General features: G+C 48.1%; 2 protein-coding genes across 4 annotated transcripts; both read right to left on the bottom strand.

Annotated features, from left to right (window-relative positions):
- Positions 1–37,377: 37,377 nt before the first annotated feature.
- Positions 37,378–46,871, bottom strand: LOC135895822 (uncharacterized). 3 transcript variants are annotated; one of them, XM_070532948.1, is made up of 3 exons: positions 42,564–42,716; positions 39,724–39,782; positions 37,378–39,131 (listed from the first exon to the last, which is right to left on the bottom strand). In XM_070532948.1, the coding sequence occupies exon 3, from the start codon at positions 39,060–39,062 to the stop codon at positions 37,800–37,802; it is 1,263 nt and encodes a 420-aa protein (XP_070389049.1). In that variant the 5' UTR covers positions 39,063–39,131; positions 39,724–39,782; positions 42,564–42,716; the 3' UTR covers positions 37,378–37,799. The 3 variants fall into 3 exon arrangements, with proteins under 3 accessions (XP_070389049.1, XP_065280091.1, XP_065280092.1); XM_065424019.1 differs by lacking the exons at positions 39,724–39,782; positions 42,564–42,716 and adding an exon at positions 46,753–46,871; XM_065424020.1 differs by lacking the exon at positions 39,724–39,782.
- A 6,945-nt stretch (positions 46,872–53,816) lies between these two features.
- LOC135895846 (scoloptoxin SSD552-like) lies at positions 53,817–56,436 on the bottom strand. Its single transcript, XM_065424042.2, has 3 exons — positions 56,089–56,436; positions 55,133–55,383; positions 53,817–54,385 (listed from the first exon to the last, which is right to left on the bottom strand). The coding sequence occupies exons 1-3, from the start codon at positions 56,387–56,389 to the stop codon at positions 54,038–54,040; spliced, it is 900 nt and encodes a 299-aa protein (XP_065280114.1). The 5' UTR covers positions 56,390–56,436; the 3' UTR covers positions 53,817–54,037.
- Positions 56,437–71,893: the final 15,457 nt, after the last annotated feature.

Genomic DNA, 71,893 nt, shown 5'->3' with positions numbered 1-71,893 from the left:
GAAAACCAGCAATAAATCACCCACACAGTGCGCCAGGGGAGCCGCCATCCTCCAATCGCGCTAAAAGCCACGTTTCCGAGTGTACACACACACACCCACGTCGGTACGACGCTGTTGCACACCGGATTGCACATTAGCATAATCACGGCCCGAAGCAGCAAGGAAGCGGCGAAAACGTCGGTTCGCGAAAGCGACGGCACGTCGCCGCGTATGCGCGCCGATAGAAGCGCGAAGAGCGTATGCACTGCATACGCACGCCGGTGCCCGGCGACGTCAATACGCTCGCCATGTAGCTGGCTCGCCCACCGTTCCTGGACGACGTCCGAGGCGTATCGTATATGCGCGCACGACTGTATAGCGCGAGATGTGCGGATCCGAACGCCGACGGGCTGCATTTCGCGACGGCTATACGCGTGCGTGCGTGCGTGCATGCGTGCGTCTGAAAAACTTCCATAGCACGGCGGCGTGCACTTTAGGGCGCTCTATTTTCGGCGCTGCGGAGCAGCTAATGGCTACGCTTTCTGAAAACTCAGTCTTTTGCCAGAACAACGTGAACGTTGTTGCGAAGTGGCGAATGGGTGCGGACGGGAAAGGGAGAGGGTAAACGGTAGAAATGGCGCGCAATACGGAAGTGAAGTGACGCAATCTCAGAAGGGAATCTAGAAGCGACCGTAAGGTTTTTGTTTCGAAAGGAATGGAAGATAGAAGGAGAATCGACATATAGTGGGCTGCATTAACGGTGTCCGAGCAGCTTTAGTTTCATCCTCGCAATACGGCTCGTCGCTCCGGCTGGTGCGGGTGATTATTGGAGGTTGGTTGTATGCTGATGTACATCGCGTTGCGTAATATCATGTTCCAATTCATTCGGTCATGAGCCCATTTAAAAGGAAGCGATGCGAAAAAGACGGCAGATAAGGGAAGACGGCGGGTGACGGGCGAAGGAAGTACGACACATCCCTCAAGGAGTTCGAATATATCCGTTACTTTTATTCGTGTGGTTTGGCTTCTGGGGCATAGCGAGCTGCCACTGCTGGTCTTGATCGTACCATAAGTATGTCGCCAATAGTATATGGAAACCCAAGGGACGTATGAACGAGTATTTAGGAAAACAAAAACAGCCAAGAAAAGATGCACTCACTGCAGGGGCATAAAAGCTTACAGACATACAGGCTCTTTCCTGTCTTGTATGTTTCCTGTGTGCGTCTTTCTTTGGGTGTTTTTTTTTTAAATATAATGCACCAACTAGCCCAACAACCTGTCTTACTAGTACGAACGAATGACCTTTTTTGTTTCTTTTTCAAAACCTTTCCGTCGTACTTTTCTGCCATTTAACTAGCGGGGAGAGACTGTTGTGGCGGTGGCTCGGTCCTCTCATACAAAGCGAGGTGCCTTATGGTGAACGATAACGTTGATAGCAGCCTGACTAGTAGCGTGCTTCGGAGTGCTTCGACGATACGGCCGGTCAGGAGAACACATGCAAGCTACATAGATTACATGTCCTCGCACACCTTCATTATGTAATTGTTTTCAGTAAAATGGATGCTAAAAGAGTGAACGAGAAAGTGTAAACGAAAAGCACCCTTTTAACACTCTTACGAGCGTTAAAATGTTTAGTGTTTATGTAGAGTTGTGCGAATGCTCAGCGAGTGTGGAAGCTGTCGAAAGTTTTTTTACACCTAAGGCATTTTTTTCTCTTCTTTCATTTATTTAGTCATTACATTGCCTTGGTTGAAGAGACTAAAGGCCGATTAACCTTGCCTGACTACAAGGCCCCCACTCGTACATTGCTCAGAAACAGTGAGTAAGCAACCCGCCGTGGCGGCTTGCAGCTTTGGTGTTGTGCTGCTAACCACGAGGTCGCGGGATCGAATCCCAGCAGCGGCGGCCTCATTTCAATGGGGGCGAAATGTAAAAAGGACCGCCTCCCAGTCCCTAACTACGGCGTACCTCAAAATCAAATCACGGTCTTGGCACGTAAAACCCTGCAATTAAATTCATTTCTGCCAGTATAGCATATGTCATATTGTTCAGAATGATGCTCACTGGAGTGCGCCACCGTGTCGACTGTTTCTTTAATCGACATGAGGGCGTCCACCTTCCTCTGAACTGTTGATAACTGTGCCAATTTTCGTTCGATTTCAATCAGCACTTTTCGAGCGACTTTCCATTCTGCAAGTTACCGCTTGCACCTTGAGTAATTCGGGCAGCGACCTTTCGCTTCAAACATCGTCTGTCGCTTCACAGGCAATTTCGCTTACGCGTAGCGTACTATTATATGGTAACCGTAGTTATATTCAAAGCACATTGGATATGTCCCTTTATCTACAGACAAAGCATGACCTCGACGTTTGGGCAATACAGCACACAGGCTACAAATGCACTTCAACGGAACAAAAAGGTAAAGTGATGCATGCAGTAGCGGTGTTTCAGACGCAGTTCGTAATAAGCAGACAGCAGTGGGTTTGGACTAACCTGCAAAGGTACAGGATGGCGATCAGTGTCGATCCGTTGCTCCCGTCACCACCATCGCTGAGCTAATGCGCATACGGCGCAAGATTCTCGTCATCTTCAGGTCGACATCTCGGTGACGTGTCTCGTGATGTAGAACTCTGGCCGATGCACGGTGTTGGAATTTCAGTGCTGACGCCCGTTGTTGCAATCGCACCGCTAGCACGAGTTGTTGCAACTGGGTCGCAAGCCCCAAGGGTAGCGTTGGCCTGCCGGCCTGGGGCACAACTGGAAGCATCCGAAGGTCCCGGCAAAGCATCAGTCGACTGCTAACAGAACAACATGTTTATTCTAGCATCGCAAAAGAGCGGCCGCTCAGGTCGACCGAAGTGGAGAGACGGGAGAGCACGTTACTCAACAGAAGAAATCGGAGCCTCTCTCTTGGCGTCCGGGGGCAGCTGCTTTTATACTCTCGGAGTCGAGGGCAAGAAGGAAGGTCACGGGATGAGGCCACGTGACGGCGGGGCACGGACAACCTAAGAGACATGTTGAGACGAGTGTAGTGACTCATCCGCCGGGCCAGCGCCGGTCAGACCTCCTCGCTTCACACTTGGGGAGCTCCTCTCCCCGGCTGCCGCGCTTTGACAAGCGTGGGCACCAACATGCACACACGAATACACGTGGCATCGAAACATGCCTGGACACGCTTGGCGGGGAGGCGTCGCGGCAGCACTGAACGGGCCAAAATGTCCGCCGCTTTGAATGAAGCCTCGGCGTCCGTTGCATCCGCGCCGGCTATACCGCGCGTCGTAGGCGAAACGTAACAGACCGCCCCGCCGGGGGAAGGAGATCCCGATGGTCTGGGGACTGCATCCGCTGTCCGGAGGGATGTCGCTGGATGATGCTCAACCGAAGTCGGTCGTCCCTCGGCGTTTCTTGAGCGCAGCGTACAGAGAAGCTAGGCCTCGTTCTCACGTTAAGGTTCACACAGGACACTGCAAAGTGACTTCGGGAGAGTTGCCATTTTTCTCTCGTTCCCAGCAAGCGTTAGAACTACGCCGAAACTCAACCGCTCAGTCAGCAAGCACGAAACAACCCTCACTTAGCCCTGCCAGGCTCTTTCCCATTTTTTTCTACTGCCTAGTTCCTTACAGTAGTCTAGCAGCACTCAGAACGCGTCCACAAATCGGAAAATTGCACTAGAAAGCACATCATGACTTTGAAACACTACACAAAAGCAATATGTTAAAAATCCTGCCTCAGGAAGAAAACATCAACAACAAACAATTTTGAGGCTGATTCCCACGTTAGGGGCTTCGACTTAAGCCATCGGCGTTACCGTTGAGACTCCCCTTTTTGTAACGCACCTCAAAGGAATATTGTTGCAAAGCGAGGCTCCAGTGCAGGAGGCGGCCATTTGTGGAAGAGATGGTCTGCAGCCATTGGAGAGGGCAGTGATCCGTTTCGAAGCATGCGAAGCGGAGATCGCAGCGAGCGACCGTACACCAGCTCAGCTGGCGAAAACCCCGTAGCCGCACGGGGCACGCTCCTCAATGCAAACATCACCCCAGGCAGACACAGCTCCCAGTCAGTTTGTTGTTCAAACCACAATGCTCTCAACACGCGCTTCATGACGGAGTGGAGCTTCTCAACGGAATTCGACTGGGGGTGGTACACTGAGCTGTGTAACAGCTTTACCCCACACCTTTCGAGAAAGGCTGTCATCAAAGCGCTAGTAAACACTGTGCCCTGATCTGATTGGATTTCCGCAGGAAAACCAACTCGCGCAAATATGGACAGTAGTGCATTGACTATCTCAACTGAGCTGAGTTCTTTAAGCGGCACTGCTTCAGGGAACTTTGTCGCCGGGCAGATTACAGTCAAAATGTATCTGTACCGCGTGGCTGTTACCGGCAGAGGTCCCACTGTATCAATAACGAGCCGTCTAAAAGGCTCCGTAATGATATGTACCAACTTCAACGGCGCCCTCGATTTGTCCCCTGGTTTGCCCACCCGCTGACAGGTGTCACATGTCCTCACAAAGTGGTCTGCGTCCCGAAAACACCCTGGCCAATAGTACTCTTGCAAGAGACGGTCCTTAGTTTTCTTAACCCCTAGGTGTCCGGACCACGAACCCCCATGCGACAAGCGCAACAGATCCTGGCGGTAGCACTGAGGCACGATCAGCTGATCGAACTCCACTACCCTGCGGTCTAGATACTTCCGGTACAGGACCCCACCTCTTTCCACAAAGCGAGCATTTTTCTTGGCGATACCTTCCTTGACAATGCAGCGTATGTTTTCTAGGCTGCCATCCTTCTTTTGCTCGACTATCAAAGCCGCCCGGCTGACTTTTAGCAACCTATTAAGTCCGTCTGACGTAGGCGCGATGAGCAAATCTGCAGATAGCTCTTCTAACTTTCCCGTGTCGGGCATTTCCTCTCCAGTATCTGGTGCCTTCAACGCTACAGGCTCAATTTTATTCAGTTTGGACGTGCTCTGAATATCAGCTTGCTGCGCCTCGGACCCTTTCTCATTGTTCGACAACGTCGGCCCCGCAACTACCGCCTTTGCTGCGAGCTCCCGAACCTTCGATCTGGTTAAGGCCTGAACGCTAGCCTCACCCAACAAAAGCCCCTTCTCGCGCAGGAGGTGATCGGACCTGTTCGAAAATAGGTACGGGTACTGGGGGGGGGGGGGGGGGGCAGCATAGATGACACTGCGGCCTCCGTCTCAAGCGCTCCGAAAGGTCCTTCTATAAGCACTTTTGCTACGGGCAGACACACGCTATGAGCTTCCACGGCTTGCTTGATCCATGCGCACTCGCCCGTGAACATATCGGGTTCTACGTAAGAGGGGTGAACTACATCCATCGTAGCTGCGGAATCGCGAAGCACTCGGCACTCTTTCCCGTTCACGAGGAGGTCTCGCATGTAAGGCTCGAGAAGCTTCATGTTCTCGTCAGTGCTGCATAATGACAAAAACACGACTTTTGTTTTTGTTTCTGGACACTGCGCCGAAAAGTGACCCGGCTTCTGGCACGTATAACAAACGCGCGCTTGCCTCGTCTCGAACCGCTTTCTGCGTTCGGCTTCGGTTGCCGCCGTCTCCTTACGTTCGGTCGGACTGCTTTCACTCGCATCCGCACTACGTGTGTCCCCCTTTGCTCTCATGGGCGTGAACTTCGGCCTCTCAAACTTGGAGCCAAATTCACCCTTTTGACCGTCCTTAGCTCCGCGAGCCCGACGCGTCACAAACTCTTCGGCTAGCTCAGCGGCTCCAGCCACCGTACTAACGTCTGGCATATCCAAGACCCAGTACCGCACGTTCTCAGGTAAGCGACTATAAAACTGTTCTAGCCCGAAACACTGCAGAACTTTCTCGTGGTCATCAAACGCTTTCTCTTCTTTGAGCTACTCCTGCATGTTTGACATAAGCCTGTACGCAAACTCTGTATATGACTCACTTTTGCCTTTCTCATTTTCCCGTAACTTCCGACGGAACGCCTCCGCTGACAGCCTGCACTTTTTTAGCAGACTCGATTTCACTTTGTCGAAATCCTCTGCCTCCTCTCTCTTCAAGCGAGCGACTACGTCGGCCGCCTCGCCGGGTAACAAAGTGAGCAAGCGCTGTGGCCACGTTTCCCGAGAGAACCCCTGCTTCTCGCACGTTCGCTCAAAGTTAACCAGGAACAAACCAATCTCCTCTCCAAGCTTAAACGGCCACATCAGGTCAGTCATTTTGAACAATACTCGTTCTCCTGCACCGTGTGCCTGACTTCCATTACGAGCGCGTTCCATCTCTACCTCGAGACGCTTCATTTCCAAAGCGTGTTGACGGTCGCGCTCTTTTTCTTTCTTTTGTTGCTCTCGCTCTTTTTCTTTCTCTTGTTGCTCTCGCTCTTTCTGTTCTTTAAGTTCGCGCTCCTGTCTTTTTGCCCTCTCCTCAGTGGTCTCAAGGCATTCCGACAGCTCGTCATCCTCAGCTTCTAACTCAAGAACAGCCCTCAGCAGATCTGGTTTTCTGAGTTTGTCTGAGACATCCACACCCAACTCTCTTGCAAGCTCCAGCAATTTCAGTTTGCGCAACGACTTCAAATCCATGGCTGCTCTGAATGCTGCTTTCTCTACTGCCTACTATTGTCGTGCCGCATCTAACCCGGCAGCAACGACAACCACAATTACCAACTCTATTTCTGACACTAACAAAAGCCTGGCAAAACTCAGAAGAAGAAAGTCCCGCACTCACCAAACCTCGCAGCCAAGAATTCAGCGCTGTCGTTCCGCTGCAGGCAACCAGTCATCACACAGGGCTCGTTGCACTGCTCCCGGATGGTCGTTGTGCTGCTCAGCATACAGTCAACCGCATATCTTCGCTGCTGGCCTCCGTTGTCGCGATCTCACCGCTGACAACCAGCTGTTGGAATCTCAGCGCTGGCGGCCGTTGTTGCAATCACACCGCTAGCACGAGTTGTTGCAACTGGGTCGCAAGCCCCAAGGGTAGTGTTGGCCTGACGGCTGGGGCACAACTGGAAGCATCCGAAGGTCCCGGCAAAGCATGAGTCGACTGCTAACAGAACAACTAGTTTATTCTAGCATCGCAAAAGAGCGGCCGGTCAGGTCGACCGAAGTGGAGAGACGGGAGAGCACGTTACTCAACAGAAGAAATCGGAGCCTCTCTCTTGGCGTCCGGGGCAGCTGCTTTTATACTCTCGGAGTCGAGGGAAAGAAGGAAGGTCACGGGATGAGGCCACGTGATGGCGGGGCACGGACAAGCTGAGAGACATGTTGAGACGAGTGTAGTGACTCATCCGCCGGGCCGGCGCCGGTCAGACCTCCTCGCTTGACACTTGGGGAGCTCCTCTCCCCGGCTGCCGCGCTTTGACAAGCGTGGGCACCAACATGCACACACACACACACGCACACACGAATACACGTGGCATCGAAACATGCCTGGACGCGCTTGGCGGGGAGGCGTCGCGGCAGCGCTGAACGGGCCAAAATGTCCGCCGCTTTGAATGAAGCCCCGGCGTCCGTTGCATCCGCACCGGCTATACCGCGCGTCGTAGGTGAAACGTAACAACGGTATGTGCGGCTACTGGAAAGCAAGAGCACACGGGCGGGGATAGCGAAACTGTTGAGGCCAGTCTCTGGAAATGCAGGGGATAGTAATCACTGTAGAGCCGCTCCTTCCGTCTCCATCGCCGCTGAGCTAAAATAAGAGCTAAATTAGATGCAGTGCCCTTCGCGACTTAGTCGACAGCTATGCTCAATCTCATGGACTGTCTCTGAGTGTCAGTTCCGTGTATTTTGAGTGCTAGCTCAGTGCTACGCATTCCGCTTTTGAAGCGATATTTTTGAGTTTTGACATGGGATTCTCTCAGTTTGATGTGGTGGCTGCAGCAAATAACTAAGACATGCTTCACGCGTACTGGTTTATGTACACAGTTTCCTGTTGAAATTCTTGGAGCATGCTAGGTGCCTGCACAGTGAGTGGGCTATGGGTTGCGAACGACATAGCAACGTGGAAAGCGTTAGCCTAGGCTATGGTGGTCTCACATTGCACGACAGCACATTTCTGAACAGTTAAGCTCAGAGGACTCAAAATTCAACATATCACGTCGTTTTGTTCACTGCTGTATGGAAAAGTCGAACCCTTTCGCCTCTTTGTTTCTGTTGTGGTGTCCCCTATACTCCGTGAGCACACCCGCATTGCACTGCCATCGACGCGCGTTTGAGTGTTGTGAAGAGCGTCGTGAGTGCACAGAGAAAGTGAAATGGAACAGTAAATTATTCCGCGGGCTGCGTTGGGCCTCCAACGAGAACAATATTGGTTCGAGCCTCCACAAGGGACTTCTCGTTTCCACACGCGCCGGGACCTCGGTCTATACAACTTTTCATTACGGTGGCTTTTTTTTTTCGTTCGAAAACCGCAAACTCCTGAAAGTAAGCCGTCAGATATAGACCATCAATCTTAGGAACGCTAGGGCGAAACAGACGAGATAAAGAATCTATAGCAATATCCTTAACCTTTAAGAGCCTGGGGAAACTCTTCTGGTGAATAATTACTGAAACTGAACGAAATGGCTATATCAAGAATGGCTATATTAAACACCAAGGCAGATGTATACTCACAGAAAGCATATATTTTACACTACTTCATAAATAATTGACACGCCGGATAAGTCAGCGTTCTATGCGTGTTTTAATTAATGATGTAGATTTATGATTCGCTCATCGTAGCAACCTGTCAAAACCAAAGCACTTTCAATATTTTTTTACATGCGACTAAAATTGAGGTGTATAAACGTTATGCTACAATACAATTAGTGCTAATTGATATTAATATACATAATTGGGCGACACTAGTCGTAGTTCGAGATAGTCGTTGCTCATTCATGATAATTGTTAGGAGGTGGGCTGGCATTTTAGAAGCCTGCAATGACCTTTGCAGCTTGCTTATCCAAATAATTCGCCAGCCGTCAATTCAGATACAAGAAAACTATTTATGACGGACCCAGCCTTACATAAAACAGCCTTCCTTAGCAAGTTGCACCCTCGAATCACAAAACAACAAGGAAATTTTCCAAATATTCGTTCCTGCGCACAAAGAGCGCATAATTTGTCGTAAGAATGTTTGAACTGTTGCAAAAATCCTGCTCGCTAGTCAAGTACATCTGCATAGAAACACAAAGTAGCAAGTCAATAGAAAGGCAAAATAATTTCCACGACGACTTTTGCAAAGGTAGCGATGCCTCCCGTCTAAAGATTTCTCAATTTCCGCAACTTGCAGCCGGGCATTCACCTTCAGTTAAGGACACTGGTTCAAAAAGCCGACGACGATAGGCATGGCCGAATTTTTTTATGAACCTCCAGTGAACAAAAATTTAGGCTCTGATTGAGAGAAGCATCGATAGAACTTATGCATCGATAAAGCAACAGCTGCAGAAAGCTTTTGCAACGATACAGAATGCCCAATGCAATGCCTGTATAGTGCAGCATAATGCAAAAATAGGCAGGTGGGCTAATTCCCTTCCTTCAGAGTACCCGGCTCTTCAAACCTGAATTCTGCACACTTTTCACTGAACCGTTAAAATACTAGTGGCATGTTGCATAAGCGCTATACTAAAAAGAGAGAGAAAAAAAGAAAAGAGAGAAAGTGCAGTATTGCATAGCGATAGGCGCTACGCCACGGCACACGGCCGGCGAGGCACGAAACGATCGCTCGAAGTGCTCGTTTGGTCCACGCCGCATCGGCCGGGCCCATTGTCTTTAATGCGGGCCAAGCGTGTGCGCGCAACTTTGTTCCGCCGTGTATGCCACCATCGACACGCATACCACACGCTCACGCCATGCGCCGCTTGGCGACCGAAAGAAACGGCGCATTTCACTCGCCCCGTTGGCACCGAGCTGCTACGGGCGCACCGGACTGACAAGCCGTAGGCGTTCGTGCCGGAGTGCTTCGATGGACGGCCCGTCGAACGTACTATACCTTCGCCGTGCGCGGGACAGCCGTTTTACGTGCGCGGCCGTAGTGCACGTGGGAATATGCCCATAGCGCGAAGTGCAACGCGGGTCGGGGCTGTTTTTCAGCGGCGCGATGTTTAATGATACACGCATTGTCGAGCGATGTTGAAGTCCCGACGCGGCGCTGTTTCGGCCCGGCCGCTGTTGTGTTCACTTTTTTTTTTTACATGGCCCATCGTAAACCGCGCGACTCCACCCACGAATTCGCACCGAGACTCTGTCGGTTTTGCGTCATCGCTCCGTTCCCATAGCGCACCCTTCTTCGCACTTTTCTCGTGGGGGAAAAAAAAATTCCTTTTGAGAAGTGCCTCGGGTAACATGCACGCCTCTGCCCATAAGCACACCTGGTAAACGCTGGCAGTCCTTCGGTCTATCCATTTCAATTTGTTGTATGCAGCTCCCATCTTTCATAACAATCGCTGTAATAAAAAAAGTGAAAATAAAAAATAAAAAATAAAGTTAGCAAGGTTAACCAGGACTGAGCCCATTTGGTTACCCTACACTGGACGAGGGAGAGAAGAGAGAAAATTATTAAGACAAGAAGAAAAAGTCAAGTGTCGCTGTGCACCGGAGTGGTGGTAGTACTTATCTAATGAAAATTATCAGCGTTGTGTAACAGAGTGTGGCTCAGTCCAGTTGTTTTTAGAAAAGAGCTCCGAGGGATGCCGTAATGGAAGCCACCGCATTCATCTTTACCGCACGTGGTTCGTTAATGCGCACCCGGTGCTCACTGTACAAATGTTCTTGCACTCCATCTGCATGTGAATGCGGCAGCTCAGGCTGGGACTCGAACCCACGACCTCATGTTCAACAGCCGGGCGGCATGACCCGTGAGCAACCGCAGCGGATGTGGAGGTGCACTTTACAGCATGCTCGTCATCGTTGTTATTTATGTGGAAGTAACGCGGATGGTCACGAGATATGTGGCTCAAATTAAAACAAAAGTATGCCGATCCAGCGCACACGTTGAAGCGACGCTTTAGTGAAGTGGCTTATTAAATGCTATACAAAGAACTGCGATGTGTTCAAATGCCTTTATTGACATCCTATATGCCACATGTAATCTGAGGCAATGTTTTGCACTACTTCGTTCACAAGCTATGACAAAATGCAAGCACCGGATCAAGCAAATTAGATGCCCCAAGGAGGTTTAAAAGCCAAATTGCGATGGACAGTGTGAGACGTCGACGCTGCAATGTCATGGGAACGAAAGCGATGTTTAGGAGTGGGCGAATACTCGAAACTATCGAATGACGAATCGAACAGTGTTCTATTCAATTCAGTTTACGAATACTGACTATTCGATTCGATTCCGTCTTCGAAACGAATAGTCACTATTCGTAAATACCAAAGTTTTTCGAAAATTTCACACCAACTGCACCCAAATAAACATAAAGTTGGAGCAAAAGTGCGGTAAATTTTCATCCCCGCGTGCGTAGCCTACGTAAAGCTACGTGGCGTAGTGGAACAGACTACGTCATTTAGGTAGCCATACTTTACAGGCTGTGCAGCAGTCATTCGCACTCGCTCAAAAGCTGCGTGCATTGTTAAGAATGGCGAGCTGCAAGGCAAGATTGCCACCCAGAGACGACAGGGCGACACGACGCGCATCTCCCCCTCACCGTCGCTGCAGCTAGGAGGCGTTCGAAGAAGCGGCCTTTGCGCTGTTAAGAATGGCGAGCTGCAAGGCAAGATTGCCACCCAGTTACGACAGGGCGACACGACGCGCATCTCCCCCTCTCCGTCGCTGCAGCTAGGAGGCGTTCGAAGAAGCGGCCTTTGTGCTGAAAACCGCCTCCTTCCCCCAGCCCCATCGACATTGTGACGGAACGAGTTCGGTGTGTGAACAATGGTTCCGGAGTTCCCCAACGCGGACCTGATCTGACACGCATGGACAAGCTGCCGCGGGAAAGCCGTATTTTGGTGCTTCTCATGCCTCGGCGTGACGCAAGACAACGAGCTACCCACGATTGGCACCGATACTTCCCGGAACGGCACCCCTCCAACGCCGTCGTTTGGGCATCGGAATGTGTGTGCCTTTGTGTACGTAAACTGTTCCGCGGAGCGGCAGCAAGTTGGCGATGAGTAAACGAACAGTCGCCGCCTCGTATGGCCGGCGGACCAAGTGTATAAAAACTGTTGTTGTGCGAATGCTGGACACACTTCTCTTGAGCAGTCATGTTAGACTGAGTCACTTCTCTCATGCAGTCATGTTAGACTGATTTAATTTCTGTAAATAAACACATTTTCCTCGTTCTCGATGAGAAACAGTTCTTCACTTCATCAACGACCTCAGCGTAAATAAGTTGGACGACGGCATGGGCCAGCTACCTTCGAATTCATGCCGTACTCTAATCTTGGCAAAGGACCACGAGCGATGGGATTGAGCCCCCAATCCTTACAGCATGCGACGAAACTACTACTGTGGTTCTTTCTCCATTTGTGCTTTTAATAAACAACGCTTCATAACGCACCATGTAATGAGAGAAACTTGCTAACCTTAAGAATACTGAGATGTGAATACCGTTTTATAATAATTTTCATAACGGCTTTTCATTATTCGAAAGCTAGAGACTAAAATGAATCGTCCTCACACTAAGGGCTAAACGGGAGCGTAAAGCAAAAGAAATACAGTACAGCTGCAACAGGCGCGTAATACGTTGAAAGCTGAGCGGTTTCACTTAGACAAAAGAGAAACTAAAGAACACGTGCTTCGCATTGAAGTCTCAAGAGAAGCCCGTTTCAGATCTCCTAAGGAAAGGTTGCTGCTGTACTAGTAACAGCAGCACAAGTGACTGCGACTTGGAAAACCGCGTGCACTAATCATCATAGGTAAAAGCAACAATTGCTTTGTCTATCCGCACCCTGTCACTGAGCATCACAAGTTTCGAATCATTAAACAACAACAACAACAACAACAACTACAAAGAATCAAGGCGGAACCCATCTCGCGATGACTATCGACGATAAGGCGATTAGCATTCGAGCAATATATCCATAGGCTGTATCGCTATAGTTAAGTTTATGTAATAATCTGTCGTAATTCTGAGAATTCCATTGGTTCGGCTACATGCGACATACACTGTATCCGGCATCGTCTTACTTGGCCGCTCGCTTGCCAAGGTCACCAATGAGCATGATGGCAGTACGATGACTGTATGACGCCTACGCAGTGACCACTACGGAATGGCGTCAATGGAACGACAAAGGCGGTATGACGACATCCAGAAAACGATGTTGAAATGGTGACGATGAAATTAACCATGACGCCGTGACGACGACTGTACTAAGATAATGGGATGGTACTACGGTACTAAGATGGCGGCACGGCGTGGTATTACATCATCATCAGCAGCAGCCTGGTTAAGCCCAGTGCAGGGCAAAGGTCTCTCCCATACTTCTCCAACTACTCCGGTCATGTACTAATTGTGGCCATGTTGTCTCTGCAAACTTCTTAATCTCATCCGCCCACCTAACTTTCTGTCGCCCTCTGCTACGCTTCCCTTCCCTTGGAATCCATTCCGTAACTCTTAATTCCCACCGGTTATCTTCCCTCCTCATTACGTGTCCTGCCCATGCCCATTTCTTTTTGTTGATTTCAACTAAGATGCCATTAACTCGCCTTTTATGTCAGGAGACTAGAGCGACGCTGTCACACATGTTGTGGGAGTGTCGCGTTACATCAGCTACAATGGCAGTAGCTCCGGAGGCTCTTGCGTCGAAGTGGGCCGCCGCTCTGCGCAGCTCCAACCTCAAGACACAAGAGTGGGCTGTCCAGCAAGCCCGAGAGGCGGCGACGAGGCAAGGCCTCGAAGTCCCCTCATGGGAGACCTGAGCCTGGGTCGTCAAATTTGCCGGATTCAGAATAAAGTTGTTTCCATCCATCCATTAACTCGCGTTTGTTCCCTCACCCAATCTGCTTTTTTCTTATCCCTTAATGTTACACCTGTCATTCTCCTTTCCATAGCTCCTTGCGTCGTCCTCAATTTGAGTATAACCCTTTTCGTAAGCCTCCTGGTTTCTGCCCCGTAGGTGAGCACTGGTAAGGCACAACTTTTCTCTTGAGGGATAATGGCAACTGGCTGTTCTTGATCGGAGAATGCCTGCCAAGCGCACCCCAGCCAATTCTTATTCTTCTGATTATTTCAGCCTCAAGATCCGGATCCGCGGTCACTACTTGCCCTAAGTAGATCTATTCCCTTACCACTTCCAGTGCCTCGTTACCAATCGTAAGCTGCTCTTATCTTCCGAGACTGTTAAACATTACTTTAGTTTTCTGCAGATTACTTTTTAGACCCACTCTTCTGCTTTGCCTCTCCAGGTCAGTGAGCATGCATTGCAATTGGTCCCCTGAGTTACTAAGCAAGGCAATATCACCAGCGAATCGCAAGTTGCTAAGGTATTCTCCATTAACTCTCCGATTGCTAAGTTGCTAAGGTATTCTCCACAGGGTAGCATTTTGGGCCCGTTGCTGTTTAACTTATATGCTAACGATATTACTTCCATCTACGAAAAGGCGAAATTTATCATTTACGCGGATGATACAAGTGTTTTCATCTCGTCCGGTTCTTGTACCAATTTAATTAGTATGGCAAATGAATTCTTGCGCAGCCTATCCTATTGGTCCACTGAGAACTGTCTAAAAGTAAATACGGCGAAAACAAAGGCCGTAATTTTTCATACCAAAGGCATGAGTCTTCTTCCGTCAGATCTAACATTAGCGTATAGATCCACAAATATAGAACTCACTCTTTCTGCAAAGGTGTTAGGGGTACACTTCACGAGTACCATGCAATGGGACGACCATGTAAGCTTTGTACTCCAAAAACTTAGCCGCATAACAGGTGTCTTAAATCGCTACAGATATACTTTACCCGTCTCTGTAAAATTATTAATTTATAATGCCTTATTCGTGTCTCACATACATTATGGGCATCTTGTATGGGGCACCACAACTGAATGTAACTTGAGTAAATTATTTCGTATGCAGAAGAAAATAATACGTGTCATCGCTAATGTACCGTTTGCCGCCCATACTGAAAACCTGTTCAAGAAATACAACATTGCGACAGCCCATAAAATCTATAACTGCAGACTATTACGCGAGTATTACTTTAATACCAAACGTAACAATACTTTACTTGTAGAACTTGCAAATCTATCCGTCAATTCATACCGTTATTCCATTCGTACACCTGAAGTCTGGAAGGTTCCGCGCTCTAGAACTAACTATGGTTGTCAAATGCTGTGTAATAACCTTCCAAGATTACTGAATTTATACGACAGAGCAGGCTTCAATTTACAGGATTTATCACTGTCAGAATTTAAAACTCTATTGCTTTCACTTCAGAGCATGTTTGTTAGTGATTAGTAATGTGTGTTATGTTCCTCTTTTTTTGTCTGTTACCAAGTGTATATCATTTATTTATTTCAATGCCGCAGTGTGTTTGGCATTGTTATTGTGGAAACATTTCACTGTTATTTCATATATTATATGATTGCAATGTTTTATGGCCACTAGATAAATGTAATTTATATGGCGCTTGATGTGTAACCCCATGCAGCCATAGTGTACCTAAGGGGGTGAGGTTACCTCAAGCCGCGTCTGTGCGGCTTTTTTCCCTCATCCACCTCCATTTACCACTCCTCTGTACATGTGTGTGTGTAAATGGAAATCAATAAATCAAATCAAATCAAATCAAACTCTTATCCCCAATTCTTCCCAATCCAGATCTCTGAATACATCCTGTAAAAACGCTGTGAATAGCATTGGAGAGATCGTATCTCCCTGCCTGTCGCCTTTCTTTATTGGCATTTTGTTGCTTTCTTTATGGAGGACTACGGTGGCTGTGGAGCCGCTATAGATATCTTTCAGTATTTTTACATACGCCTCGTGTACACCCTGATTCCGTAATGCCTTCATGACTGCTGAGGTTTCGACTGAATCAAACGCTTTCTCGTAATCAACGAAAGCTATATATAAGGGTTGGTTATATTCCGCACATTTATCTATCCCCTGATTGCTAGTGTGAATATGACCTATTGTTGAGTAGCCTTTACGGAATCCTGCCTGGTCCTTTGGTTGACAGAAGTCTAAGGGGTTCCTGATTCTATTTGCAATTACCTTAATAAATACTTTGCAGGCAACGGACAGCAAGCTGATCGGTCTACAATTTTTCAAGTTCTTGGCGTCCCCTTTCTTATGGATTAGGATTATGTTAGCGTTCTTCCAATACTCCAGTACGCCCGAATTCATGAGGCATTGCGTATACAGGGTGGCCAGGTTTTCTAGAACAATCTGCCCACCATCCTTCAACAAATCTGCCGTTACCTGATCCTCGCCAGCTGCCTTCTCCCTTTGCATAGCTCCCAAGGTATGACGACAGCCGCATGGCAAAGCTGCAATGACGACGGATGCATGATAGCGACTGTCTGGAGACGTCGTAATGAGACGATGGCATGACCATGGTGGCACAATCATGGTTTAATTAATGACTACGGCATGATACGTAGGAATGATGTCTATGGGATAACAAAGGCGGCATGATGATGATAGCATGATGATATTGCAATGACGTTCCTAGCGTGATGACGGTGGCAAAATGAGAGCAGGACGACTGAGTGGCGACGATGGTGTGACTACGACGGCATGACGAGAGCCGGATGACCAAGTTAGAGCGACGATGATGGAACGAGCACGACGGCTTCACGAAGACAGTATGACAAGGAACGCTGGACTATTGTATGAAGACGAGGCAATAGCGACAAGGGTAGAGGACAATGGGATGACAACGAGTGTGCGACGATGACTCCATGAGGAGAGTCGAATGACGAAGCTGGAGTGACAGCGATGGAAGGACTACGAAGGCCTCACGACGAAGAGGCGACGAAGGTATGACGATGAATGCACGACGCGTACAAGATGATGATGGCGTGACGATGGCATGGCGAGAGTCTGATTACAAAGCTTTAATGGAGACAATTTAATGACCACGATGGCATTATGACCACGAACACATACCAGCTGGTTCAAGCTATCAGACAACATGGTCCGCGGAGTCAGCGTAGAAAACGTGACGACTGCGACCGGATGACAGTCAGATGAGGAAGCAGAAATGGCGACCGTGGAACGACCACGACGGCATCACGACCACGATCACCTCCTACCTAGTGGCTCAAGATAGGAGACAACCTGGGTCGTGTATCGGCGTTAGATAGATAGATAGATAGATAGATAGATAGATAGATAGATAGATAGATAGATAGATAGATAGATAGATAGATAGATAGATAGATAGATAGATAGATAGATAGATAGATAGATAGATAGATAGATAGATAGATAGATAGATAGATAGGCGAATAAATGCCTGAAGTAGGCAACGAATACCAATCGCATTAAAGATATAATAGCACGAGTAATCGAAGGAGAATTTCCGCGCTGGTTTAACAGAAGAAGCTGTTTCCATACCTGGCTTCGAGCTAGGCGTAATGTCCCCAAAGCCACAAGGTAACCGTAAGGTCAAGGCGCAGCAACGCGAAATAAAGTAAATACGAGATACAGATAGATAGATACAGAGAGAAACAGCGCATAAAAAAAGAAAAAGAAAGAAAGAAAAGTTTTAGCAAAAGGCAAGCGGGAGAGCGGTTGCCGTCATCACTGCTGCAGTGCTCTATTCAAATGATTTATTATTATTATTGTTGTTGTTGTTGTTGTTGTAGCTGTTTCTGTCTACACTTGCTGCCAGCGCTTGCGGCACCGTAGCTGTGGCTCTATATATAACAGAGGGCGTCCCAGTGTCATGGCAGTTCTCGCCCACAGTTCCTGCACCTTCTAAGCAGACTATATATATGTAGGGCCCATAAATTACTGATGACAGTTGGAGATCGAGGACCTTAATGTGCTGGAGGATGCGCCATGTTCCGCTAAAGGCCTTCTTGGCATCGCGCAAGATACCATCGGCAAAAAAGTGCAACGCATCCTTTGACATCTCATCAATGTCGACAAGCGACAGCTTTGCATGAAATATTGCCATTCACAATATCCGCTTTTTCTTTTTTTTTTTTACTTCCAGGCTTTCCAACAGCGCCGAGACTCAGCTACCGCTTTCATCTGCCCGTTTATGCTGTTGCTCATTGCTCATTTACACTTCTCTTCGTGCGTTTAAAGAGTCTTCATGCCTCTTTCTCTTCCTAGCGTGTCCACATTCCTGTCTCAAGAAATCTGGGTCTTGATTGTCAGGAGTGCAGTCAGCTCTCGAATTTACTTCTTTCCAACGCCTTCCGTCCCATTAGTTCTTTTTTTCCCCGCTACCTTCTTTATGCTCTCCTTTTTCGGTATTTCTGGCAACAAGCCTCGCAACACCCAGTTTCACACTTTTGCTGGCGTTTCACTCCAACGCCGTCCGGATCCGGACGCCGCTTCCCCACCCTGCAATCTTCGTTGCAAAACCAAGAAGAGACCCAGAATAATGAAAGACGAGCGCCCCGAAGAAGGCCCATTGTTCTCTTAACGAACCACCTTGCCTGTGCTGTCGGGGGGTGGGAGAGGGGTAGCGCCCCCATCACGGCTTCTCGAGCCTCGAGCGCACACGTAGACGGTAGCTGTAAACGTACACACACGCACACGCACGCAGTGGAGCCGGGGTGTTGAAAGGCGCCCGGCAATTGCTGTCATCAGTGTCGGCGGTGGCGGCACCAGTCTACGTCGTTGAAGCCTCTAGCGCCCTCGGCGCCTTCCGGCCGTTTCTTTGTTTCCGGTCGTTTTTGTATATGTAGCTTGGTTTGTTTCGACGGCCGATTTAACGCCTGGAAGGTCGGGAGACGCCGCCATGTTGTTCCGTTATTTTGGAAATACCGCATTTCCTCGACTTGAGCCCTGTGGCAGAGTGCAGCGGACGAAGAGGACGTTAGGTGCAACACACACACACAGAGAGAGAGAGAGAGATCCTATTTTAAAAGAAAGGAGTAGAGTGGTCGGCTTGAGCTAGTGGCCGCTAGCAGGGGAATAGAAGCGAGGGCGAGTGTTGATGAGGAGAGAATAGAAGGATGCTATAGATGGAACAATCAGCAGCGCTGCAATTGGCGCGGACCCTCTTGAGTGTTGTCGAAGTGTTCCCGAACTTTCATCAAAGTATCGAAAGTTGGAAATCTTAATTGGCTCGGTGCAAGAGCAGATCCTACAAGAGCTTCCGGATGTCGATACGCAGCAAGGTATAGTGGGAATTGGCAGTCATTTGCTTACTTTGGGAGGCGACGAAAAAACCATCTCGCTGCACATAGGCTCCGAGAGTGGTAAAGTCTGTGCGTGTACTTCGGAGACTAAAAAAAAAAAGGCAATACTGTAACGGGTGAGGAAGTCGTACGTATCACAAAGAAGTTGTTGAGAACACAGTCGTGCGCACTGCTGTTATCGCAGTAAATTAGCTCACAGCTAGAGGAATCACTCAAGTCCGCATACACTTTATTTTTTTATCTCTCTTTGCCCGGCGTTGAACAACACAAGACATTAGGCTAATCAAGGAAAACGTTTTAGCGTTTGTACATGTACCTTAATTACAGACTACGGATATGCAGCGAAACCAGCATACGGTAAGTGCCGAAAGTCAGGAACAGAAAACCAGCTATTCTGCAGACTGAATTGTACAGAATTTGTAAATTCCTTCTAGAGATGCCATCTATGCCACAGCTTTTATGGTTGAACGCCACAGCCTATCCTGAGACAATCTCATGCGGACGTCCGACGGGTTTTGTTGCTGTTTTGACCAAATTAGTAAATAGTTTAATATATTCATCAGTGTCATCAGCCTATATTTATGTCCACTGCAGGAGGAAAGCCTACCAGCGATCTCCAATTATCTCTGTCTTGCGCTAGTTGATTCCACCTTGAGCCTGCAAATTTCCTTATTTCATCACCGCACAAATTTTCTGCCGTCCTCGACTGAGTTTCCTTTCCCTTGGCACCCATTTTGTAACTCTAATGGCCCCCCGGTTATATACCCTACGCATTACAAGGCCTGCCCAGCTCCATTTTTTCTCCTAATGTCAACTTCAATGTCGGCTATCCCCGTTTGCTCTCTTATCAACAGCGCTCTCTTCTGGTCTCTTAACCTTACGCCTAACATTTGCCGCTCCGTCGCTCTTTGCGCCGTCCTTTACTCGTCCTCGAGCTTTTTGTTAACCTCCAAGCTTCTGCGCTATATGTTAGCACCGGTAGAATGCAATGACTATAGTCTTTTCTTTTCAACGACAGTGGTAAGCTCCCAGTAAGTAGTTAGTAATGCCTGCCCTCCAACTCATTCTTATTTTTCTGTAAATTTCGTTCTCATGGTCAGGGTACCAAATGAGTGATTGTCCTAGATAAATGTGCCTCCTACAGAGACTCTATAGGCTGACTGGCGATCCTGAATTCGTACTTCCTTGCCAGGCTATTGAGCATTTGCTTTGTCTTCTGCATGCAAATTTTCAACCCCATTCTTACAGTTTCTCGGTTAAAATCCTCTCATTTGTTGTAATTTGTCCCCAGCGTTCCTGAGCAATAGAATGTCATCTCCAAACCGAAGGTTTCTGAGATATTCGCCGTTTATCCTGACTCCTAAGCCTTCCCAGTCTAACAGCTCGAATACTTCAGAGCATGCAGCGAATAGCATTGGAGAGATTGTGTCTCCTTGCCTGGCCGCTTTCGCGATAGGTAACTTTTTACTTTCCTTGTTGAGGACTGAAGTAGCTGTGGAGTCTTTGTAGATATTTCCGAAGATATTCACGTGTGCCTCCTTGATTACGGAATGCCTCCATGACTGCTGGTATCTCTATTGAATCGCTTGACTCGGCACCGGACGCATCGAAGTATACAACCGACAGCGTCCATGGCACTTTGCCAAGATAACGAGCTTGGCATAGCGCCAAAAATGATGTCAGCCAGTTCTTCTGCCAGTTGCGTCTGGTGCCGAGTCCCTTGAAATCCCGCGAAAGTGAAGGGGGAGAGTTATAGCACAGCGAGTCAGCGGGCCAGTGTAGACGCCAATGCGCATGCGTAGTACATCATACAAGGTGCCGCTGGCCTGCTGTGCCCGCTGGCTCACTGAGCTATTATACTCTGGAATCCCGATCGTCTGAAAATACCGCCCAGAATGATGCCCATACAGGCTCTAACAGCGACGATTGAACGGAGCGGGACAATCCGTGCACTTGGTTTCGTCGTTTTTGCAGCCAAAAAAAATAAGGAAAAAAATCCCTGCAGGCCTTCCACTTCTCCACACGCGTGCTGCGCGTCGATACCACCGTCGATACCAGGGCAACATGGTGGCGCTGCTAGCGGCGGCGCTATCGTGCCTCGAACATCCCTATAATTGATATCGCAATAAAATTTGGCAGTTTCGCCCGAAGGGCCAAGCATTCAAAGCGATAGCGAGGTTGAGCGTTGTGCTGAAGCTCAAAAATGCTACGTGGGGCAACATCTTGGCGCAACATAGCATGCGAGGAACCTGCTATACTGTGCAGCAGAAACAGCGCCCTGGCCGATCCTGGCGTCTCATAACGCCCGCGGGACGAGGAGCGCCGTCATCGGAGTTGCAGGCGTCGCACTTCACTGGTGCAGGAGATGAGACACAAGGAAAACCGTCAGTGTTCGTAGCGTGAAGTGCACCGTCCGTTCCACTCAGACCGTTACGTGCACCACGGCAGGGTGTTCGCACCGCTACTCGGCAACACTAGCGTCGGTACGCACAACGCCCACGCCTTCAGCGGGAAGCCGTACGCTGCCCTGACTTTGCTGCAGAGCGGGTGGAGCGGAGCGTGCGGCTTCGTCGATTTTGCAGCCAAACGAACAACGCCTCTCCCGCGTCTATAACGCTCTAAGCCAACGCCTCGCCTCCTCTATTTTCAAGCGCAGGCAACGCGTGTGCCGTCGATACCATGACAGCACGGTGGTGGCGCTGCCAACAACGCGAACGCGCTTCGAGTGTCTATATAATTGCTATCCTTTATAATAAAAGCGAGAGGGTGGTAGTTTTCTGCATCCTTCCATGAGGCAGCCACCGCTTCGAGACACTGTGGCGATCGGCCCAGCTAAGCCAGTGCCCTAGCTTCGGGGTCAGCCCAGGTCGTAATCCTACATTCTGTAACGTTTCATCGCCGCAATACAACAAATCGGTCATCGTCACAACCGTCGTGCCGTCGCCTTGCCGTTGTCCTATGTCACACACACGCTCGCGTCACAAACACAATTTCCCGCACTACGCGGACATGTTCCGCCATCTGATAATGTTTTGCGGTACCCTAAACAATGCTGATAGCCCGTTACTTGCAGAATACTTCGCATGAGAGTAGAAGCTTGGGAGAGTTGGTAGTAGTTTATAACGGCGGTATTGCGTAGCGCGCGAATGTAGGAAAAAAGACACATAAGAGTGAAGAGCACTCTTTACTATTCTCTGCTATTTTTCTTACACTGACGCGCTACACTCTAAAAAACAGTGCCACCCTTTGCGGTGTATATCTGCCTCAAAACAGTAATCGTAATCTGTCTTGCTTACGTTTCCTTTCAGGAAAACGCTGCGCTCGCTACTTTTCTGTCGAGAATGCATGCTCTGTCATGCTGGTAATGCGCATGCCATTCGTAACTTGGAAAAGCGGGCAAGAGAGCTGAGGATTATTGTTGCGAGGCAAATGTAAACTCCGAAGCGTGCAACTGTTTAAGAGTGTACGCAATACCACATGCTTCGCACGACACTGATTCCCACGATGCGTGGAATATGCATAATTTATTTCTAAACGTACGTTTGCTTCTTTTAGTTTTTGTAATGTACCTTGTAACACGGCTTTTAAATGCTATAGTAGATCCTTATGTTTTCAATCGTCGTTACGTTCATTCTCGATTGTCGCCTTTTTTCCGCGTCGAGTGGCCAATCCTTGAAAGTCACTATACTCATGCATTCTGCAAGATTGTCTATTATATTGTGTTTACGTCGAAAAAGAACTATCGAGGAAACCCACTTCTCTAAACAAGTAGCTCTCTCTTCTTTCCACTCGTGATTCAGGTCCAGGAGCTAAGAGGCCTACCGCTTTCTTTTGTTTGTAGAATTTTTGTGGAATTTAAGCCATTTTTTAACTCTTTCACTAACAAGAAAAAATTACGCTGTTTCAAGCTTTAGCATACAATACGGCATAATGGCTTGTAGAAACATAATTGATGTTTCAAAAGACGTAAGTTGCGATAAAGAAATAGTTTATAGAATTTAGGCAAAATTTCCGAAGATAAAATTTTTACGCCATTTAAAATATCGATAGATCATAATAAATATTTAGAAAAATAGTATATTCGTTTCAGATATAAATGTTCCAAGAAAACCTTTCTTAAAAACGTACTCGCCACACATACCTCTTGTCTTAAAGTGTAAACACAAATATCTCAGTCGTTCCAGTGACCATGCCATGCAGTGAAGCACTTCTGCGGCTTTGCGGCAGTCAAGCATTAGGGCAGTCAACGGAATAGGCAACCACAAGTTCCTCGATGGACGAAAGCGCTTGATTTTCCTTTAGCGGAGAAAAGACGAACTCGCCCAGCCATGCGCATATGCATGTCCAAACCCTCTTATCCCTCTAGCTGCACTGCGCCCGCGCTGCACATGGCAGCTCCTTTCCTCGATTGACGTGAATTCGAAGTGATCAAGGGTGGTCAAACAAGGTATGTGTCCGTTGCACACTTATAGGCGCATTGCCAGGTAGCGCCACTGTCGGATGTCAGATAGCACCACTACACAGTCACTTCACCGTTTGTTGGGGCGTGGCCGGCGTGTCTGTAGCACGGCCTCCGAAATTGTACGGAGAGTGATCTCGGAGGACATAGTTGGGTGCCTCCAGCAGAATTTTTAAATTGCAGTGCGGAGTTGGCTCGGTGCTCGTTATGGCAACAAACAATGTTCCCGTGATTATAGCGACAGGAAGTCTTGAACTGAGAGGCTTGGATGCGTTGTCTCGCAGCGCTAACCTCAAGAAGGAAAAGCTCATGCTTACAGCAGGCCACGTCTACGAAGATGAGGAGGTGGTGATTGCAGGTGGTTTAAAAATCACCGGGGCATGCGTTCCTCAAACCAGAATACCACAGCGACAACGCAGAAATTTATTATGGAAATTACTTGCAGCAGCAAGCACATCAGTAGCTTGACGGTCACGCAGGCAAGTGTATAATTAAACACACTACGGCTGTTGCTCTGCCGCAACATAGGCAGTAACCTGCCTTTGTTTTCCACGGAAAGCGTATCCCAGGCTGTGGAAGATTCACACGAGCATAAATAAATCAAGCTAGAACGGCTTGGTGGCTTTAGCTACGTATCTTTAGAAAACTACCGTTCATTGTGCCAGGTGCTTTAGGTTTGGGGACACAGAATGCCAGTTCATCGATGTGCTCATTGCAGAGACGAACGACCTCTAAAATTAAATTGCTTCACCTGATACTGTTGACGATAAAAAAGTGCTGCTTTTCCTACGGAAAAAAGACAAAACACACCTCCAAATTTTCTTTTTTTTGTTGAAGTCTAATGAACACACAAAGGTTTTCATCGGAAGCGAATAAGTTTATAAGTTCGGTTGGTTTTCTGTTCGGAATGACGTTTTCACATCCTTCTTTGGCTGGAATTCTACATGCCAGGTTCGCTTAATGTTTCACCGAAATACAGATTTGCATTAAGGTGAAGCAAACTAAAACATATTCACCGTGTTGACACACGCAGCCTCAGCTATCCCAAAACACCGGCTGTTCCGTTGCAAAATGCAGTACTTCGTCATGTGTGCAAGTAACCAGCTGGCAGAGGGAACGTATTTTAGAATGGGGGCACTGCTTAACGCGCAAGCGACTTTCAAAGAAGTCTGCGTACAGCGGGAAAGCCGACTACAAGACTTCGCAACGCCGCATGAGCGTGTTTGCTTGTTGTAATATGCTACAAAACAATTGCCGTCTGTTAATGGCAGTTCTGACCATGTAGAAGAAGCATATCTGCAAGCCTAAATTTAGGTTTTAATGTCCGAGTGTCACTGAACAGCCGTAATCACTCGAATTCACATTCGACAACTCCGTGCACATAGGTCTCTGCGATAGTTTATAGACTTGGCGGGCACTTTCATGCGCAACTAGTGCTCTTCCCTTCCGTTTCTCTGTTCGTTCGCTCATTCGTTCGTTCGTTCGTTCTCTGTTCGTTCGCTCTGTTGTTCGCTCAGCCGAAGCCAGCAAACCGGACGTACGCCAGCTTACCGTCCCTGCCTTTCCTCTCGTCTCTCTCTTCCACCGGCTAGTACGCTGTGTGATAGCTCGTCCAGTTCCAATACCCCGCTCGCGCATTTGTTGTGCTGGCAACGCGGCAAAACGATTGTTTCATGGTCGGTTGCGCAACGCGTTCGACAGCAATCTCGGAACTTGTGGAGTGTATATTTACGGCTGGCCGAGTATCGCCAGAAAAGCGGCGACACAAGAGTCCTCGCAAGAACTGTTTGTTGCTACCGATACGAAGATCGAAGCGAAAGAAAGCGAGGGAAATCACGGATGAGAAAGGCTTGGAATCAGTCGTGCGGGAAACGCCTTACCTTGAAGGATCTGCGTAGAGTGGGTGCCGTTGTGTCGGTGCATACTTGAGCGGTATAAATAAACGTGTAGTCTTAAATTGCCCTGTCATTTGTCTATTAAAAATCAGGCCAGAAATCTTGAGCGTACTTCGCGGAACAAGGACAGCTTTATCCGAGCGGGTCCCGTATGAGTTGTCGTCGAGCGCTCTCCAGAACGCGAGAAACAGGCGTTGTGCAAAATGGAGGCACTTGCGCAGCAGACGTAAGCAATGCGGAGTGATAGTTCACGCGAGCAAGCGAAAGCAAGATCTATCGGCGTTTGTCGGACAGATGTAAGTGCCCAAATTGTTGCCACCGCATGGCCTGCCATGCCCTCCATCACCGTCGGAGGGGTTAGATGGTCACGATTTGGGCGTTCCACACCATTCCACATCACATCATGGACAATCAAAACTTCTTCACCTTTATTTGTGGTCATGGAGAGTACGGTCGCACCCTCCCCCCCCCCCCCCCCCCCACAAAAAAAAATGTTATTTAAGCAAAACCGTAATGGTATTGCAATTATTTAGTTATTGTCTGGTCTGCTGAATTATCTATAACTGAAACTTCGCTCCACAACATGAGATATGCTGTTACAAGCTTTGTATTACGATTAATGCGCCTACATTAGCATCAGCGGGCATCAAACACAGCTTACAAAAATGGCACGTTAGGCTTTGTCGGAAGAAATGCTAGCGTTGCTGGACATCCCGGCTCTGCAATTGTGAACCTCTAACCTGCTCGTATAGTCAAGAGGGGTTCAGCTGCGCATGCTTGTTTATTTTTCTTTTGGACTATGTGCCAGCGAACAGCGGACATTCACCCCTTCTGTGGCTTTTGCCTCGGTATGCTACCTTTCCCTGGAGAACTCTGATTGGATTCTCGCAGGGCCCTCGTTATATACCTTGCAGGCGACTTGGATTTCATTCACTATTTACATAGCACGTACCTTGACTCTGGCCGTGCACAGTCGAGTGCTTGCTTGCTCTCACGAGAGCGAGGGATTTATTCTAACGACATCGGGAATGTTGGCAACTGTTGCCTCCCCGGCTTCTGCACAGACAACAGATTGTTCAATGAGTAAACGATTCGCTCTTACGTCTATAGTTGCTGTTCTCAACGTTATGTATCGTGCTTTCTGTTTTCGTTTTTTGCTCCTATTCACATTTACTCAGCGCAGAGTAGAGGAATGTTAGACTGAGCACGGTATATTTGTATTTAGCTATAGATAAGAGTCCTCCACCTGTCGTGACCTGACGGAAGAATTCGCGAGATCCGCTGTCGCCTTCTTCATCGCCCGAAGCGGCAATCTCTTATCTCTGTCGACATTTTGCGCGTAAAGGCACCTGTAGCAGTGGCCGTGCTCCTAAACTACAATAAAGCTTAGAATTTAGTTGGAACGTAGAACACGCCGCCAACGGAAGTTTCGGAGACATAACCTAAGGAAAGCCTGGCTACTTAAAGGGCACGTGTTGAAGGAACGATTAATGCCAAGCACTCTGTCGCTTCCGCATCATTAGGCGTATAAAGCTTCATATGTCATGCCAGCCGTCGCCAATCTGTTATTGCGAAGACGAGGAATGTCTAGCTTAAAAGAAATAAGAACACGTACACACTTTATGTGTCGCTGCTGGAACGGCGCGGCCATTTCGGCGCAACTCGACGTTTGTCGATTTCCTCGAGTTCACAACCAGAGCGTAACAGAGCCCTACTCTGCGAACAATTGGTGGTTTACCAGTGAAAGCGGAACAAGAGTATGGAGCTCGAAATAACGCCCGTGGGATAGTTACTTCCGGTTGCGAAACGAATCGATCTGCGGACAGCGACGAAAAAAATCCCCAGTGTTGTATCCCTGAAGTGAATTTTAAAACAGATTTTTGTGTGCACTCGTATAGTTTTCGCCAGGAGAGCTGATTGTCGATCGTCGTTATGAGCACAATATTACAGAGAGCTCCTTTTCACTGTTTTAGTATAGGACGGTCTGATTTCTCGGTCTTTGGAGAGATTTGCGCAACCTATTTGCACATGAAGTAATGTCAGGGAGTGGTGTGGGCCATGGTATAGCAAGGTGGCTGATGCGCATTGCAGTAGGCCTTTGGTGGGTACCACTGTTTCCCTGGTCAATCATTGGTTTCACAATTAACATTGCTTAATTATATAAATGTGATGGATGCATGAGCTGTAAAAAAAAACGATATATGTAGTTTTTACAATTTGAACCTACGGGAAAGCGTAATGCTGCTGTGTATGGCCAATTACTTTATAAACTCCAGTGGCACTGCGTATACGTGCTGTGAAAAATTGTCCTATAATGTTTGAGCATTTCTGACATACGGTTTGGTAGAACCAGGTGCCGCTTGGGTTGCACCGCGGCCCGTGCTTCATTATCTTGCTCTTTCGGTATGGCCATCCTTTGGCATTAACGCGATAACGTTAAGGACACCGTGTCGCAGAATATCCGACTTTTGCGTCCCGCGTCAACCGTCTTGTGAGCGAAAAATAATTCCGAATAACGCGTACCCAGCCACGCAAGCCCTTCGTGTAACTAATTGAATTTCTCAAAGTAAAATGCGCCAGAAAAATCGTAAAGTGCGATTTACACACAACCTAGACGCGACAGGACCAGGTTGTAATTTGAATACGCGATAAAACATTGTTCTGTTGTGCGGAAACTCAAACACAAACACCTTTTCCAGCGTTTGTACAATTCATAGAGGGGCGCACCCGGTTACTCACAACACCATCCAGATGGCGCTCGCCTCCGCGTATCCGCGGCCCACGCAAAAGGCCGCGTTTCTACCTGAAAGCTCGCCTTCGTGCACAGCGTTCGCCGCCAGCGTTTCCCGCTAAACATTACAGTTACGTAAGCTGCAGTGGCCGGGAAGCGGGAGAAGCAGTCGGGGATCTTTAAGTGCTATCGAGTTCCATTCTTAAAGGCGAAGCTTAAGCATCCTCCAAATTTTCCGATCACGTGGTCGAAAGGCCAAGGGAGTCGGTTGTAAGGATTAGGGACATTTAGATATCATGAGCTAAGTCACTAACGAATACGAGCAGAAGCAGCGCTCTCGAATGACGTTTCTCGAATGCGCGGACCAGGCGGAGGGTGCAGCCGCGATCGCAGCTCGACGGACACCAGTGCCTCCCGCTGCGGCGCCGACAAGCCGCCGGGCATCGGCGTCTGCCGAAGGCTTTCGAAGCCGGCGTTCGAGAGCGAGCATTCTCGGAAGCCGGGCGCCCGTGTCGTGTTCCGGCCGCCTGCCGCCATTATTCTTCCGCGTCGATCAGCTGTTCGCCGGGGCGAGACCGTGATTTCGGCGAACGCCTCTCGTCCCGGTCGCCATTCACTGCGGCGGCGAGCGTTCTTTGCCGCGTAGCTCGGACGGCGGAATGAACCGCTTATTAGTGCCTGTCGCGACAAGGGCGACCCGCCCGCCGCCGACGCGGGTTGTCGCGCGGCGCCGAAGCGCGGGTCCCGCGAGCGCATTGTAAAGAAATAGGACAGCGTCGCCCTTGAAGAAAAAAAATCTCACGGCGGACCACGTTGCGAAACGACGATGCACAAAACGAACACGGACACGCACTACGATGCCGGACAAAGTGAAAGTAAGTCGAAGCTATACTGCTGCGAAAGCAGAAGCAAACAGAGTAAAGTCGAGACAATGGCTCTCACGGTGAGCAAAACGGCCTGCAGGTGTCCTTCTGCGCGTTCGTTGTGCTTATTTTGTTTTTGCGCGGGTAATCACGCAGAGCTGCGGTTTGTACCGGTGGTGCTCCTAACTTGGACCGTGGTAGCTGGTCGTTTGTTCTAGGTAGCGACATCGGGCCGATGTGCACGGGCCGATGTGCAGTAAATGCATAACTTAGGAAGAACAAGAAATAGAGCAGTGCTACGTACATGTAGTGCCTTGAATCATTGAATTAACGTTTTATTTGCTTCGGAGAGGAATTCGGCCTAATACATAGAATGCGAAAGAGAAAAAAGTCTATCGGTAACACGTGTTCTTTAAAGACGACGCGTTGAGGCGAGTCATCTCGTCACATGAAAGAACCGATCAATGGAGGTTATCGTTTTTAGCGTAACCTATCGTAACATCTCACGTAATAAACCCTATTCGAAATCAGTTGGGACGCTGTAGCAGAACGAAGTCATTCAATACGGGGCATATTTCAACCCCAGTTTCAGTCAGCCACATTGTACACCATGCATATTCGTTCACTCGATCTGTTTTTGACGTAGATTTCGTGCGACTTATTTGCTTTTTTTTTTGGTCGCATTCACACGAGTTCACACCTTTTGAGTAAAGTGGTAGCCGTTTTTCCAATACTACTACTACTACTACTACTACTACTACTACTACTACTACTACTACTACTACTACTACTACTACTACTACTACTAATAATAATAATAATAATAATAATAATAATAATAATAATAATAATAAATTTCACGTGGTCGCAATGTTTCCATTTTCCACGGTGGCCGGAAAAAAGTGATGGACGTGCTTTGGTTATCGTCTGCAATAATCTAAATGTGTTGAAGATAATCCTATTCAACAGAGTGCACTTAAAACGCACAGGATAATTTAGTAGCCTAATGACCCACTGCTGGCAATTAATGTCAGGCGTAAACACGTCACCGTCCCGTCATCGTCATCTCACCTTCTTCCTTGGAGTCGTTGGCCAATCAATGCATCTAATTATGTGGATTTTTGGTACTAAGACATGTTTTTCGGCCTTATATGCTTCACGCTGTTGAAATTTTTCACAACGTTGAGATCGAGCAGATTCCGTGGCACAGTGCGAAGTCAAACCTCATGAAATATAATTGCGAACGCTTCAGTTTAGACATCTTGTACCCACGGGTTCCGAACACATTCTAATTGAAGAATCCTGGTTAAGGTACATTGGCAGGCTAGTTCTTTTTTTTAGTTCTTTCTTTAGTTCTTTGTTAGTTTTTTTTAGTTCTGTTTGTTTTTGCGTCCTCCTTCAGTCGCACTTGCACATTCTATAATGAAGAATCCTGCAGGGCCGGAGCAGATTATCTTACGAAGCTTTTGCTTTTCAAACATCATCACTGCTTTGAGCATGGCAGCGCCTACGTTATAGCCGGAATCGGTTATTCACGGCAGCTGGATATTTGCAGCGAAAGGAATAAGATCGAGGACAAACAATGCTTACACTATACCGCCCTCGGACAAGACGGTGTCAGTGCTATAGCAGTAACCTCAACTCAGAAAACATGGAGAATTGCCTTTAATCTTGGGCGTGTGATGCTGTAGGAAGGCTGAATGCGCCTGCCTAAGGCCTCTGTCCCTATTGTCATGTTCTTTTCGCCTAAATTTGATTCTGGTTTGTGCACGTCGCCGCTATGCAGCGTTTCGCTTCAGCCTCGGCTGAACTGCAGAAGGCGTCCGTGTTGACGTCTCAGAAATAAATATCAGTGCGTGAATACACACGAAAAAAGAAGAAAAATGAACAAAAAGAAGAAAAAGAAAGCAATGAACACGCACGCAAAAACCGAAGGACTTTAATGTGCTTTAACATTAAATCCGAAGAGAAGAAGCGCGAATTAACTGTAGGTCTATTAGCGTGAAAGCATGGGATAGTTGGCTATCTATATTCAGGTAGGAATGGCGTTAAGGACAAATATAATGTGATGTAACATATAGAATAGCGCACCGTGCCTTCTTCTATGCGGCCTCACTTTGTTCTTGCCCTTAGCGTTGAATTCCGGCCTCAGTATCAACTAGAGGACCGACTTGCATGTTGCTTTAGGTCAGTGTTTCGAATACAACATTACTGTTGGGGAGACAATATAGTTCGATCGATCGCAATTCATTCTTTTTACCTCTTTCTCCAGCACAGGGCAGCCATCCGGTTCTTACACTGGCTAACCTCCCTGTCTTCTCTTCGTTTTTGTCTCTCTCTCTTTTAGAAACCAGTTTTCCTTCGCCTGACGTAAAGTTCAATGCGATGCCTTGCTGGAGCGAAACACATTCTGCCATGCGCTGCTTTGAAAGCAGCTAGCGTTTCATGCTTTGTTCTCACTCAACATGGAAGTCACCATGGAAGCTCGGCTTAGGTGACTCATCCCTTCATTCGCACTGACGGCCTTGAGAAATAGCGCATACACGCGCGTGGACACAAGAAGGCATGTCTCTCAACAATGCTCATTCTTTGTTGTGAGAGTCGTCCAAACGTTTGTCAGGATTCTTGTATACGTTTTTCTTCAATTCCGTTTATGTTTATGAACTGCCAACAATTCTATCTCGCTACAATGATTGACGCAGCCCATAACGGCGACGAAGGCCAGTACCGCAGCGGCGTAGTCGGCACTGCAGGCTGTTAGACACAGGCATCCTCAAACGAGCGCTAAACCTACGTACGCGCACTGAACACCATGCGAAGTGGCTTAAAGGACAAGTGACGCACGAAACGCATGTGATACATACACAAAATTTGGCTCCCAATGGTGCAACTCTAGTGGAGAGCAATTATGTTTTTATTACTACATCTGTTGTGATCGGGCAAAATTACTTGTGCTTATTTCCCTGACCGATGTGTAGTGTTAGATACAGGCTGGTCAGAGCGTACTGTTCATACATGTATTTACAGCAGCAAGAAAGCTGTTGCGAATGAACACTTAAACACGCGGGCACTGCCTCATCTGGGAAAAGTTTGTAGCAGCTGTCATCGGTAAAACTGACAAAAGAGATGGCCCTTCAATTTGCCAGCGTCCTTGATAACGGCGGCGCGCCCTCATTTTTTCGGACGCGGCCATGAAGCGATGGCGTCGTTAAGCCAGGACTCAGGCCCATGTCATCGCTCTTGTCATCTGCCAACGTCCCCGTGCGAGCTCTGAAGAGACAGGCGCACTCCGCCCCTTTCTTCACATGCCCCTCACCCCGTACACAGAGGGCGATACATAGTGCAATAAGGGTGCCGTAAAGTCGAGCTGCGACACTGTAGAAAACATAAAAATAAATTTGGCCTGCACGACAGAATCGCCGCCTTTAATTTATTTCGGCGATTGTATTCTCGGCCAGCGTGTGTTGCCAGACAGTGGCGCGCTTGAGTGAACAAGTGCGCGTGCTCCATCGAGAGAACGCCTTCCCCTAATCCTCATTGCGGGAAAATGAATTACGTAAAAGTTTCAAGCCGTCAATGACGCGCGGCACTTGCTGAAACAGGGGCCTTCATCTGTAAACCGACGAGCGCACGTTGACTAGGAAAGCAAGTGCGATCACAGGTCAGGGTGTCTGTTATTCAAGCTCCCACGACCGTACCAGCACCAACCTGGCGTTCTTGAAGAACACATATGCGCTCCCTAGCTGCACGACAGCCGCCGTAGTGGAGTGCTTTCTCTCACAGCCAAGAAGGAGGATATTATAATTTAGTTGATGCAGTGTCACTGTACAGAAGCGTGTCTGTACAGCTTGTCAAGTCAAGTTGGGCAGGTTATTAGAATTGCGCGCCTGGTGCCAAAACAACAGCCGATAAGGACGCCGACCCCGACACCGTTATTAACTTCGACTCCATGCCTGTGTATTGTTGAATAAGTAAACAGACCATCTACGTCTTACGTGTACAGATAATTCCCCCTCTTCTTAATATTAATAAAGCTAGCTTTCCCGTTAAGCAGTTTTCCGACCTAATTGTGGCCTAATCACTTTTGAAGTACGCGCGTATGAGCCCAGTTTGCGTTTCTTAGGATAAAGAAAGTGTACACGTTATGATAAAACTATGCGCAAGACAGGATCCCCAGCATGTGTAGCCTTCGCCTTCGTTTTTTATTTGTGTCTTCTTTCAGCTCCCATTCCATTTACCCCTTTCCCCCAGCACAGGGTAGTCAGCTAGTACTTACACTGCTAACCTACCTGTCTTACCTTTCCTTTTGTCTCTTTCGTTTGGAGCACGAATGGTGCCGCACTTAGTTAAGCAAATGTGTGATGAAGGGAAGCACACTAGCAAAATACAAAAATGATTTATTGTGCACGAAAATTCCCTTCGACTCCAACAGGTACGCTTTGACCTCACGAGTTTTGGTACAGGTGGATTGTTGTGAAGGAATGGACAAATGGAGTATTTCCGCTCCTTCTCTAGCCAATAAATAAGAGTGCGATATAATTTTGGTTCCTAATCTTGCTTCGCTTTACATCTTCACGGCATTGTTTATCATCATGCAGCGAAGACACATTACACATCTACGCGTGCTGGAGACACGGAGTGATTACTCGATGGTCGCGACACAGTCTTTTAGAGGAACACTGGCATGAAAGTTCTTTTTTTTTTTTTCGCCATAAGCAAACGCCTTAGACCTAGTAGACATACTGAAAAGTTTCAAGGCGCCCTTAGTAATTTACGCTAATCACTTTCTACGCACCACTTTCGGTTTACTTTCCCTGCAAGCGCGAGTATCATGAGGCAAAAGGTGTTTACGTGGGAGCAGAACGTCGTGACGTTTTGACACTCACTCCAGTTCACTCACTCGTCTGCTATGCTTCTAGTCGTTGCCCGATCCGACATAGCAGAGTAGTAGTTGAACGAGTGACCTCGCAGTCTATCTCAATCCACTACGCAGACCGCGCTAATAACAGCTTTTTGCAACCGATGGACGGACATGCTAAGCCGATTCCTCAGCTGGTAAACTTTTGTTCGTCGTAACAAAGCATGCCGTTTAATTGTTCTGACCCCACATGATGTTTGACTTTATGTGCGACCAAACAATGTCGTAGGGTCGATGTGTAGCGTTAATGTTACACTGAGAAACAACGTCGCCGCTCACCTGAACAGCGTCGCACCGTTCCAGAATGCCCCTCATGGCGTTGTCCTAACGAGGACCTTCAATGATGACGTTTCTCGAGAAAGCAACGTGTCGTTTGTTCATGCGATGAACACGCTCGAGTGCCCACTTGCCAATGTCACCGCGAGGCATAGTGCGTGCATTTATTTCTTCCTCGCACCTAACGTCAGCAGCTGCAGATCGTGCGATGGGGCACTCGTAAAAATACCCAAGGAGGGCTATTGGAGGGCAGTGCCTTCATCGGTCTAGGTGATGTGCTGAGTTCTACTCGGTGAAAAAAAAAGAAGTGTTTTGAGTCAAATGCTGTTTGTGAATATGGGGGCTAGTAACGGCGCTCATTTGAGTTCTGCTTAAGAACCTGCGTGCGACTGAAGTTCGCACGCACATACGCTGTCTCCGGACGGACGGCCTAGTCATTCTTAGAACTGACGGTATCCAGCAAAAAAAGGAAAGCGTCTCAGTTTTCTCTTTTCTTTTTGCGTTTGCAGGCGTATCGCATATAAAATATATAGCCGTCATCGCCATGCCTCATAAATACGAGCACATGGGTTCCAAATACAATGCACGGACAACCTACAGCCATGACTGCCGTCAAGTACGGAAGCCGAAGAAACAGACGGAGAGTGAAGAAAATAAGGGCAGCAAGATAACTAGACTTCGCCCGGTTTGCTATCCTGAATGTGTGAAAAAGGATAGGTTGGCAAAAGAAGAAAGAGGGAGAGAGAAAGAGACAGTAAATAGGAGTTAGATAAGTCGCGCGCACCAGAAAATGAGCAGGATGTCTACAGCCGGGCGCTCAAATCTGTCGCCTTCAGGTGCTGTAGAATAGAGCTCGTGTGCTTTTCTAGCCCCACGAGGTGTGAGGCCAGGCTCCGGGGCCCAAGAAAGCTGCGAGCACGAGGTAGGGTAACAAGCACCGTACTAGCTTTTGTTTGATGGTGGGACACTGACAACATGACAAATGCAAAACAAAAATGTAAGTAAAATAAGTGACGGCGTAGTAAACACGTCGGCGGCGTCGCTTCTCTCGAGCGCATTTCCTGCTGACAATACCCGTGAGCCAAACTCTTCGTGATCAGCTGGCGACGACAGCGATTGTGTTCGCACCGGTGCAGCGCCTGGAGCGTCAACAGAAAAGGCCGCGGTAACACGGACCTCAAGAGCATCGGGTGCGCTTTCCCGTTTTGTCGCTGAGCGCCGTGGGCAAGTACGAGCCTTAATTGAAACAGCCGGTACATCAATGTTCCCTTTCGCACTGCTTTGGCGCGAATGAATTCGTCCATGAATGAAGGCAAATATCTGCGGTATGGTATTGAGAATGAAAACAAATAAACCCTGGAAGTTACTGGCGCGAGCGCGAAATATGTTTTCACTTCTTGCTTATAATGCGCGTGTTGGCGGAAAATGCGCGTATTCGCGGCAACAGTGCCACACTGGCGGGCTCCGAACGTTTGTTTAAGTGCAGAAACACACTTTACTGGCCACAGTTTCTGCTCACTGACTGTTTGTAAAAAAATCAAAGAAACAAGACAAAAACTCAGTGCCCTTCCACTCTGTGAAGAAGGACGACCGGTGAAGCTGTCTATGTGGGCCCCTTAAAGGTGAAATGCACCTCCGCCGCGGGTCGGCCCGTCATTGCACTATCTTCGGGATCGGCCGACGTATGGGGAGTGCTTCACGCCTGCTTCACCGCCGCCGCGGGTCCGCCCGGCATTGCATTATCTGCGGGATCGGTCCACGTATGGGGAGATTTGTGTCTACACACGGACACGATCCTGGGGGAACTAGCTCTTTACAGCTTCTCTGTAAGAAATGACAGTCCGCTTGACGGGCTTCTTGTATCAAGAGCAATATAGCCCAGTGTTCGACGAAAACCCCTCCGATCCCTTGTTCCAACTGAAGGAAGGATCTTGTATCGATGCCTAAATGCCAGAATCAGTTGTTTATCTTACTTTATTTTGTTTTATTTAGCGAGTGTATATTTCTAGTTACCTTACGTTCTTTCCCATCCAGAGGTGTTTTTGTCGAACACTGAACTAAGACGACCGGTTTTTCTAAACCATCGGGCGAGCTTTCCAGCAAGACAAGGTGCCAACGAAAAAGCCGATAGTCCCTGCATAGACCAGCGGGTGCGTGCGCACTTGCTGTGCTTGATCAGGTTGAGTGTGCTGAATGCAATGTCGTGAAATTACACAAAGGTCTAAAGTGCTAGTTGCTGTAGTTGCCGTTCCGATGATGGTCCTGATTGGTTGAGCAAAGGTTTGTTGCGGCGAAGCGTCCTTTACTGCACGCGAAGCGTCTTAGCGATGAAAAGCAAGCAGCACTTTGTGAGTTGAATAGAGGAAACCCGAACCCACTGTCGCACTACCGAACCACAGGAACAGAAAAGTAAACGAAGGAGTACCGAGCGGTAAGCATGCGAACTCTACCTTCAGAGATTACGCAAGCAAGATCAATTGTGAAAAATGAAGTTTAACGAAAGAAAAGACAAACTTGGCAGTGCATAAACAACGTAACTCTAACCTTGTTCCCAAGGCGTGAGTGAAGGCGCAGGCGAGCACAAATTAACGTAGAGGAGGAAGGAGAGTGGAAGGATGAAGTATTGTGAATTATTACGATGATCTAAACACTTTTGGGTCGACGCAGAGCTGTGTGTCTTGAGAAAGTTTACTTGTTGAGAATATATGTCATAGAAACAGTGCTCCCAGTTGCTACAGAGCGCGAAAATATGCAAGACTACTCGGGACAAATGCACGCGCATGTGATTTGCCATGACATGAAACGACTTGTCTCGTGGCTATGGGCGTCAGCCCGCATTAGGTTTAATTGCTTGCTTCGCCCTTCACTCGGCTATTTACCTTGGGTGCAGAGAGAAGTTGTGTTACCATCAGCATTCATGGTCCCACTATGTCTCTTAAACAAAAAGAGACACAAGATAATTTGGTGGACATGCGCGTTGGGCTTCCCGCTTTCTTAAGTAATCAATGACAACCACATAATCGTAGACGCACGCTGGTGCGTGTGATTTATTGGTAAGAATAACCGTGAAGTAATCTTATGTTTGTACTACGCGAATTGAACGGAGTATTGATGGGAAAACATATACCATTAGAGCGCAAATTTAAGCGCTTACTTTTCTTAAGATTGCCGACAATTTGAACAGGAGAAACAACAAAGAATTACGAAGTGCTTAAAAGAATAAATTTAAGTACCGTTCAAAATTTATAGCCGTGTGTTGCGAATTTGCATTCATGCAGGCTTTCATCATGTAATATTCTGAGTTTGTGCGTGCATAATGAAGTGCAAAGCTTCTGAGGCTTGCAAGCAGTGGAACCACTGACATTTGCAGCGCCGTATGTGACCCCACGCATGTTTTATCGTGTGCCTTCATCAGTATCGCCCGCCCGTCCTCGGAGCACAAGATGACACTAGCGATCGTATCCTCGAAATATCGTCACACTTACACGTTCAGGTCTATTAATGTACACGTCGTGCACGCCATCGATCCCAAACCTCAGTTGTGAGAAATCACCGCCACTGTTGTCCAGGTGGTACTTCCACTCCCTCAGTATGTTGAAAGATTGTTCTCTTGTCTTCCAGAACCCGAGTGGCCATTTATGTGCCCAGCTATCGCTTTCGTAGGGAGGTTTCCACGTCACCATTTTGTTCGTCTGGATCGAATACACTGGAGGGCGTGTCAACTTTCCGGCCCATGGCCGTTGTGCATCGTAATGACGCATCCACGCCCTGTTTCTCCTCGTTGCGCCTGAAGATACGCTATAAGGGTACCACGACCTGTTCCAGAACCGCCGTGCTCCATAATGGGGTCTCCAAGCCCCTATTTTCGCTGTAGAACTCGGATAAATCGCTGCGGGAACCCGTGTGCCAGTCGAGGACCGCGCCGTTTGGTAGGCAGCCGTGAAGCTGCCGCCGGTGCAGAGCCCCGCCGGCCACTCGCATGCCATGCCCCGCGGGCAGTGGCTGCACGCTCTACCAGGCAGGTACACGGGCTTTCCTGCGTGGTTGCCGGCCTCCGCGTAGTTGCACACGTAGAAGTTGGTAGCACCTCCACGCCCGTCGTGCTTCCTGAAACGGACTGCTCCGCAGCCCACGAATTGGGTGCTCGCCCAGATGACCTGCGTGAAATGTCCCACGGGCCCCACCGCGTTCTCGCTGAAGTGACTCAAACCCGACGGCGGGTAGCGGTGATTCTCCTCGAACCACGAGCTGACGGCCCTCTCGATGTCGTTGCCGACCCAAGACGAGGAACCGTTGGTAGCGCCGTTGCTCTTCCAAAAGGCGGCCAGGTTCTGTCCCGTGCGCGGGAACTTCACCGTCGACCGGTGACGTCCGGCGTCGTGCCGAATGTTGCACTGCTTGGCGTGCGCCTCCGCGACTTCCGCCAGGCCGTCATCCCAGCGCAGTTTCCGCATGTCTGAGGCGGGAGGAAAGCGTGGTAGTATACCGCGGGCAACCATGCTCCGGTACTTGTTGTGGACGTCGACGAATGACTTCTGCTCAGCCGGAGTCAATCCTGAAGACACGATGTCGCATTCGTAGTTGCGGGGAAGGCAAGCAGTGTGACCTTCTGTTTTCCTGTACTCTGGGAGGCACCGCTGGAGGGTCAGTCGAAACATGCAGACGGACAGTGCAGAGCGGAGCAGCAGACCAACGCGTGGCCAGAACAGCATCGTGACCCGTCTTGTGAAGTCTTTGGCATCGAAGCGAGCGTGTGCGGGTGGACGCCTGGCCGTCTCCTTCTGGGGAAGCAAGGACAAGCAAAAGGCGGATGTACACATCCACAGGAAACACATGCCTGCTTCGGCAACACCTATGTCAAAATTACATCACGTTCTTGTTGGCTAATTAAGTGCAACAACTTTCCTGATGCCTAGCCGTCCTGATTTGTGTCTGCCAGGAAGAGCCACCTATATGACACCCTTTAAGGTGGGCGTAAGGGCACACACAGTCATTTGTTATCTTGACCTGGATATTAAAAGTGCTACACGCCGCCATTTACGGATTATCGAACGCATATCTGGATCATTACGTTAGCAGCAGCATATGCTCAGCGTGCACTGTTGCGAGATGATAAAGAGGAGAAAGAAGAAGCATTAACGCTCAAATTGAAATAAACAGTGCAGGACACGCGACAGAAGGAAGCCACAGACAAAGCGTCTATTAGTTTAGTTACGTGTGCAAACGAGTCGTATGGTCAGTAATATTGTGCATTGTAGAGCATTGTGCTTGGACAGATTCTGGGAGCTTGACCAACTAAGTATAACCTCTGCAAAATATGCGAAACATGACATTCATGTCTTATTCAACCTCTGTTGCCCCTCCTTTCATTACCTCAAGTAAGCCGCTTGACAATGCCTCGGTCAGTGAGGTGCAACAGTGTCTGCTCAGCACTTGAAAAAGAAAGAAAGAAAGAAAGAAAGAAAGAAAGAAAGAGAGAAAGAAAGAAAGAAAGAAAGAAAGAAAGAAAGAAAGAAAGAAATGGTTGTATTATCCAGAACGCACATACTCCCATAAGAATCCAATATTGACAAACTCTATTTTCTAAGCTAAAAGAAACACTAAGGTGTATTATCGACAAATCATAAAGTGACTAATAACAAGGGTGTGTCTGTCTTGTCGTAACATCACTACTATATAGGCGTCATTTCTGCTGATTATATGCTTCTTAAGACTTGAAGAAAAGGAGTCAATCGCAAGATGACGAAAATGCGATCTATGGATACCGGGTATATCTACGAAGACTTTGAGTACTACTTAAAATTAGCCATTTTGAGAAAAAAGAGAGACGTGCAATCGCGGAGACACGCCATCAGTGATAGCGACCATGGGGTGACGGGTGATGCGTCGTAATAAATCACTAACTATAAAAAAAAAAATCGTTTATTCACTTTCTAGCTTTTTTTTTTTTTTAGCGAGCTCATCGTAATATGGAAGTTGGAGCGAACTCTCCGTACAAGCCAGATTAACTTTTGGATTGGGAAAAATGCGGTTACCCGCTGAACTGCGGTACGACGAAATTCGACTATCATAGCGCGCGAAACCGAAATTGGGAGGCGGCAGCAAGCGCAAAGCCGTGCCCCTCGAGGTGACGGTCTGCTTACGTCATCCATCAGAGGGCAGCCAGCGTGCAACGGCTCCCTGCTCCTCACAATCGGAAAGGGAAGGAAAATGTCCTAAAGTATCAATGAATTCCTCTGCTATATCAATGAAGCAGACATGTACACGTTACATACAAAATAACTGATTACTATTACAAGTCATGCGAAAATGTAATTGATTACAGTAACGAATTAGTGATCCACGATAATAACTGAGCAAGTATTAAAACGTAATCAATTACATTTATGTATGCCTTCCTCCAAACCTTTAGTGACATTGCACAAATACACTAAATTGAAGGACCTGGAACGGCTCTTTCAGATGTAGTAAGCTGCTGGGCTAGATGGTTCGACATGTCTTGTAAACAGGAGCGCACCTTCAGCAGCCCTCCGCATGATGCTCGCCTTCACAGATAACTGTTTTTCAACATTAAGTCCACCATCGTCCCTCGTTTACGTGAGAGTATCAGTTATCAGTTATAAGGTGAGATACTGAAATCTTGCTCGATGCGAGCGCTGGAGGGAAGGGTGGTGTTGCCACATGCGAACACGGGACGGGGAATATAGTGAACAAATAGCGGGAACTACCCAATGACAATGGAAAATAAGATGTCTAAACCCACTCAACATAAGCGTTCGGGTGGGGTGGTGCCCCTGCCGCCTATAAACGCAAAACCAAAGCGAGATGAAAATGTGAAGCGTACCACAGAGGCCGCGCGACCTAAAAAGCAAAAAAATAGAACAAAAAGAAAATGCAGTCGTCTTTCGTTAATTCGACCTCCGGTAATACGACGTTCGCTTAATTTTTAGGGCACTTGAAAGCCTCGGCGAGAAATTATACACTGCTATGAATGGAAAATTAGTTTGTCCAAACGCGAAACCATGTCGATTCATTTAATTCTCCCACTACCTCCCAATCATACGCGAACCGGAACACCCAAGCTACTCAGCACACGGTGCTACTACTCCGTGAAGCTGTTTTATTATCGTTTGTTTGTTGTTAGCTACGCTCCTTTTACACGTGAAGCCATTCGTTTCTGCTTGTTTAATGGTCTAGTTTCATTGGTTTACCATGGTCCCGTATGCAAGTTACAGAGCGTTTTCCAACAAGGTAAACAAAGGAATTCTTTAAAATGTTGAGGAAGTCGTATTCCGCAAGAAAGAGATCAGTGTGAAATACGGCGTGTAAGAAAAGTACACTTGCAATGTTCACAGAGAAAGAATAAATTGACTGAGTTTGCCGCTGTGAGTTAATGAGACCATTCGGATAATTCGAGCACCTGAAGGATCAATTCGACCTCAAGGATCGAATTGACGGTATAAACCTGCCTGTACAGAGCACCGGGTTTGCCTGTCTGAGCATGATAGTTCGCGAGGCTGTTGCTTCGCCAGATTGTAGGGGTTCTGCTGTACTTCCAGCGAAATTCTTGCGCTCAAAGATGCGTCACCCATTATATATTGTCTCGCCAATAAAGTGAATGGTGCAGAGATAACAGGCACACGGCAGCGCGAAGGGTGAGAGAGACGACGAAGAAAAGGAACAAGTAAACAAGGCTTTCGCAGGGACGTCCTCTTGTCTCCTTCTCAACACTACAATGGCACAATCTCGAAAAGGAATTCCTAAGACGGAAGTCACGCGCTCTCGTGGGTCCTCGGTGTTGCGGGTACCTCCGACCACACTTCCTCGGTCATGAATCCCATTACTCCAGCACCACCGCAAGTACTCAACGCATCATCTATAGACGGCGACCAGGCCTCCTCGGCGGCTTCAGGGCAGCACTACACCGGTGATATTGCTCAAGCTATGCTGTCCTTCATGGTATTGCATTCCCTTCCGTTACCGTGTGCTCCGAGTTTCCACCTGACTCTGCGCTTCAGTCCTTCCTGCCTGGTATTCGCACCTTCTCCTGCCATGGATAGCGACTACTCCCAGCCACCAAAAGATTGCGGGTCCCGCTGCCGTGAGCAGGACGACCGTCGGCGGACGCCACCTCTGCGTTCTCAGTTCAGCCAGCCAGCGGAGATCCCGCGCTGCGGCAGCTAGCAGCCGTCTGCCGACGTTTCATGACTTACAGGCTCACGGGGCTATTTATGTGTGGTCTTCCTAGAAGCAGCCTCCGCAGAAGTCGCCATCCCCGGCAGAGGCACGGGGACGTCAACTTGCATCCGCGCCGCGAACCTTGCCGGCTCTCCAAATATTTACGCAGAAATAAGGAGAAAACAGCTTAGCTAAATAAATAGCGTCCTGGCTCACAGACACTTCATCTTCGTCCTCCAGACCGGCCTCCAGAGCGTCATCGACGGCGATGACACCAGTGTCTACTCACTCAGCAGTGAGGACTTCTCCGATGACGCATTCGAGCTTGTGCGGAACCGTAAGGCGAAACGGAGACACACCACCGAGCACGCCAACGGTAGGACCAACTCAGAACACCGCAGTCAGTACGATTCTATTTGTACCAGAACTCGCTACCGATAACCTGAGGCGAATCAACAGACATTCTGTATCTGTGCAAATTGAACCGGTGGCGCCAAATCAGGTCACAGACGTTAGAGTCAACACACGAACAAAATGTGCTGGCTATTGACGTCACACATGAGAATGCGCTGAGAAATTTGACTAAAGTTACTGAACTAGGTAGGGTCAAGCTCCGCTCATACATCCCCCTGAGCAGTGGTTCCACTACTGATGTCATCTACGACGTGGACGTCTCCATCTCCAGCGCAGACTTGCCGATTTTAGTGAAGCCTGCCGTTGATGGCGTCGCCATAACCTATGTGTATCGCCTCGGCACGTCCCGCTGTCTAAAAATAATTTTCAAGGGCGAGACTCTCCCTTCGCACGTAAAGGTGGGCTCCTTTAGGCACCCTGTGCGACCATTCATCCCAAGGTCACTCCAATGCCGCAATCGTATGAGGCTGGGACACGCGAGCGCCGCATGCGAGAACACGAGAGTTTGCTCCCGCTGCAGTGAGCCCCACACTGCAGACTCTTGTGCAACCACGGTTCTCAAATGCACCAATTGCCTTGGGTCCCATGATGTTTCCTCGAAGGACTGTCCCAAAATGAAGGAAAACGAGATCTTGAAACATATGGCGATAGACCATTCGTCTATCGGGAAGCTGTTGCGGCCGTTAGAAAGCGACGCTCCCGACGCCGTCGGACTTCAAAGTACGCTGATGCCTCTGTCAAGAGTACGGCCCGTCCGACAACACCTCCTCCTCTGCCCCCTAGGCCTGGCGCAATTCGTTCTAAATCGTACAAGGTCGTGGTGGTGAACAATACAATTTGGTCCCTACTACTAAAGCAACAGCCAAAGCCAGAACAACAGCAAAAGTCACAACCGAAGTCACAACCGAAGCCGCAGCCGATGCCATGGCCGATGCCACAGCCGATGCCACAGCTGGAGCCGGAGCCCTGTCAAGTGATACAGCTGCGCACCGCTGTAGAGTACACAGCGCGGGTTCCTGACAAATTGCCTGAAGAAGACCAGCAAGTGATTATGAAACTCCGGTCTCTCACGAATACTTTTCGAATGCTCTCGAATAACCTGCACAATCTGCCAGCGCGAAGTACATTGCAGGTACTGGATGCTCTCAGTTCAGGGCTTGCAAGTCTTCAGTAAGCATCATGGCTCAACCACAGCGTTCTATTCGCACTGAAAAGGCTGGGGTTTACCAAAACAATATACTGCCACGTACTGAAACGTACTGCTGACCCCCACCGACTCCTTAGTCTTCACTGGAGACTTCAACGTGCATCACCAGCTATGGGGAATCACCAAGGTTTGCTTCAGACAGCAGAATGACGGCAGCCTAACGTATCGGCGGAGCACTTGCTTGTACTTGACTGATTCCCAGTCGCTCTGCTGCGCGCACACACAGTGTTCCCTCTATCCCGCTTCTCTCTTTCTGTTCCCCTTTCCCTTCCTCCAGTGTAGGGTAGCAAACCGGACGCTCGTCTGGTAGACCTCCCTGCCTTTCCTCTCTTTGCTATCCCTCTCTTAGGTGTGGGCACTCAATACATTATACATGGTGTAATCGAAACGTCTGGAGTGACGACAAAGGAGGGGTGATTACCTCAAAAGGACTTCCCGGAGCCAACAAAGCATGGGACGACTACGAAGGTCACGCCTACCGAACCTAGGTAGAAGGGAATGGAGCTTTAATAACAATTTCAGGCTACACCGGCGACGCAATCTCTGTACCAGCCGCCATCTCAACACCTACCGGTGCACGCTGAAACAACGCTATCGGCTCCACCCGTCCCACAAACGCGCTGCAGACCACCGCTGGTACTTTGCCAGCGGAGCTGCTACGACGATAACCCAGCTAAGCTCGGGAGCAGTACCATCGCGCCGTTGCAGCTGCACCCGACAAGGTTTCGGCAGATGGGCTCGCAGCCCGCCCTCTGTAGACCCCGGATTTGGGCTGTAGAGAGAGAAGTGCTTCTTGTGGGGAAAGGAGGAAAGGCTAGCTCTATCTTCTGCAACCCATGCGGGAGCACGGCTCAGCGCCAGCAGGGGGGGGGGGGGAGGAGGAGGGAGATGGGAGTAAACGAGAAAGAGGTTAGGAGGGACAAAGGTAAAGGGTCGTCCTAACAGCATCAGAGCAGCCCGGCGGGAGTGCCCAGTGGGTTCGACCGGCTATCGGACTCTGCGTCGGTAATCGACACAGCACCGTCTTCGCTACCAGAGCTCGAGACCCCTTCTGAACCACAGCAATGGATGACGCGGCCTTCGCGTTTATCATCGCTTGTGTACATGGATCTGTTCGGGTGACGGCAACTGGTCAATAAACCTACACATGCTACCTGAAGGCATCAATATAGCTGCATTCGAGACCCTCGTAATGTAATGAACAAGAAGAAAGGAAACCGAGGGCCCCGATTTTTATTAATCGTACGATAAGAAGCCAACAAACAAATACAACAAGGACAACATAGAGCAATTACTTGTACTTACTAAGTGAATTAAAGAAATGATAAACTCATGGAAATAAGTGGATATAAGAAACAACGGGCCGCATTTAAGATACGAACCCATGTCTTCGAATTAGGCGTGCGATGCTCTTGCCAAATGAGCTACCGCGGCGCCGTTCCCCCGTCCACTCTTTAGGGTTCAGAACAACATTAATTTGGGCTAGATGGTGCATACTTGAACTTCGGCTCCTCGGAAACAAGCGCAGCTCTGCGTCCACGTCGTCAGCGAGGGTTCGAGAAGCATTTGCATCAACAAGCACGGCAAGCCGTTTGTAAAGGGCTGCACCGGTGTGGTGTATGAAATACCTTTGAACTGCGGGAAAACCTGTGCGGGCCAAGCGGGTAGATGCATGAATGAACCTGCAGCTGAACATGTGCGGTCGCTGAATAAAGTAGGGGTGCGTCTTTTGGAACATTGCGCAACTTGCACTGCGTGTGATCGGACGGCAGAACATTCGCCACGGAAACAATGCCTCTACTGCAAGAAGTGTGAACCACGGTTCCGAGAGATAAAGATTCTTGGCAAAAGCAGAGATACAAAGGCACGTAAGGTATTAGAGGCATTCCATATAAAGAAGGGGGGAAAACTGTGTTATTGATACTTCCGTGACCCTCTTTAAAAGAGAAATATCATATCTTGAACGGTTTGGCAGATGATGCATTATGGTCCTTGTGCACGTGTCTGTGATTTTCATCATGTTTGCTGGTTTTTCGGTGAATAAAGATAGATGAAGTTTACGCTTGTCCTATGTCATTCTCCCTCTAGTGATCGTCTTAGTTGGCCGCTTTTCCTTCCTAGTTCAACTTTTTAGGGTATTTATGTATTATTACTAGAGGTAACCCTGGGAACGTTAGCCAAATAGATAACGTACTCGTGGCGCCGGCGACAGAAAGAATGTGCCACATCCGCCTCCTGCATTTGTGAGTGTGGTGGCGCTGGATTAATAGAAAAATCAGGCCCCTCAGTTTCCTTTCTTCTCGGTCATGTATGTATATATGGAGGGCAATTGTGCAATAAAAACATAAGCCCACGCTGTAACTTAAACAAGTGAGGCTCTCTACAACCCTTTCTAATAATATAGCGAGTCTATCTAGGGATTTGTTCTTCGAGGAAGCAAAGGTGCAAATTTTACATTCAACGTGAAAACGACTCGGAACCCACGTGATTTACGGCGTCGTGATTAGAAATACACCCCCCCATAAAGCGGAAAATGACGAAGCAACATCATATAGCGAGTCTTAAAGATTTCGTTTCAAAATTTGTGGCTTTCAAGCACTAACCTGCAGATACGCTCCGGGGTCCAACGCCGCGAAAGAGCCCGATTTCGCCTCCGTCTAGCAAAACAAACCATCGAATGTCTGCAAGCCGTCACCACGCTCGACATTACGATGGTCGGGGCGTGTTGTCAAGCCTGGAACTAGCTCGTTATCTTGCGCTTATTATTCCTTTTTTTTTCTTGTCCTCGCGTATATACGCCACTTCGGCTCCTTCCTGAGTAGTTCCGGGGTGCGTTTAATACACGTTGACGTCGCAAGATGCGAGCGGGAAGAGAAATAATGACGGCACGCAAACAAGGGAAGCTTGATTATGCCTACCGAGCCTTCGAACAAAAAAGAAAAAGAAAACATTTAAACAAGGAATGAAAACAGGGCTATCCTAACACCTGCCATGAGAGCCCGTAGACACTACGCCGCCTTCTCGTAGTAGTCGGCACTGCCGCGATACCGCTCTCTTTCAAGGCATCGTGTGCGCGCTGTGTCTCATTTATAGCTCGGAAGGTCGCAAAACGAGGAGCTCTAGACGTACAACTGCAACTGAGGGGTCGGAAGGTTCTGCTTCGCGTACGACTTCGGCGTAGAGTGCGTAGCGTTCGGGTGGTCCAGGTTCTTTGCCGAACCATACCCCCTAACCCGCCTGTCCAGTCATTCTTCGAATATCAGCGGCGTATACTAGAGCATCAAACGCGCAACCGATGCAGCTGCTTCTTTGAAGCAGTCCCGCGCGCGTCGCGAACGCGTTTGTTCCGCTATCCCCGCGGGCCTGTACGGCAACCACATGGGACGTGTAAAGCATGATTTGCGCGCCAGCGCTATCGCTTCGACATGCCGCGAGCTGTGAGCTGATCGTGTCATATTGTTCTCCCATTAGGCGCAGTTTGTCGCGCGCTATTGTTTCCCGTAAGCGCCAAGGAAATCCCGTGCGGGGCTCGTTAGTGTCATCAGCAATTAGCAAAAGCGACAGCGGGGTAATCACGGCAGGTGCTGTAAGCAAATGCACAAAACAGGCGAAAGCACGTCGTCTCTGTTCCATGGGCATTTCCCCTTGCGTACCGCGGACGCTCATTCCTACGTATACTCCACAGAACAGTTGAACGACACGGGTTCACGTGAGAATTAGGTGTTAAATGCAAACCCTCCTAATACCTCAAGCGCAGAGTGGGAAATGCTGCATACGTGTCTTCTATGTCTAAAATACTACGCTCTAGAAGATTTGTACCACACGTGCTGACATATGTGCTCTGGCTGTGTCACGTGCGCTGCACGCAATAGACGTGTTTTCCAGCGTTCTCTTGTGTGCCGTCCGTGTTTAAATAACAAAGGGCTTTCCCACTGTCATCGCGTTCTCTGTGTGCTCTCTGTGTTTCCGTGGACAAAACGGGTCATTAAGCTTTTCCGCCGAAGCTGACCACCCATGATGTCCCAAGCTTTCGCAATTGATCGCACAGGTGACATGACTAGTGACCTCTGGTGGAGGCACCACCCACCCAGTGAACCCTCAGACTATCCAGAAAGCGCTTCGTAACGCCACATCTTTCTGCCAGACCATCACCGATCAGAGAATTTGGACGAAAAGGTAGCGCGAGTATAGGCTGACGCCCCACCCTTGTGTCACCCATTCGCACATTGCAAGTGTGAATTCCGGTTAGTGCCTTCCTTTCTCCTTGCCTCGCTTGAACGAAGGGCTTGGTCGAAGGGCGTCTATTCCCCATGAATTACAACTGAAACCCTGCAGAATTTGTTTGTGGCTGGTGTGGTAGCCGCCCGAACCACAGGTAATACGAAGACGCCGTGGAGTCAGCGGCTGCCACATCTACTGGTATACGTACTATCCCACAAGCACAAATTGATACTTTAACAGGAAGAAAACCAGTCAGAACACCTGTTATGTGTAATTAGATGAGCTCGATGTACAGCTCTTTTCTAAGCGTGATGCAGTTATAAATGCGAGTTAAAGCCTCAATTAAAACAATGGTAGTAGTGCAGGCGAAGCTTGAAGCCCGACAAAGCATTCTAGTTATTTTCACCTTGTCCTTACTCAAATTTTTGCTGATAGGCTGTGGTAATGCATCGCATTTGGAGCCGTGGCGCCTCGTTTTCCATTTAGTCACACACACCACGGGCTCTTTCATGTCGGATTCCTCAGTCGATCTGGCCATAGCGCTGATTGAATGCGCGTCGAAGCTGGCTTTGTAGTACACGATGAGAAGCCACCGTCAGAGTTACTGTGCTGTTCCATGAGAAGTGCTGTTTCCGTGACAGAAACCACCTGGCCGATCACTCCAATTGTTTTGTTTGTGCTTAAGAAATACAGGGTATTTGACCTAACTTGAGCCAAACTTTAGTAACATGAGGTACAGGCTACGCAAATGTCACCAACGCAGGAAAACAAGAACAAGAACAGAACTGTGTCCGTTAGACAGTGTTGTAATATCTCTCAGTTTAAAAGTAATGATAAGGCATGTAAGTGCCCATGTTACTATCTTTTTGTTCGGGAAACATGAGCTACCTAGACTTACATTGTTGCTTCGAATTCCTCACCGGAACAACAGCAAAATCGTTATTACTTGTGCTTCAAGCTTAATTTGTTCTGCCAACAATCATGAAGGGCACGAACAAAGTCATCGCCATGTCGTTTTGACACAAACACGTTAGGCCTGTCAACGGTACTCGCTCGGTCGCACAGAATTGACAGCACCTTGGCGACCATTAAGAGCGGAGGATGCCGAAGGCCGTTCCCATGTCCGCCTCTTCAGGAACTTTGCTCTGGGTAATTGTTCAACTCATCAAAGGAAGGCGCCACGTCATCGAGTACGAAATAACCTGTGCCGCTGGAGAATAAAGCTTTGCTCTTTGCTTGGACGAAAGTGAGGTCAGTTTCTAAACACCTTTGTACTACACTGTGCTTGTGGAAACCGATTACCTCCTGGCCAACTATCTGCTTATACGCGAAAAAGAAAGAATAATTAATTTATATTTTTTTGCTTGAATTCTTGGTATCACTGGGATATCGCATCTCTGCACTGCCGGATATGCATTGTTTTACAAAGAGAATTGAAAAGAAAATACATATTTTCTGGTCCGCAATAAACAAAGTTTGCTGCGTTGTCAAACAACGCAGGTTCAACGATATTAAATGATTTGCGTAATTGGTATGCAGTACCACACAAGCACACAGAGTTAGGCGGTGGCCAACACGTACCCAAGGTAGATCATATATGAGAATACATAGCATCGCGAAGCCCTGAATCGCTGTTGCGTGGTAACAAAGTGTCCAAGTAAAATGACAGTTAGCTTAGCGATATGCTTGAAAGGGATGTATGTATGTATGTATGTATGTATGTATGTATGTATGTATGTATGTATGTATGTATGTATGTATGTATGTATGTATGTATGTATGTATGTATGTATGTATGTATGTATGTATGTATGTATGTATGTATGTATGTATGTATGTATGTATGTATGTATGTATGTATGTATGTATGTATGTATGTATGTATGTATGTATGTATGTATGTATGTATGTATGTATGTATGTATGTTATGAGCGTCCCCTTTGGAACGGGGCGGTGGGTTGCGCCACCAAGCGCTTGCTATTATACTGCCTAATGTCCTTCCTAGGTTAAACAATAAAAAAGAAAAAGAAACACTACGAACTCCCACAACCAAATTTTCTGATCCCCTATTGCAAACTGCGTTTTGTACGTCTCCGTTTTTTGTCGTTTCCCTACTTTTATTCCACCAATCCTCCAATCGCCTCTTACTAATCCCTATTTCGGACATGTTTACTTTTCCACTGCTCTGGCTGAACCCAAGGGCTTCAAGGGGGCCAGTGGTGCCTAAATCGACCGAAGGAAGAGGCGTACAATAAGTGCCGTCTACAAATACCAGCACACTGGGCCGAAATCCAATGAATAAGAAATGAGCTTGCAAAGAGGAAGGACCGCGCGCGCGAGCGCTCGCACGCACGCGCGCGCACCCAAATTGTGGGTGTTACGTTAACAGAGAAATGGAATAAACGTTTATTAGGGCTCTGAATATTCGGGCCTTGTAGTGCTGCTAACTGCAGAAAAATTTCCCTAGGTCTGGGGATTTTATGCTTTGTTTAGGTAAATATGAAACAATGTTTAAATCTGACATACTTTCGCACTATAGGATATTGAAACGGCGAAACTGCTCACGTGACGGCGTGTTTTCGTTTCAGTCACCTCAAACTACTTTCGAATTAGCATGCGAATTATTAGCGTGCAGCAGTGGAGTGAATGCATCTCATCTGTAAATGACGAAACAAACGTATGCCGGAACATTACACAAAACAGCACGGGCACATCTGTGCCTAAGCGGACACATATACCTTATACCGAGCATGACAATGCGGTAGTGGCGCTAAACAGCCGGAAGTGTACGCGTAAACTAAAATTTACCGCCAACCACCCATAGCCAGAGCAACCTTGAACATAGTCCTAGCGGTGATGTGTTTCGACAAGTTTTGCTTTGGATGAAAGATAAATACTAGCAGCGTATTTTTCTGCTTTGCTGCAAATTACGTATAAGTGAGTCTAGGTGGTGGTGACACATCAGTACATGGCAAGAAAAAAGAAAAAAACACACTGTTCATATCTTTTACATTACTGTCGTGAAGTGGCGCACTGTTTTGACACTGTTACATTCCGTAAAGGAGGTCTGGCGTACATTTTACTTACAATTCGAATAAGGTTCCGTGTAATCTTCGCTTGTTGCTGTATGCTCTATAGGTGCGAAGCAATTTACAAAGAATAGACGTGCTGACGCTGTCTGTCCATGGCTTCAGGCAAAAGGTCCTGATTTCAGTTTGAGTCCGGTGACTTCATTAATTAAAACTTTAAAACAACCTTAGAAATAAACTTAAACAATATAATTTGCAGTAATTTGCGCAATACTAACAATAATAATTATTGAAATAATATTCACGAGCTGAAGAACCACATTTCATACAAATCTGGGGAAATCTACGGAAATTTACCACCCGAGTTCGGGAAAAAGTCTGGCTTGCACTGAGGCCTTGACTCCATGGTCTTCGTCGTCAATTATTTCTCTGACTACGATGGCCAAGCATTTCTGACCTCTTGTCTCGACAGACCGTTGAGGTGCGATCCATCCTTCCCAAGAGTTTAATTGGAGGATCGGTGTGGGCATCTTGTGTATGGCTTTTCCATTTGTGTATTGTGCTGCTGGAAATTCCCAGAAAGTTAGAGGAAGACGTCGATATACGGAATAGAAGATGAACGGGCTTTGCTGACTTTCTATGTTGGAGAACAATATACTAAAGCAGCGCGCACGCACGTAATGTGCAAAAAGCAGACAGCCGGCGAGTCTATTGGAAATACAGGATGGGCGACAAAGGAAGGAACACAGTCAAGAAATTTAAAGGATTTGGTGGTGGAGGAGGGGGAAAGTCAGCTGACAGAAGGCATAGCTAAATCGAGATCCCCGAAGAAAAAGCCTTCGCCCTGCTGCGACATTGGTGATGATGGTACTTGCGGTGATGATGGTGGTAATTAACAGACTGACTTCGGCACGAGTTCACAGACGTCTGCTTCTGGCATGCGCGGAGGAAAACTGTGCTCTCCGTCTTAGCGAACGTGTTTCGTTACAAAAACACGGCTGCACAGGACGCCAGTTTAGTGAGGCGCTATTATTCGCGGAACGAACGGCGCCGCGAGCCGCCTCGATGATGTTCTATCACGAGGCGCCCTCCGCAGTGGCAACTACACACTAAAGAAAGCTGCACCCTTAAGAGTGTTTTCTCGTGTATATAACTCACCCTCTTACACCCGTAGTAAGCTGACTAATGCACCGATTTTTAAGGGTGCTTTCTTTTTTTTCCTTCTTTTTTCTTGGAATGGCGCTTTTTTTCTAAACGTACGAATGCACATTAAGTTTTATTTTTACAGCGATATATTTTATTCTATCACTGTCCTAGGGCGTTAACCTGAAGCAATCGTGTACACTTTTCGGACAGGTTTTTAAAAAAAAAACGAGGCAAAGAAAAAAACGTCGAGCACCGAGCAACGTAGATTCACAAGACCAACGTTGGGCCGTACAGCGAGCCATGGAGGCCGCACGGGAGCAGGAGCTCCCAGTGGCCATCTAGGCGGCCCCAGGGCCGGGCCTCCCAATCGCCGGATTCCAAATAAAGTTATCCCATCACACAGACGCCTAGATTCAAACTGTGGGCCTTATATTCACGTCGGAAGTGTTACTTCCTTTTTTTTTCTTTTTGTCCCCCTAGACAAAACCTTTAAAATGTATTCGTAGGTGATACTTCCCCATCATTCTTCCGACGCAACAACCCTTAATAACACAGCACCTAAGAGTGCAGTATCGCCTCTAGCTGCTCTGATAGGCTGATACCACTTTCCTCGATGCATTTCAGTTCATCTATAAATCAGCGCTGAGGTGGAACAACTTAAGCGGCGCTAGCAGGGAGATTTGAAAGGCAGGAGAGAGACGAGAGCAGAAAGTAGTTGTGTCTTTTAATTTTCCGACTGGGGTTTGCCGCTTCCCCTCTCTTATCGGTATTAGATTACTCCGCATGCTCCTGCGAGTGTTTATTCCACCCGATACTCCATGTAACAGCGCAAGACGTGTGGCGCATAATATTGCGCCGGCGCCGAAGTTACGTCAGAAGGAACATACGCCTACAGAACCATGTTTGGCCGATGCGCCAAGATTAACTTACGATTGTCAGCTGATCTATAAAACAGCACTGACCTGAAGCAACTTAACTGAAGCCCGTGGCAAGAAGGGAAAGACAGGGCAAGAAATAAAAGAATGGTGTTCTGCTAACGAATGCACCAATTTTCAAAATATTTCAGAGAAGGCAAGGATGCAAGAAGAGAATTCCGACATCCAGTCCATCCTCGAGGACGGAATTTTCGTCATTGAGCAGAAAAGTCGGTCGTTCTTCTTGGTGCTTGCAATTTACCAGTGAAAATGGTGCCGAGTATGCACAAAAGAGAACGGAACATTACTGCAGCCGTCTGCAGCCTGTTTGAAATGATAACGCTGCTACAAAGAAATACCATACAAAACGACTTTTATTTACGCACATATTTAAAAAGCAGGAAGAGCTTGAGAAGAAGCCTTCTGCCATCAGAAACGGTCTCATAACATCAGTTCGCGGAAGAAATAGGCGTTCCACCGCAATACGCGGCGCAACAGTGACCACTTGCGTGGGCAACGTTCACAGCCGCACCGCGGTCACTGGGCTCGTGTTTTGAGCGACCGCTATGCAGCCCTCTCACGACAGTAGTGTCGCGTGGACCAGCGCCGCCAGCACGGACGAAGACATGGCCAACGTCAAAGTCTGGCTGGACGAGACGGTGACGTCGCCGCGACCCCTGTTTGGGGCTTCGGGAGCTCTCATGTCCTCGACGGTCAGATGGTCGACGCGGCACAAGCCCAGCTCGGCGACGCAGGTCGTGTAGTTGGGGCAGGACGAGCACGTGGGGCCCGGCGCGTAGACGGCCGTGCCCGGATGGTTGCCCGGCTCGTCGTAGTTGCACGCGTACAGGTTCCGCGTGACGCCGTCGATGGACTCGACGAGCGCGAAGCCGCAGCCGACGTACTGACTCCGGGACCAGACGAGCTGAACCGATGAGGACAGCCACCGTAAGTACTTACTGGCGACGCGCCACAATAGTTTCTAAATCGGCATTACTAAAAGACGTACAGTGCCTTATACTCCTCCATCTACAGACAGTAGTTCTCCGACGAACACTTTCAAAATTCATGTCGTCCTGGACGCCTGGTGCGGCAAGTTCGAGTAGGAGGCACCGCTCGTCTTTCATGTGGTGTTCGTTGTAACGTACGGAGCCTTCGTTCACGATTTTACTGACTTAAGTGGTGTCTGTGGTGCGTAATCCAGAAGTTTAGCTCAACCTAATATTATCGTTAGTGTCCCTCCAAACAATCCCTCCACCTGACCCGTGACCACGACGTCAGCATGACGCGTTGAATTTCAAAAGCTTTATTGCTGTATTCCTCCCGCTTTAGAACTGTACAGTTTTCGGAAATTGCTAGGTTGATTCTGCTTCCCTTAAAACGCCACGTGATGCTCACATATCAATTAACAATATAAACTGCACACGAAAGCGATGCTTTAAAAAAAATGTACGATATCGCCACTGGAGATGGTGCCGGAATTGCAATGTGTCGGCCTCACCATCTTCTATAACCGCATTTTCTGGCTCATCGAGATTCGCTCTAGCAAAGAATGCGATGCTATTACAGACACGCATGCTTTACTAACGCGGCCTCGCGTCCAATATTCCTCTCCAACGCCCCTTTGATGAAATACTAAACCTGCCCGTCTAGCAAGGGCGCTGACTCCCACCTGGGTAAAACGTTCGCAGGAGGTTTCGTCGCGGCCACTGGCGTTCCTGTACGACTCGATGATGCCCTTGGAGCAGCCGGCGTGTTCGCTGAACCAGGCGGCGACGCAGGCCTCGAATCCCGTGTCGTTGGCGGTGTCCGGCAGCGTCTGGAGGCACAGGTTCTGGCCCTGCTCGATGAAGTTGCGTGCCTGCACGGCCTCACTCTGCGGCGCGCACTGTTCCACGTACGACTGCGCCACTTCCGCCAGGTCTGCGCACGTGTCATGGCCACCAAAAGGCGTCATAGTCAGAGTGATTTTCTCAACCTCGGCACAAACAGCATCTTCGAGCGACAGGCATTTCTCACCTAAGCTTAGCTTTGGGATGTAAAACCTCCATCAGGAAATTATTAATGCAATCGGTTGGTCGGTCACAGTGATCCCTGAAGGTCACCGCTGAATCCGCATCTTTTGATTTATAGCGCAAATTGTTACAGGCAGATGAGCGTGATATACGTTTGCCGCGCTGAGTTGGATGCCCCAAAATTGTGGTTTAGCGCGGGACATTTTACGCGAAGCTCATAGTTGCGTTTTTAATATGCAGGGTGACGTTTTTAGTTGTGTATTGCTCAGCAATCTAATGACTAATTAACAGTTGCAGTTCTAATAACTTTTACTGAAAAAAACAGTACAATATTCCTTTGTTTTAGGAGTGTGCTCTCTATGGTAAGAAATAAATCCAAATGAAATGTTCTAATTTTTTTCTCATGTGGAAAGATGTTCGGGGTTCGCGGGGGTATACACACCCGGACATTTACGATACGAACGATGCAGTGACAGTCATGTGAAGCACGGTGAGGCTTTCACTGAGAGCACATAAGACACGCAGACACTTCATGCAAACTGCGCTCGGCGACCAGCGACGCGAACGCCGCAACACGTCACTGTGAGGCGCGCGTACACACGGCATCGCTCACCCGGGTCCCACGTGGTCTCGCACATGTCCGCCGCGGGTTGGTAGCCGTGCAGTCCTCCCTTGGCGACGAGGCTGCGGTACTCGTTGTGCGCCCTGACCACGCCCGCCTGCTGGTCGCCGTCGAAGCCCCGCGCGCGCACCGAGCACGGCACCACGAACTCGGCCGGAGGACGCAGCCAGCTGACCGCCGCCAGGTCGGCCCGGCCGGCGGCGGATCGTCTCGCGCCGGCGCCGTGGGGCTCCTGGGCGGCCGCGACCAGCAGGAGGAGCAGCCCTTGCTCTCGAAGGCGGCAGCGTCCCATGGCGTCCTCTTCGTCCTGCTCGCGAGAACGGCGCGTGCACACGTGCGGTGGCGATGACGCTGGTGCCTTCTGCCTAATTTGAAGGGCACGAGCCTCTCGTAGCTCGGGGGAGCCAACTTCGACGGAGCCTGTTCGAACACATGTAAAAGGCTACGATGCCTCGATGATACAATCCCTCGATTTATTTGAATAAAATTAGTGGCATTTGACACACACACACACACACACACACACACACACACACACACACACACACACACACACACACACACACACACACACACACACACACACACACACACACACACACACACACACACACACACACACACACACACACACACACACACGCACACACACACACACACACACACACACACACACACACACACACACATATATATATATATATATATATATTTAAGTGACTGTAGGAGTATAATGGAGGATTTAAACGGAGCGAACTACCGCCCACAGAGAGAGAGAGCATGACACAACTACTCTCTGTGGTTGTTAGTTCGCCGCGCAGTTTAATTTTTTTTTTTAAATGCACCAACTCACCCAATAGCACGCTCTTCTAAACTAGAAGGCAGGAGTTGACTGCAGCAGCCGCGTTATTCCATTAGGAGAAGCATATACACCTACCTCCAGTAACGCCACACTACCGGTCGTAAAGGCCCCATTCAAGCTTCCGCCGTGCTAAGTGTGCTTTCACACAAACGTACGCACTCGCCTTCCGCCGGTCCCCTGCTGACGTGCGGCACGCGCCGTTGAGCTGATGCGGGAAAAACCGGGCGTGCTGATACAGCGTACGGTGTTATCTCCAAAACACGAGAGGCTAATTATTCCGCGAAGTGCTCGTCCTTCGCTTGCAAGTCCACGCAAACAAACAACCTTTTGCGCTAAACACGCCGAATATATATAAACGGAAAAGAATAACAGAATACGCACGTGCGACAGAAGTGGCTCCAGTAATCACGTCAACGTATATTAGATCTGCGCGACATGAGTTATGTTCACCGTTTGTTGTAAGCAGCGAGTGTGCAATGAAAAGAGAAGTACGTATACTCGTACTCTCATTGTATGCAGTTACAAATGTGCGCACGTGACATATGAGATCGTATACCGTTTGAAAACATTTTGCACTGTTCGAAAACGGACTAAACACACACACGATCGCGAAGCGCATACAGAGACGTCTGCGGCTTAAGACGGGAACGGAGGAAAGCTGCACAGCGTCGTTCAAAGAAGAAACAATGTTCTTTCGACGAGAGACATTACTGCCGCTCGTCATACGCCTATGAGACGCACGTTTATAATCGCGGAGGTAAATGACACGAAGCATTGTGTTGTAAGGCGAACTTGCGAGACGCCATCCGCTCGGCATTGCGCAATTAACAGAAGAAGGCTGGGCGTAAGGTTCAGCTTCGAAGAAGTGCGTATTTTGCTGCTGCCGTCCGGATGGACCTTTACGGGAGCAATAGTCTGTCAGCGTGCTCTTGTCGATTCTTGGCAGCGCGCAGAGATCCAGTGGCCGCTGGACGTCGAAGGCAACTGTTGGACTTTCTTGGCCCGATAGCTGCGACAACGACTGCCGCTTAGCATGACTCAGCCTCTCCTAACGCAGGCGCTATAGCAGACACCGTACGAGTGCGCCGAAGTCAAGATGGCGGAGGCGCCCATCGTTGTCGGCCGTTGCACGAAGCCTGATATGAATACCCTCTGTGGATCTGTCGATCAATGCAACGCGTGTTGCTGGCTCGCAAAGCTGCGAACTGGCAGATTTTATCCGCCACCCTCTTGGTAGAAATAGTTCGGAAATAACATAATTATTTTATTTATCCATGACTGATTGATGGCTCCGTTGTTTCTATGACTGATCGAATGGTTAATTTATGTAATTTGATTAGAATCCCCAATCCACACTTGGCTACGATAAAATGTCATATTGTCAGGTTGCGCGTTTATCAGTCGAAGTGTTCTTCGCCCTTCATCTTGCCCCGATATCGTGGTAAAAGAGGCCATTCTAAAATCAGTCATGTTAAAGTTAGGACATTGTTCGAACCGGCGATTTCGTGATCAGCGAGAGAACGTTGAACCTACGAGTTGCCGCTGGGCCGTCGTGCCATGCAATTTTTTTCTTACCTCCGGGCCCCTGGAAGAGCATCCCCGTTCGATAACGGGCACGGCTGTTTAAGAAGGCCCTCGGACATCGGCCGCCGAGCAACGCTCTTGCACGTCTCCCAGTCGAAAGTGTGTTCGTGAAGTGCAGATTAACACCGTCCTCTCGACGGCGCGTACCAATTCCTTCTTGATAGCGGAGGCATACATTACGTGCCCGCGTATTTCGGCTCTGTAGCAGCACTGCGAGAGCTTTCAGGCTCGCTAATAGCGCCCTCATAATGAGCGCACTTAGCCGCCGAGAGTCCACCTAATTAGCGTGGCCGGCCGGATGAGATCCAGAGAGAGAGCGGCTCGTTAGACGAACGAAGTGAATAAGCCAAAAATTAGAAGCACAGAAGGACGCAGAAGAGGAGGATATAGGCTTTCTGTTTTATTTTTACTATTTTCGTGTGTGCGCGTGTGTGTGTTAACGTAGAGACTGCAGTACAGAGAAGCTTAACTTGGGGAGTGAGTCAAAAGCAGCACTGCGCAATTAGAGAATGAACCCCGGATATCACCGCGCACAACTAGCAAAAAGCGAGAGCAGGGCGGGGGCGGAGCAGGAGGCTTTATTGACTAAGCTTCCGCGACCGCCATCGCGTTTACATACGCCCCGGGGGTCTTATCTTTATTCCGTGCTTTGTAGTGGATATCATTCGCAAGCTGTAGCCGACGTATAAAGGAAAGCAATAGAGCGCCGTGCCAAAGGAAAGATAAACAAACCGCTGGAACGGAGAGAGAGAGTACCTTTTTTTTATTTTTTTTAACCGGGAATGGAAGCTGAGATGCGCTGTTGCCTGGCTTCTAAAAGGCTGGGTTCGCGAACGCCGAAAGACCACAACGATGGCTCTTGTTACGCAGGGTCGGTCGCGTTAGAGCCGACGGAGGGTTTGCAGCCTGGTTAGTCCTCTTCGCCCATGCGCTGGAACAGAGGAAAGCTGTTAGCGGTCGTCTCGAGCAGACTAGAGCGTTTTTTGCTCGTAACTAAAGCTGCAGTGCTGTCATTGACTTTCAGCGGCGACCGAAAGAAGAAGAAAACAAAAGGCGACTAGCTATAGGCTCGCTTCTGAAGCTTCAGAGTTACCAGGGGGAAGTAGTAGAAAGAATAGCTTGAATTAGGCGGTTCTCGCAAACTTTGGGTCACCGTGGGAGGCTTAATTGCTACGTGCGCTTCAGCTATGTGAAAAGAGTGAAATTTGGATTATTCCTGCCGCTTTTTCTCTCAAGGGAGTGAGTAGCGCTCTGCGTCACGTGTAGATCCTTTGGCTTTTATAGCACGCTCAACTTGGCGTGGCTGTAGCTATTGCTATCGCTGTTCTCGATCGGCCAAAGGTTAGGTGTAGTGTCCCTCGAGAGTTCGCGGCCTAACACTGCAGTGGAGTTCAGAGTTGTCTGTGCGGGCGGCTGCACGTAAGGGTCGCGCGGAGTGGCCAGAAGAGACGCGGGGTTCGACACCAAGACGGCGGCGGAGAGTTATAGCTATCGTCGGTGGGGGAGCCGCGGTGTACGAAGAGCGAGTAGACTGTGAGTCGGGGCTTCCGCCGGTCGGTTCTCAGAAGCAGTGCCGTGGCTTTGAAGGCGACCCCTCGCCGCTGAACCGCACCATGCCGAGACATTCCGCAAACGGACCAGATGCCCCAATGGGGTATGGAAGTGTTTTCTGCGGGGGAGTGCACCTTGCTTGTTTGTGAGACAAGAGACTCGTTGCACTGCAAAGGATGTGTGGCGACGGCCTTGACGTATTAGAACTCCGGATAGCGTCACCCTGGAACTTCGTTGTGTGCACACTGCGCGCACCGCAGTGTGATTGGACGAATGATGGGGCGAGAGGGTTCCTGGGGATGCTTTTAGGTACGTGCATGGCCGTTGGAGGAGGATTCGGTGGAGATTCGGCTAAGAGAAAGAAGACCAAATTCTAACTTTGAACCGTAGTTTGATGTCTGTGTACATAGTTTCCATATTATCGCTTGCCTATTCTATCTTAGTAATCAGTTAACCCCTTTGAATCAGCGTCAGTGCCTTGCCTAATGTAATGTGACTTCGCGACATCCACAACATCTTTAAGTTTCTCTCACTGACATCGAGGTGAACATCAACTATTGCCCTCTTTTATAGCATCCAAGTTAGCAAAACTTGTTTCTTAGGGCGAGCTGGCTCGGGCACCTCCATTGCGTAGTCACGGAGAAACGGACGCAAGGGCACGTGGACGCGTGTTCTTTAACGCCCACTGTTCTATGAAACAAGGCAAATTGCTTGTTTGAGAGAGAGCGAGAGAAAGACTATAACGAGAGCTTGCGACGCTAGCCTAGCCAAACTCCCAGCAGACCGAATCACATTAGTAGGAGGAGAGTTTAAAAGACGGAAGAAATAGTAATGCGAAGAGAACAAGAAACATAAGTCAAAAGAAGTCGAATACGAAAAGTATTAAATACGCTCATCGACACTCGCGCGCGCGCGCGTACAGAGACAAGTATACGTCCTCAGGAATTAATAGGTTAACGAATAGAATAAACACTACGACACTATAGAAGAATAACGCCTGGTTCACGAAAAAAAAGGGAACTCAAAGGCAGTTTTGTCACGTGCCAGGAAGCCTCAGCGCTCCAAGCAGATCTGAAATTCAAGACGCGCACCGCGATGGTGCATTAAAGAGCTCCTTAAGTCAGTGCTCGAAGTGGAATGGGAGCAAATAATACTTATGCGAGCAAACGCTCTCGAACATATGTTTGTTACAGTGGAATTCGAGTAACACATCGCATAATTTTAAAAAAGTGATCAGTGAAAGAAGAATCCAGCTACCCGTAGTACTGAGGCCTAGGGTATTTAATACAAAATAGACGCAAATGCGCGACAGAGACGAGGTCGTAAAGACGCAAGCGGTTGTGTCCTTGCCTTTATCTCGCCTTAACACCTCTACTGACATTGAGGTGGATCCGATTCAAGCGGGCACGATCAAGCCTATTAAAGCTGCCTGACATGCAGAACTCACAATAGGGTATATTCAGAATGAGCAGTATTCTGGCAACACTCGTCACGTCCGTACTCAATGGCGTATCTACGAGGCGGCTCTGTGTTGAGAGGCTCAGCGATCGTCGCCATGCGGCTACTCGGGCTTCCAAATGCGACAGTCGCCTTCAGTGTCGGGCGAACACCAGACTGCAGTGCCACGAATAAGCGAAGTATGTCCGTGCATCCGACACCTTTGTGGACAGCCTAACTCTAAAGCGTTATATGGTAGAATTCACGACATTGGTCTTTATTAAGTGAACGAATATGAGGGCCAGCGAATAATTCCCTCGCAACGTAAAATTGATATTACTTTGCGAGACTAGGTAGCAACAAAATGCGCAGTGGATCTCTCTGGTTTCTTCATCTTTATTAGCTGCGAAAGATGAGAAAACTGGCGACTGTTACAAAACAATTTACAAAAGAGCTGACGGGTACAAAAATTTTGTCAATAAAAGCAATAAGGACTATAGAGAGATCTACAAAAGGGTATTTAAACAAGTCCTTAAACCAAGGAGAAAAATACGAGAGAGTTAAGAAAAAAAGGCAAACAAGATGCTAGCGTTAAATTCGCTCTCAATATGAAAACCGAGCATCTATTCTGTACTCACGCTCAAACCTGCACTCGTTCATTGTGTTGTTTCATGTGTGATCGGGTACAAGAATGTCTGGTAATTTTCGAGTGTTTACAGTGAAGCGCGCGCAATCGACCGATATGTGAAAAAAAATTACGTTCAGTAAAACGTTTTAGTCCCCTAAGGTTTTTCAAACCAGGCAGGGCGGAACAGCAACAATATCCTTCTGGCGATTGTCGTGCCACCGCTAGCTCTTAATCATGTAGCCACGGCGTTCAGTTTTATGACGTCATACATTGTGCTGGTTCTGGCTGCAGACAGACTAAGTTTTGCCGCCATGTATAGAAGGCGCTGAGAGTTATAGCTCATGGAATAATACTAGGAAGGTGAAAGCCTTAAGTGACTCATACAACCGATGGCATTGAGAGAAAAAAACGCGTAGGGAAGTCCAATGGTACAAAAAACTATAATCATCAGCAATGACTCATCGCACCCCACCCACCACCCATAAGCAAGCAAAAAATGCAATGGCTCATCCCTTTAAAATATCTAAGCAATGGGAAGCGTACAGCGCATACATTCATTGGAATCAGGCATACAACGTACAAAAACGCGGAGTCTACTCGAGTGGTTAAAAAAAAAAAACCACGTGGCCTTCTCAAACATGCAATGGATCCTACGCCATGAGGCTGAGGCTACAAGTGCCGAGCAAAGTGAAGCGAACAGTATGTAAATGCATTGAAATCGCCAATACAACACACAGAGCAGCACACGCTTCAATCCCCTGCTGAGAAAATGCAACACAAAGTTGAAGAGAAACATCGTTGGCGCGAGTCTGTCCCCGCCGTACGGGCGCGCGAAGCCGCGGCTAAGCGTCGGAAACGTACCGAAGAAGGCGAACTGCGAAAGCAGCAACTCGACAATGCGAGAGGGCACATTACCAAGTCTACAGCAGGCTTTCTCCTTCACGTGTTACAGGAGTGTAACATGCTGCCCAAGTTTCAATAAAAGAGAGCGCAGAATCTGCCGAAGTCTCGGAGAAAGCGTAGCCAGATCACCCAACACGCAAACACGTTGGCCATGATCGAACGGAGGCGGATGTACCAATAACATGCAGAGCGTAACGTCACTAAGTTGCGGGAGCTGCTGCGGTCAGACTCAAAGCAGGCAAGCAAATGAAGAATAGAGAAATGATTGACAAACTATAACGGCGCAATTTGCGGTACTAACCACCAAATTTCCGAAGTTACTTGGCAAATATTATCGTTCAAAGCACTGAGCTGAGAAGGACAAGAGGAGTGTCAAAGTAGCCGCCTGCTCTTCTTGCCTGTAGATTGCGCCTTTGTTAACAAACAAGTAAATTTTTTCCATAGCCTTGTGCTAACAAAGGTGTATCGAGTCGTGTCCGAGCAATTTATCGACTTCACGAGAGAAACCGTCCCTCTTGTGAAGAAGAGAGTGCTTTCACTGTAGCCGTCATCAGTGATTCATGTGACCGATACATTGTTGAAAAACGCACCTTCGCATCAGTGCGTGAGGACAGAGGCTTAGAGCCGCATGGTTACAAAAGGGTCGCTCCCGAATCGCCGTGCAGTGTCATTGAAGCGCATTGAGCATTCAAGCACAGCTTCAGTCGTGGCGTAGCGCTACGAACCACCATTTTGAATCGTGACGGATTGTCGAACGGAGGAATTTTATAGAATACGATGGGATTAGGGCGTGTTCCCATTCAATCCGACAAAGAAAGGCGGCATCTATAACTCTGGCGACCTGGAAGGCAGTTTTCTTCTTTTTGGCGCGCTCGATATGGAAACCCTCAAAAAGCTTGTTTGTTACCTGGCCCCAGCTTTCTGGCGCAAGGGTAAGCACAGCACTCATTGCGCACAATATTTTCGTGTGCGATAGCACCATAAATCGACCTTGTAGGTATCCGTTCCGACGAAAAATATGGGCCGATCGCGAAGATAGTACAGTTTGAAATATGTGGGCCGATCCCGAAGGTAGGCATTCTAGCACAGCGTTTCAAAATGCTAGCTGACACGAGGAAAGAAAGCAAGCAACTGGCACGGGACGCATGCTCCCGACGTTTCACAGCGCAACTTTGGCAAGAGAGAATCGTGCGTGAGATCGTGGCCTAAATGTAAGAACATCGGGTTGCTGTGCTAGACGACGAAAGTTCGGTTCCGTTATCGATCATGCATTTTTTTATAGCATTATAGGTGAACTTCGCCCACTTTGATATAAACGAAAACGCGAGTAGTGTTGAGCGTATGCGAGCGGCGGCACAGTGAGTCCGAAATCGGAAGTTTAGGGGAGATATAGAAACCCCAATTTGATAAATGAGGGTCCAAGGACGCGCGCAGCTGTCGAGCCGTCGCAATCTAATTATGCTGTCGCACACTTCGAGAGTTCGCGGTGCTAAGTTCTGCCGCAGTGTCTTCTTTTTTCTGAATTGTCGTGCTTTGTATCGAGTAGCGTACCCGAATTCAATACCGTCTCGACGCGAAGGGAAATCGCACTCCGACGAATGCGGTTGACACTTTCCCGACCCGGAGGCGTTTACCGCGGCTCAGAGCTAAACGGCGAAGAAACCGGCGACGCCCTCAGGGTGCTTATTATTATATTTTTCAAAGGCGCTCGCATCGGTCGTACCGCATGCAGTGTGGGAGAAGGATTTGCGAAAATATTGCTCATCGAGTCAAGCTCCTTCACATGCCCGATCTGCAAACTGCTGGTTCTGAAATTCCATTTCGTAAGGCACACGAAGAAACGCAGTGCACGTACAGCGCTGTTGTGTATGCGTGCATGAAACGAGCTACCTTATGTTTCTACCGTTCTTAGCCGGCGGCGTTCAATATGGGGGATTCAGCGTAGCCGGTGACCCGCAACGCTCCCTCGAGCTTGTCGCTTAAGCGCCAAATGCGTCACGCCCGCGGTGATTTCCATGATTGTTGAATACTGCTTGGTGTTTTCCCTTTCTATCACATTCTTGAGTGCGCACACATCTCGGTGCGATTGATTATTTCGTTATGCAGGTTCCTGCTCGAAAAGATGAGGCATTTCTCACTTCGTGGAAAAATATTTGCGCCGACAAACAGCTGGGACACAAGTGCTGTCGCCACAGGAGATATGCAAAACCTGCAAGTGGGCTTCCCTACATACCCAAGTAATCAGTACGGTGAACCTCGAGCTATAATCGCAATGAAGGTGTTAACATGCGTACTGCCGGCGTCATTCCTGCCTCCCTAAGTTCTTCGCACCCTCCAAGCCATCGGAACTCAAGTTTTCGCTTAAAGGGGCCCTGAAACAATTTTTGAACGTAGTAAGAAAACGTTGTCGACCTACTCACCCCTTCACTGGCACGATGAGAAAGACTTGACCAAAATGTTTTTGCTTTATTTCATTTTCATAATGCTCTAATACATACAAAATGAAATATGAAAACGTTTACTTGTTCAAGAACTAAGTAAAATGCAGTGGGCGAACAATATTGTTGAGCTGCCAGTTAAAGGTAAATATATGACCCAAGAATGGTGTTTGGTACTTGCTCACGAAAGCCAGCAGTGCACTGTTTTTGGAGCTATACTAACAACAAATGGGAACAATGAAAGTTGTACTCTTCAAACCCACAAATACATTGCACTGGGAACATTTAAATCCAGGAGCGTGATGAAGAAGCAAAGAAGGATTACTCTCCAGCCGTAGCTAGGCAACCTACTACAATTCCTTCAGCATGTTATTTAGATACATCTTTAGGCATTTTTATTTTGATAATTTAGTTTTGTTGAATGGTATCCCGTTTTTGTCACATATGTGTACTTTTCTCGTTTGTCGCACTCCGTGCATAGCCATCAGTAACGTCAGTAACGTCAGTTGCCGTCAGTAACAAGGATCAATATATGAAACTTTGTGTTCAGATTCTTCAAAGAAGTGGGAGCTTCGTCAGTGTATGTTTATTAGGCGATGGAGCACATCCGCCAACAGAGTCAGCCTAAGGACATTTCGATTGTCTACTGCCTGCTTTGACAGTTTAGGATCTACACTGGGATCAGTTGCACCATCGTCACTAGAATGACTCTCTAAGTCGCTAGGGAAGAATATAATTTTGGTGATGCGCCTCGCTGTACTCTCGATATGCTGCAGAACCTTCTGACGGCAATGTGCATGTCAGCTGCCCGAGGTATTTTTTCTTATTTCGCATAAAATTATGGTTCGAAATATGCCTTTTTGCTGTAATAGCTGTGCAGAAACCCGCAAGGTGGAGAGAAGTTATTAATAAAGGGAAAATTAGAAATCTACCCAATCATAGCAATTGCTGCAATAGGAACCCATACGGCTTCCTGGAAGAAAAGCCTCACAGATGAAGAAACATTCTTCCTGGTCCGGGACTTCAACCCGGCACCACCGCCTTCCCGGGGCGTCCGCTCTGTCATCTGAGCTAACCAGGCGGCTAGCAGATGGCAGGGCGAAGTCGTCAACAAATCGAAGCAAAGTCAAGAGTATGACGTACTGGTTCTGCGGAAAGTCGCAAAGTGGAGAGAAGTAATTAATAAAGGGAAAATCAGACATCCAGCCAATCGTAGCAATTGCTACAATGGAAACCCATACGGGTTCCTTGTAGCAATTTCTTGTAGCTTTCTGCCCGGTGTATATCATGCTGATGCGATACTCAATAAATAATTTTTGGCAGGAATCTATGAAGGCCATAGAAGGCAGTCCGTCTGGCTCACAGCCCGAAAAGCATGCTTCAACCTTTATGTGGCAGCTCAACAATTTTCTTGAGTGTTATCCTGCACACCTATTTATAGACAATAGCAAACACACTTTCACAAGGTCAATATGTGTTCTTGAGACGCAGTTCTATGCAAATCAAAAATAGGAGATTGCTTAAACAAAGGAACAATTTTTCGCAGTGGCCCGAATATGACCACCACGTGCGCCAAAAAGTGAGAGACGAAGCTCGCCAGTTCTGTGATCAAAACATGTGCTGGTGCTCAGAGTCGGTATTTTTGTGAGGCGCACTGTTAAGCCGGCAACAAAATAAAGGTGAATATAGAGGCGAAGACTAATACTTGGATATCTCCTGTTCTTGCAGGTCTTTTTGTTACGTTAAGTCAAAGGGTTAACGACGTTCCTGTGAACATGCGAGCCAAATAGTATTGCCCTGCATGCAGCAGGGACTGTACAATCTCCTGTCAAAAGCAATGAACAATCGGTTGCTCTCGCTTCCGCAATGTCGTCACGTAGCCTCATAGCAATCAGCTGAAACGACAACAGCTAATGCATGACTTTGTGATCGCGAAAACATTTTTAGTAATATAATTATTGCTCATATTAGTTAAATAAATGAAAAAAAAACATATACGTCTGCCATTTCAAAAAGACAGAAAGATCATATCAGCTTCGCACTGCTGGTTTGAAAACGACAGTTGCGCATTGCTGCTTCTGCTGCACGTGGCCCCCGAGATGAAAAGCGCAGCGTATATACCACGGCCGCCATGTGGTGCCGCCACGAGCCGTCTCACGTCGAACCTTTGGGCGCGGCCAGCGGATGGATGGATGGATGGATGGATGGATGGATGGATGGATGTTATGAGCGTCCCCTTTGGAACGGGCGATGGGTTGCGCCACCAAGCTCTTGCTATTATACTGCCTAATGTCCTACCTAGGTTAAAAAAAAGAAAAAGAAAAGCGCATGATGAATTCTCATAACCAAATTTTGTGAACTACTGTGAACTTTGTTTTTGTACGTGTCAGTTTTTTTTTTCGTTTCCCTACTTTTCTTCCACCAAACTTCCAATCTCCTCTGATTAATCTCTATTTCAGACATGTTTACTTAGCGGGCATTGCTACATGGCGCCCCCTTGCAGTTTCTCTCGGTTAACTTCTAGCGGGCTACTGGAAATGAACGGAGAGAAAGCCACTGATCGGTCTGATAACTATACGTTAAACTTTGCTTGTGCTTGAAGGATTCGATATTTTTTCTTTGCACCAGGAGATTCGTTAGGAGACGTAATTTAATGGTGATTCCATTCTATGATTAGTAAGAAAAGTGTTTCAGGGCCCCTATAAAGAGTGCTGCTAGATAGAACACCACCATATTGTCAGAGCAAGTCGCATGTGTGGGAAAGCATGTTTACGGAATTTTGCACATGGGCAGCAAGCTCGCTGAATGCCGGCCTTGGCGTCTGTATTCCGGTGGAGGTGAGAGAGAAAGAAAGACGAAAAAAAAGGAGAAAGTCAGGGCGGTTAGCCAGAACTGAAAATCCGATTTGGTGCTTTACACAGGGGGAAAGGAGAAAGTAAGGGGGACTAGAAAGGTATGAAAATAGAGAAAGAGAGAGCACGGGCACGCGATCACAGCTGGTCACAATCACTGCTCGCTATCCCATCACAGTATCACGTAATAAACTAGAAGAAAGGAGGTAACCGAGGGGCCCGATTTTTATTAGTCATATCATAAGAAGCCAAGGAACATTGACACCAAGGACAACACAGGCGAATTACTGCGCTTAATAAATGAAATAAAGAAACGATAAATTAATGGAAATGAAAGTGGATTAAAAAACAACAGCAAGTGGGGAACGATCCCACAACCTTCGCAATTTCCTCTTTGTTGTCCTTGGTGCCAGTGTTTGTTCGCTTCTTATCACAGGATCACGTGTAACACATGGAACACGTACAATTCAAGCTACATTCGCTTGTGCAGGTCTGTGGTTCTTAAAAACTGTACCAATGCCTTCGTTGCTCTCTGTTGCAAAGAGGTCAGCATTCCAACATAGTTTGCTCTGACAATGGTCTTTTATGAAAGCGAGATAGTGTCTCTACCCTGTAGCGAGGAGCCAGACCGACCGTGTTGAAGGGTCTGCTCGTCACCGCAATCATTGCACGTAGCGTTGTTGGCTATTCCAATGCGAAAAGCAGAAGACTTTGTAGAGACCACTACTTGCCATCACCGACTAAGCAGGGTGATCTTGCTTCGGCAGAGTCCATTTGGGATGCTAAGGCTTAGTGAGGAGTCCAGGCGGTACAGACAATTATTTGGGAACTTTGGGCATTTCACATGCAGAACGTGATGTCTCGTGCAAGCGCTCGAAGTCTTCTAGCGGCATCTAACTTTGTTTACGGTATAGATTCCACTTTGCTGCCTTGAAGAGCTGACCGAGCAGTTATTATCAGTGCGCTCATTGCTTATGGCGTCACAGTGATATCAAAGTCTCTGAAGTGTGACGTGGTACCCTCTCTCGGCCATGGTATGAATGGGATCTCTTATGAACACAGGTTTTTTTCTGTGGTCCGCGCCACTGGGGCGACTGCAGCGCTGCCTTAAAGCCACTGAATATTGACGAGATGAAGTGAAGCACAAAGACCTGGAAGTTCCGCAGCCGTCGATGTCGTCGGGTAAAACGACTCGAAAGTGAGGGTTGTGGCCCTTGCTGGGAAAACCATGCAGGGCGGCTGAGCCATTCGTATATGTACTACGCGGTCGTGGAGTACCTCTCGCGCAGAATGAGCAGAAGTAATTGTTCTAGATCTAAATACGACATCTCACGCTTCCTTTTTCTCGTTCCTGATATGGTGAGGCCCTTTAGGGCGAAATGCAAAAAAAAAAAACAAGAACTCCGGGTAATATGTTTGGAGATCGTCTTAAACAACCCAAATTAAATTAAATTATTGGGCTTTACGTGCCAGAACCACGATCTGATTATCTGATAAGAAGGCACGCAGTAGTGAGAAAGGGAGTGGAGGGGTTCAAAATTATTCCGGACTCCCGACTTGTATACGGTGTGTCTCATTCCGTGGTTTATTTTGGTGCCTAAAACCATCACTTATTTTAGTTTTATTTAAGAGTGGTGAAGTAAGCCAACGAAGCTTGTGTTCATGCCTAAGGACACATGATCGACGATAACAAGAAAGCAAGTACTTTAAAAAAAATAAACCTTCAGAATTGAGGAGCCGCATCGAGGACCCGATATGCAATCCCCGCAGCGGGGCAAACGGGCGGAACAGCACGATATCGTGACACACTGTTCCGAAACGCACAGCTCTTCGTTGTTGTTGTTCTTTTCCTCACAGACGTGCCATGAGGTAGACCGTGAATCAGGCGCTCTAATTTAGTGCAGAACCAATTGCCAGTGACATCAACTGACCAGTACGAAAGCGGGGCGACTGGAGCACGACTGTAAATCTTTGGGCCGAATAGAACGAGCGACGCTCAGACATGACGATGCGGAGGCTCTGGAGCTGAACACACTCAAAGGGCTGCTAAAGAGAAATGCTGAGGGTGTGTTCAAACTATCGCAGACAGTCTAGGTAGACAGTTAAGGAACCAACCAAGACAGCTTCGAGCCCAAGTAAGGGAACGCGTCTGGAACCGCCCGGACGACGCATGAAGGACGCCTCTGCGACGTGACACACCTCGCGGCGACAAGAAAGAGAAAAGAAAAGCACACATTTTCGCTGCATTTTAACTATTTGCGTCCCCGAATCTATGAAAAACGAAACGTAATTTGCACTAAGCGCGTCGGAAAGCGCGACTACGTTTCCTTGTGTGCAGGCGAAGTTCCCGTCGAGTTTCCAAGCTCGCTGCTCAGTCGCCACCTTGTTTGGACAGCAACACAAGCTGCATTGTTTCTAACTTCGATGCTTTCGTAGCGAAGCAATCTTCAATGATGGCTTTGTCAATACTAAAACGAGATTTAAGATGAGCGCTGTCTGTTTAGCTGTCCACTCAGCCTTCTACGGCAAATACTGGAACGGAGCCTAAATTAGTTGGCCTTGATACTTTCAAAGCTATACTTTCCAACATTTTACGGAAGGGGCTTGAATATTAAGAGAAAATGAAGGTTCAAGTTCTATTGACTTAATTTCGCGTCGGGAGCTTTGTACCGGTGTCTTGGCGTGACGTTACGGATGGGAAAGTATTTCTACTCGCTTGGGCTGTTGTACAAGCTGAAAAGTTTTCGATACTTGCTAATTCCATTCTTTGACTACTACAGCATACAGTGGAGTATATCTTTACGCATGAAAACTGGTTAGGTCTGTTGCAGACGCTGTCAACATCCATGACGTCATGCCGAGCTGTGCAGGAAAAACAGGGCGGCGTCACGCGCGTCTATCGTTTTGGCACCTCATCTTGCCCATCAAGCTTTCTCTCACGGCAAGAGTGGCTCTGCTGGTATTGCATGAGGGTAATTTGCCCAACGATTTCTTCTCTTTTGGGTCTACTTAAGCTGTGGGAGTCCAAAACAATCGTCACTCCCCGTGTGGTTGACGCACAGTTTTGCGGATTTCGCGAAATCAGACCATGCAGTTGATCTATACCGGAATGCGTCATGACTTGGCACCGGGTCCTACAGCACCATCCGCCACGAGCCGATGAGCGCAGTAGGCTTCCGCGATGATCTGCGCTATAGGAGAAGGTATCAATCGTAGCATGAAAGCATCACTGCACTTTTAAGGAAACAAATATGTGCATGTCAGTGAGCCAGTGAGAGAATCAGCGCAGTGGTGTGAACTAATTTGAGGAGGTTTTCGGAGGAACCGCCGAAGTTTCAGAATCGAGCTCCCAAACAATAAGTGGCCTTTCTGGTCGTGGACCCATTGTTCTGCCCCTTCAGCTCTGGCGAGTACGTCACATGCATTGCCTACCTGTATATACAATTTCTGGGAAATAGGTTGCATGTAAGTATTCGTTATCTTCAAGTATGAAGCGGCTCCAGGGTTCAATCTCAAATTGAAAGATGCCACAAGGATGACA

This window comes from Dermacentor albipictus, chromosome 2, assembly GCF_038994185.2.
Source record: "Dermacentor albipictus isolate Rhodes 1998 colony chromosome 2, USDA_Dalb.pri_finalv2, whole genome shotgun sequence".
Classification (NCBI taxonomy): Eukaryota; Metazoa; Arthropoda; class Arachnida; order Ixodida; family Ixodidae; genus Dermacentor; species Dermacentor albipictus.
The sequence above is the reverse complement of the archived record's forward strand: the minus strand, read 5'-3'. Positions and strand labels throughout refer to the sequence as shown.

Coding starts and splice junctions, on each gene's coding strand:
- LOC135895846 (XM_065424042.2), bottom strand. CDS start 56,389: ATGGGACGCTGCCGCCTTCGAGAGCAAGGGCTGCTCCTCCTGCTGGTC. Junction 55,384..56,088: donor CGAGACCACGTGGGACCCGG/GTGAGCGATGCC, acceptor ACACGTGCGCAG/ACCTGGCGGAAGTGGCGCAG. Junction 54,386..55,132: donor CCTGCGAACGTTTTACCCAG/GTGGGAGTCAGC, acceptor TCATCGGTTCAG/CTCGTCTGGTCCCGGAGTCA.
- LOC135895822 (XM_065424019.1), bottom strand. CDS start 39,062: ATGCTGTTCTGGCCACGCGTTGGTCTGCTGCTCCGCTCTGCACTGTCC.